The sequence below is a fragment of the Globicephala melas genome, chromosome 1 (genome assembly GCF_963455315.2).
Source record: "Globicephala melas chromosome 1, mGloMel1.2, whole genome shotgun sequence".
NCBI lineage: Eukaryota > Metazoa > Chordata > Mammalia > Artiodactyla > Delphinidae > Globicephala > Globicephala melas.
This window is the reverse complement of record NC_083314.1, coordinates 22,236,457-22,308,545: the sequence shown is the minus strand read 5'-3', so window position 1 is coordinate 22,308,545 and position 72,089 is coordinate 22,236,457. Positions and strand designations below refer to the sequence as shown.

At 42.2% G+C, this 72,089-nt stretch overlaps 1 protein-coding gene across 1 annotated transcript; it reads left to right on the top strand.

Annotated features, from left to right (window-relative positions):
• The first annotated feature begins 19,247 nt into the window (after positions 1 to 19,247).
• Positions 19,248 to 45,883, top strand: LBR (lamin B receptor). The gene is made up of 14 exons (XM_030868410.2): positions 19,248 to 19,377; positions 24,254 to 24,431; positions 26,021 to 26,236; positions 28,202 to 28,285; positions 28,543 to 28,735; positions 30,071 to 30,267; positions 32,158 to 32,212; positions 34,880 to 35,071; positions 35,810 to 35,913; positions 36,826 to 36,951; positions 39,958 to 40,126; positions 42,868 to 42,948; positions 43,046 to 43,168; positions 43,906 to 45,883. Exons 2-14 carry the CDS (start codon positions 24,267 to 24,269, stop codon positions 44,064 to 44,066), a joined length of 1,866 nt encoding a protein of 621 aa, XP_030724270.2. The 5' UTR covers positions 19,248 to 19,377; positions 24,254 to 24,266; the 3' UTR covers positions 44,067 to 45,883.
• The last annotated feature ends 26,206 nt before the right edge of the window (positions 45,884 to 72,089 follow it).

The window sequence follows — 72,089 nt, the reverse complement described above, 5'->3', positions numbered from 1 at the left end:
GGCCCCTGTTCTCCACCCTCATAACCACAGCCTTGACTCAGACCTTCCTTATTTCTGCCCTGAACTGCTGCAATAGACTCCCTCACCCTCCATGTTCCCTCTACTCCAGTCCAGCTGGAAAATCCTTTTTTTTAAAAAATATATATAACAGCTTTATTGAGATATAATTCACATACCACATAATTCATTCATTTAAAATGTATAGTCAGTGGGTTTTAGTATATTCACAGAGTTGTGCAAACATCTCCACCACCATTCTCCTCTCCCCAGAGCATGTCTGACAAGTTGGGACAAAGCAATGGGAGTTTGAAGATTTCTGACAGGCACGGTTCCTAGAAACTTTTAAAAAATTTTAAAATAAATGTTCCAGGAGGACTTCCCTGGGGGCGCAGTGGTTAGGAATCCACCTGCCAATGCAGGGGACTTGGGTTTGAGCCCTGGTCCGGGAAGATCCCACATGCCAAGGAGCAACTAAGCCTGTGTGCCACAACTACTGAGCCTGCGTTCTAGAGCCCACAAGCCACAACTACTGAAGCCCACGAGCCACAACTACTGAAGCCCACGCCCCTAGAGCCCGTGCTCCGCAACAAGAGAAGCCACCGTGATGAGAAGCCCGCGCACCATAACAAAGAGTAGCCCCCGCTTGCTGCAACTAGAGAAAACCCGTGCAGAGCAACAAAGACCCAACGCAGCCAAATAAATAAAATTAAAAAAAGAAAAAGAAAAGGTTCCAGGAGATACGGTTCTGCCCTAACAAAAGAGTCTCTCAGGTGCGGGTCTCCAAAAGGTCACCAGGTTACATTACTCAGCGCTGGGTGAGGAAGTAACTGAATGGCAGGGGACTGGCTGCAAAGGGCCACCACTCCAGGAAGGGAGACTTTTCTTTCTCCACACTTGCTATTCAGAGGGCATCTTATTATACCACCACCGCATCTGTCCTTGTGAAGAAAGGACAACAAGCTGCCTCACGCACCAGGGCAGTGTGTTCAGTCTTTCACTCCCTTAGCATTTGGGGAGCACCTGCTCTGCCTTGTTCTAGGGCTGGGAAAACAGACAAACTCCCTGCCCTGCAGGAACGATTCTACCTTGGAAAAACTGATGAATGGAGTGACACGGGCGGAAAGGGCTCTGGAGAAAAGGAAAGGAAGTATGGGGTGGTGGGGAGCTGTCATTTTCAACGGAGTGGTCAAGAAAGACCTCACTGGGAAAGTAACATTGGGGTAAGACCTGAAGAAGAGAGAGAGAGCACCCGGCAGTGCTGGAGGATGTTCAGGCAGAGAAGGCAGCATGTGCAAAGGCCCTGCGGTGGAAGCCAACAGCTAGGAAGCCAGGGTGGCTGGAGCTGAGTGGGCAGAGGGGGAATGTCAGGGGATGAGGCCAGTGAAGGGTGTGGGCGTGGGCTTCTGCACACTGTGAAAGAAGGGAAGCCACCGGAAGGTTTGAAGCAGACACATGACATGTCCTCAAGTTTTAAGAAGAGAACATCAATTGGTGGCTGTGTGGAAAGCAGCCTTCAGGGCAAGGGCAAATACAAGGGATCAGTTACAAGGCTGTTACAATAATTCAGGCAAGAGATGGTGGCAGTGAGGGTATGAGAAGTGGTCAGTTTCTGGATATGCAGCACTTCGGAGGTAAAGCTAACAGGATTTCCTGACAGGTCAGATATTTCTATTTTAACACAGAATAGAAACAAATAAAAGAGCCCTGGATTCGATTTCAACAAGCCTGGCTTATAGTTCTGGCTCTGCCTCCTGCTAGCCATGAGACGAGGATAAGCAAATCAGCCCCTTAGATCCCAGCTCCCTTATTTGTAAAAAGGAAGTGAGAAACACCTGCCCCTTTACCCGACAGGTTTTGTTGAGAGGCTCAAAAGAGAAGCTGAGGGTGGCCACTCACTGACAGCTACAGAGGGCCATGCTTCTGCCAAATAAAAAAACCTGATGATTTGTTTTAATGACAATTATATTTCTCTCCATCAGTGGAGTCTCTTACCTTGGGGAGGGGGTGCCAGAGGGATCAGCTCCCTCTCTCTGCCTCCCCTCTGGGTGCTGGTGTGCTGGGGTCGGGGACCTTCCCCTTCGTATAACCTTCCAAAAGTGCCATGGACAGCTCTTCAGTTTGTGCCCTGTCCAAGGGCTCCTGGGTGAGATGCAGTGGGTGCTGAAATCCAGACTGTGTGTGCCCCGCTTCAGACCTTGTACCCTGATGGGCGGCTGCATCTGCCCCAGGACTGTTCCTTGTTTTGTTTTATTTTTTTTTCTCTTATTTGCACAAGACAGAGGACCAGGCAGCCCCAGCTGCCCCTAATTCAGCAGCTGAGGCAGAGAAGGGAAGATGCAGGTAGGGGATGACGTGGTGAGCTCATATCTTCCCTGTTAGAGTAGTTTCTGTGGCCAGTCTTACAGGAGAAAACATTCTCTGGGGAAATCTTTTTTTTTTTTTAATAAATTTATTTATTTATTTTTGGCTGCGTTGGGTCTTTGTTGCTGCGCGCAGGCTTTCTCTAGTTGCGGCGAGCGGGGGCTACCCTTCGTTGCGGTGCGTGGGTTTCTCCTTGCAATGGCTTTTCTTGTTGTGGAGCACGGGTTCTAGGTGCGCGGGCTTCAGTAGTTGTGGCGCACGGGCTTAGCTGCTCCGCGGCATGTGGGATCTTCCCGGCCCAGGGCTCGAACCCGTGTCCCCTGCAGTGGCAGGTGGATTCTTAACCACTGCGCCACCAGGGAAGCCCGGGAAGTCCTTTTAACTTGGATGGACGTGGGTTGCCCAAGACAAAATTGGGGCTCTGGAATCATTTGAATGCTAGAGAAGGAAAGGAAAAAAAAGCAAATTAGGGATCCTGCCACCGGCCCCTTTCAAAGTGACGCCACTGTAGAGAAAAGATGGAAACTCGAGATTTAGGCGGATGTGTTACACTGCGTCCCACCCGATCGGGTGCTTAGGGCGCCGAGGGCCAGATCCCACCTTGTCCTGACCCCCTGCTTTGACCTCTCACCTTCTGACCCTGAAGTGCAAGTGTGGCTCCCCTTTGGCGTGATCTGTGCCCAGCCTCTGGCTCGGTTAGCAGCTGGCCGCTCTAGCGGGCAGGCCTGGTGCCCCAGCCTGGCCTCAGGCCATGGTGAGAGGGCTGCACATTTTCAAGGTCATTATCTCTCCTCCAGGTTCCCCAAACCAGGCGAGAAGCAACTTTGGTAGAATGGGTTTGGTAATGTATTGTGTGTAGGGTGAGCCTCTGTTTTTCTCCGTCTTTCCTCTGCACGCTTCTCCTGGAAGGAGTACCCTAATTACCCTCTGGAGTAGCACCCCTCCCCCACTCCTAGATCATGAACTTTGGGCCGGGGTTGGGGGCGTTAAATCCAGCTTAGCAACATGGCGGCCGTGGGACTTGCGAGCTTCTCACTGGGGAGGGGTAAATGTCCCAGGCAGAGCAATGACATGAAATGAGCCTTCCCAGAGGATCTTTGGGTCAGACGTTCCCTACTGGACCTAACGACAGGAAGGATGGCCTGAATCTTGAGCTGCTGGGGCCTGACAATGAAACCAACCTTCAGCAGAGGCGGAGCGAAGAGCTGCCTCTCTCCTGATGGCATCACGTAAGCCACTGGATCAAGCTCTACTGGAAGTACCAGATCTATCCCTGCCCTTCCCCAAAAGGCACCAATAAAGTAATTTCCTTTTTTTTTTTTTTTTTTGCTTAAGCCCCTTTTTTTTCTCCTTGCAAATTACTGCAAAGATCCTTACTGCATAGACCACAGTTCAGAGAGGGCTGCTGCCCATAGCGGTGTAGCAGAGTGAGGTTATATGGTTAAAGGTCACGTCTGTTGTTCCTCAGATACAGCCCTGCAATCTCAGCTCTCCACCCTGTTGCGGGTTCCTTCACTCATTCAGCTTTACAGAAAGCGTGTTTCTAGAATTCCTAGTCTGAGGGAGGCTCCTGGGGCACAGAGTGAGGAGGGGCAGGTCTGTCACCTTCCTCTGACATAAAGCCGAAGGCTTTGGCTGGGACAGTTGGTAAAGCTGGAGTTACACTGGCTAATGGTGAGCTATGCCTCAGGAGCTTGTCCTGCCTCAGAGGGGACTGGCGGGTCAGACACAGGGGCTGCCTCTTCAGATGACCTGGGCCCCTCCTGGACCATCAGCCTCCCCTGAGGCCTGGCCTGCACTTCCTGTCTCTCTGACTCTCTCTCTCTGCCCCCACCTTTTCTACATCTGCTGAAATCCTGCCCACCCCTCGAGGCCCATCTGGAACGCCGCCTGCTCCTGTCACCCCTGCTGCTCCTGTCACCCCTGCTGGCGCGTCCCCAGCACAGGAGCCCTCTCACTGTGGTGGGGACAGCACTGCGTAACAGGAGGGCCAGGCTGCCTTGAGGCCGGAGGGCTGAGCCCTGGCTCTGCAGCCTTCCAACTGTGTGAACCTGGGCACGCGGCTTGACCTCTTTGAATCTGATTGCCCTCATCTGTAAAATGGGAACGACACTCTACCTCGAGAGTACAGACGTCGAAGGACCTGGATGCAAGGTCCCAGAGAGGCAATGAGACTCCTGAGAGAGGTAGGGTGCAGGCAGAGGGGCCCAAATCACCGCTCACAGAGCCCCGTGCTGTAGCGTGGGATGCAGCTGCAGAATGATTCCCGCGGGCTCACGCTCCCCCAAAGTCCTCCACGGGGGCCTGGGGACAGCATGGAGGTGGGCCTAGGCGAGAAGGGTATCTGTGCCCTGAGCTACACACCCCCTGTGGCCGGGCACTTGCACCCCACATTTCCTCCTTTCTCCGGACCTCAGTCGAGAGGGCAGATTCTGCAGGGACAAGGGTGGATTCTTCCCCATCCTGTGAGCTCGACAGGTGAGCCCAGCCCAGTGGCATACAGATGCCTCTTTAACTGGATTGAGAAAGTGGAGTGTTTCCCCTCCCCATTAAAAAAAAAAAGGTTGAATTAAGCAGAGCTCCAGGCAAATGCAGAGGCTGAGAACAAGAAAGGTCACGTTTATTGTTCCTCAGATACAGCCCTGCAATCTCAGCTCTCCACCCTGTTGCGTGTTCCTTCACTCATTCAGCTTTACAGAAAGCGTGTTTCTAGAATTCCTAGTCTGAGGGAGGCTCCTGGGGCACAGAGTGAGGAGGGGCAGGTCTGTTCTCAGGCTGCACAAACAGCGGGCACCCCAGGCAGAAGGCCTCAGACACCATGAGGAACATCCAGACAGACGGAGGGGCTGGACCCCAGAGGCCGGCCGGATGCCAGACCCTGCGAGGGCTGACCCTGGCCTCCCCCGCTAAGCTGACTCTTCCTTTCCTCCTAGAGTGGACAGACAAGCTGAAAACCAAGTGGGTTGAGCTTCCTTGTCCTTAAATCTCTGGCAGGGACAGGATGGAAGCTGGGGGCTGGGAAGGAAGGGAAGCCAAGGTCTGGCCGCAAACCTCTGATCACAGCGGCAGAGGGGCCAGACCCTAGGGGGCAGGAGGGCAGTGCCCTTCACGTGCTTATCCAGCTGTCAAATAGCCGAATGCTTGGGTCCAAGTGCCAGAGGATGAGAGGCTTTTGAGAAGGGAGAGCTGTGAGAAATCTCCGAGTCAGATTTACACCAGGACAATAAACTTCTGGGAGAATTGCAAGACCCTTAACCAGCACAGCTTTGCAAAAATCCCCCAAGCCTCGCATCCTCTGCTGTGTGCTTGGTTCAAGGTATAAATATTCACTGTGATTCAGTCAGATGAAGCAAAGAATAAATATTATTCTGGGCTAAAGGAATAAAAAGTCCAGAGGCAAACGACAGGGATGTGTCTAAGACGACTGAATGTTTTCCTTGAACATTGTGGGTTTCCAAAGATCTCTTGATCCCAAAGAGATGCTTTTAGTCAATAAAATACTGAATAAAATGCATCATGTTTCCAGAACCAAGTCCAATTCCATTGGGAGGAAAAACGAAATCAGACCACATGGTGATGCTTGGAATACTGGGAAGAAGGCCCTTTAGAGTGGGTACTGTTCTGAATCTTTGGATGAGAAGGGACAGAAAGACAGACTGACCAGCTGTGACTGCCCACCATTTCACCGTGGTGTGTGCTCAATTCCAGACCAGCCCCTAATCTGGGGAGGGAGGTCAAGGCCAGATCAGAGGGCAGCAGACGAGGCAGGGGCAGTGGAGATGCCTCACAGCCCCAGGGAGACCCTGGGTCCTGGGAGGGCAGGGATTAGTGTCTCCCTGGAGGCAGACTCAGTGGGATAGTGTGGAAATGGGGTGACAAGGAAGGAAGGAAAAGGAGAGAAGGCAGAGAGAGGAAAGCGGCCTCTCCCTGTTCTAAATACCAAGTGCAGTAGGAATCCTTCCAAGTTCGGTCCCGGCCCCCTCCATTCAGGGGGCTGCTTGCAAGGATGCCCTCCCTCCCACCCACCGCTTGCTGGGTCTGACTTGGACGCCCCCCTCTGGGCCCCATTGTCTCTCCCACTGGGCTGTGGCCTGGCCCTAGCACAATGCTTGCAAACCGCAGGTGCTCCAGAGGTGATGTCTTGAATGAGTGAACATCTGTCCGCTATCCATCTGCAAGATGCCTGAAGCCCCTTCTCCAGCGTCCTGAGGGGGGTGTGCCCTTTACTGCGGGCTCGTGGTCCCAGGCACTGTGCAGAAGGCCCTCCGTGCAGTGCCTCAGGGGTGCCAACTATATCGTTTTCTTTCTGGCAACAATATTTTGGATCATTAGAAGTGTCTTTGAGATGCAGCTTTTTAATTACAGAATGAATACTGTCCCTGGGAAGGGGCCTTTTCCCAAACGCTCCAGGAACAACTTGGCAGGATGCCCTTCCAAGGGAAGCGCAGCTCAACCAGTGCCTGTGGCTGTGACAGACCCAATGTCCTGTCCAAACAGGAACCCAAAGAGGGGCTCCTAGGGGAAGAGCAGAGGCCCCCTGCTCACCAGCTCCCTAGCATCCCCCCACCCCAGGAGGTCCCTTCGGCCATACGCCAAAGGCTGGGAACTAGGGCTTCTGCAGACATAGTCCCCTCCACCTGTATTAAAATATTCCCTCCGCTCCATGCAAAATGGCACCGTCTTCCTGGAGCTTTAGGGCTGGTGTGTGTTGACGTCTGTCAGCCGAGCCAGCAATGGCTTTCCCATGTGTGTCAGGCCCGGTCACACACACAGCTCTTCTCTTTGTTCTCAGGAACCAAACAGAGCCAGGAGGGCCAAAGCTGGGAGGGGGCTTCCGGAAACATCCGGCGTGGCTGGACAGAGGTGAGCCGTGACCCTGGCTCGCTGCAGAGCGCCAGCCTGCCCCCATCCCCTGAGAACTCCACATCCTGGGGTTCTCCTGGGCTGACTCCCTGTCTTGGGAGCTGGGTATTTATATTCATATCCCAAATGCTAATTAAGATCAAAGTGACTCTGCTGTTCACTCTGGGGGACCGCAGTCTGGACAGGTGACACAGCCTCTGCCAGTCCTCCAGGGGCACCAGCCTGCAAAGGCTTCTCTCGGGGAACCGCCAACATCATAGTCTGCCTTGGGGGTGTGCTTGGAAACTAGTTAAAGGTGTCAACTATGTTGACACTCAGACATTTCCTCAAATAAGCATGGTAGAACCACTCCCAGTCTTGCTTTTCCAATCTTGTTTACCTGCTGAGCCAGGGGTAGCAGGTGGCAGAGAGCTGCAGGGAGGCTGTTTTCTCTCCCCCTTGATGGGTCCCCAAAACCTTGGGAGCCAGTGAGGTTCACACTGCCTGTGCCGTCAGGATGCCTTTGATGTGACTGTCAGAGAGTATGTCTTCTTGTGGCTCCATCAGGATGTCCCATTTCATGAAGCTTCAGTATTTCTATCCTTAAATGGCATATCCTCACTGAAACTCTGTGGTCTCTTCTCAAGCAATTTTCTGGTAAAACGTTTTCCTGGCTAGCCTGTAAGCAGTATTTTCTAGCATTTGCGTTAGCACCGATCCAGGTGGCAATTGTCGACCATCTGTGAGACTACCTGGCAGGTTTTCAAGATCAAGCAAATCCACAGGCTTAAACAGGCAGGTTGGCTCAAGCCACTGAAACGCCCTGAGACACGGGGTGGGGAGGGACGGAGCACCCATGTCTCCTCCATCTCCTGTCACCACTGACCCATGTGCTTCTCACTCAAGACAAACCATAAGGAGGGCTGTTAATTTTTAGAGAAAATCAAACTATTTTTTAAAAAATCAAATTGCATTCTTGTAAACACTCTTCTGACTCTCCCTCCCATTCTGATGGGACAGGGTTACGCTCTGGGGACTCTTTATCAGGTGCCAGGACCTGGGTGCTTCTCCGGAGGGCAAAGACTCGCTCCCCTCCTAAGCTTCCAACAGTAAAGGCTCCAGTTCGTTGCCGACTTTGACCCATCAGCCTCTTCTAAGATAAGCTTCCGGGTTTTCACGTTGCAACACACACCAAACCGCAGAGGTTATGACTTCTCTGTGTTTCTCCTCTCGTGAACCACCAGGCAGAGCAACAAGCCCTGCCCACTTCCTGCTCACGTGTTTGGTCTGCAACGACCTTTTATTCCATGAAATGAAGTCAAAAGCAAACCCTGAACAATAGCCAGGCGACTCTGTGAGGTGGACACTCCAGCCTGGTCACCGACTCAGAACTGCCTTATCTTCAGAACAAACTGTAACAAATCCCAGCCAATCTCATCAACTGCAGGCTTTAGGAATGGAATATGGATTAACTCTACTCTTATGCATAAAGATGTTGATCTTCTATCTCTCGTATTTCTTTTTTGTCCCTTGGTGGTGTAGCTGAGGCTCCCAGGGGAAGCGTAAAAGAAAGAGCTTCTGATAGAAGCAGATATGGAGAGTTTGGAGGCTGGGTTTTTGTGACATCAAATAGCCCTGCAGGAGGCTGTTTTTTTTGTTGTTGTAAAGAGCACAGCCTAAAAAGACAGCTGCGCAAACAGCAAGCAACTGATTGGGTGTGTTCACCACCCTGTGCACAGCCCTGGTTGCCAGCAAAGGGGATGGATAATGAGGTCACAGGACAAGTCCCAGCTTTCCTGGTGCCTACGGTTCACGAGACAACACCCACATCGAGCCACCACTCTCACTGGGTATATAATTACTGGTTCTGAGGGGGTGGGGCAGACTTACCACCAGGGACATCTTGTGCCCCATCCCAGCTCTCTGGGAACCAGCTGGGATTTCAGCTGCTCTTGGCTGGCCTCTCTTAGCCCCTTGTAGGTAACCATGGGCTCTGAGTCACTCTTGGTTTCTCTTCCCAGCTCTTCCCACTTACTCCTTGTGTCAACCTGGCAAGTCAGTCAGCCCTTTTTTTCAGTTTCTTCACCTGCAAAATGGGTATAATGTTCCCACCTCATCGGACTGTTGGAAGGATTAATTTTCTTACCCTTTTTTCGTTCCCCCAAGTGTTTTTGTTTGTTTGTTTGTTTTGTTTTGTTTTCTTATCCAGCCAACAAATCTTTATACCATGAGCCTATACCAAGGCTAGGACACAAAGACTACTAAAATGATGCAACGGTGCACATCTTCAGTCTGGAGTTAGAGGCCAGCACACACATCACGCTCACTGACGTGTGGTAATACCAGTTATGAGGAGGGATATGCAGCATTAAGTTGTTTTTTTTTTTTTTGCGGTACGCAGGCCTCTCACTGTTGTGGTCTCTCCCGTTGCGGAGCACAGGCCCCGGATGCACAGGCTCAGCGGCCATGGCTCACGGGCCCAGCCGCTCCGCGGCATGTGGGATCTTCCCAGACCGGGGCACGAACCCGTGTCCCCTGCATCGGCAGGCGGACTCTCAACCACTGCGCCACCAGGGAAGCCCAGCATTAAGTCTTTATTAGCCAAGACATGCCCTTCTGCTGGCAGTGCTGGGCCTCATCCACATGTGACAGCCCTCCATCGACACCTGACAGCCCTCCCATCTATACTTCACAGCCCTCTGAGGGCTCTAGCCAGTCGGCCCTTTCCTCCTCCTCGGGACAAAGATGGTACCTCCAGGCCCCGTCATGCTGGAGTGATTGTCATGTGAATCAAGCCTTTTTTGTTCTTCCTATTTAGAAACTTGAAACAAAACAAAGGGGGTCAGATATTGTTTTATTCTCTCTGAACTCCTTAGGTGCCTGACAAACAGAGAAGTTTCCAGCGCCTTTGCTTTCGGTTTCATCTGTTCACTGCAATAAGGTTCTAGAAGAGCTCCTGAGCTGTGCATCACTCACCCGTGCCAAGAACCACACAGACAGTCCAGACTTCTGCCTTGAAAGTGAACCTGGCAGTCCATCAACTTCAAGCTACTTTTTAAACATCCTCTGCTCCATCCTCTTGGTTTGTGGATTATAAATTGTTCTCTTCGTGGAAGAAGTAGAAGCAGAATTCTCCCCTGCCACTGAGGCAGAGACAGGAGAGGGAGTTCAGGGATGTCATTAATTATTAATTAAGTGCATTCAGAATTTCTAACACTTGCCACACGGGCAAAGGGAGAAAACATTGAAAGATGATCCAAATCTTACCGACAGGGAGAGAAACTCGTCATGAAACGCTGCTGAGCTTGTGGCCAGATAAAGCAAGTTCACGTCAACATGGGCTTCGATGGCCATGCGATCTTCAGGAGCCCCAAGTCGGATTGCCGAACCTGGTATGTACCACGTCCCATGTCCTCCTCTCTCTACCTGAGGCGAGTGCTTTCTTTCTGGACCCAGATCATCAATCCTCAGTGAACACCGACCTGTTGGTAAGCTCTTAAGAGCCCTGGTGTGAACTCAGTGAGTATTCCTTGCCAAATCAACGTAAAGACAGAGGACGAGGTAGAGGCCTTGGTTTGTATGTGGTGGGCAAAGAGCGTGCTCAAGTAATTCGAAAGACTTTCTTCATGGTCCCTGGCATTTTAGAATCACCTGGTGATTGCAAAATCACCAGCAATACAAGTATTTTGGGCAGGGGGAGGGTATTTTTGGATTTGAGGTATTTCCAAACTCTAGGAAAGACATTTTTCCAATTTAGTTACTCTAAGCTGTTTTAGGGACACCAAAGAACTTATCTGGTTATAAAGTAGTCAGTCCAGTGTCACTGGTATCAGGGATTGGGTGATGATTTTCCAGCCCAAAGTGTTAATTCAGGGAACTGGAACCTCAGTCTCCTTCTTGTGGGAGGCTGTGTTCTGAGCCATAGCTACCTGGCTCCACTAACTTTTCCAGGCAGTCTAATTCCAGGCTGCCATGTGGATCCTTGCTGGAAAGGCTTGTTCCTCAAAAGCAGTGTACTTCATCCCCCTTCCTGCTATGAACTTATATCTCATTTAGATAAACATAAAAATTCCAGGCACTACTGGAATTTGTTGTAAGATTTGTTTTAAGTTTTGTCTTCAAATTTCTTCCATTGTAACAGTTTCATACATATCTGCTGAATGAATGACTTAATAAATTAATGAATCAGAACTATTTAGTGATTGCTTACTGTTAAATTTAAACCTCACAACTGCGCTGTGAACGATGGGTATTATTTTCCCCATTTTATAGATAAACAGTCTGAAGATAAAATTTAAGGGCCTGAGGTCTGAAGTGTAGGAGGAGAGGTGAGGATTCAGGTGCAGGTCTCCCAGTCTCTGAAATCCACATTCTCTGTGGGACTCCGTCCTGCCAAATCAGTAATCCTCTGACTCAGAGCACAGGCTCCGGACGCGCAGGCTCAGTGGCCATGGCTCACGGGCCCAGCTGCTCCGCGGCATGTGGGATCCTCCCGGACCGGGGCACGAACCCGTGTCCCCTGCATCGGCAGGCGGACTCTCAACCACTGCGCCACCAGGGAAGCCCTCCTCTGATGCTTTTAATCATGGGTTCTTGGAACTGAAAGGGAACCATCCTGCCTCTTAGTTATCATTTCCCTGTGTATATTCCAAAGGTTGATGTAGCACTGGACTTTAAATGCTTATGTGTCCAAAAAGTTTACCCTGCAAAACAGGTACAGCCAACATGCTTTTACACTTCTCTTCCCTCCTTGGAAACCGGGCTGGTTAACTGTCGCTTCACTGGCCTCCACTCACACATTCACCAATGAAAAAATGTTTCCGTGCTTTGCAAAGGACAGTCCCATGAAAGAGCAAACACGTTGAAGCTCAATTCTCCTCCTCCTTGAATTAATTATCCTGAGATGAAAGTAACTCGAGGCAATAGGTTGCTTTTGTGTTAATTTACTATTGTTAATATTTTATATTTTCGCTCTTCTCAAGTCATATTTTCCTGAGGAAATGGTAAGAGTTTGTCACTTACTTGCAAGCATTTTTCTTGCCTTGGCCTAAAGAAGTTAGAAAAATTTTGATCTATACTATATACAACACTAGCTGGTATTGTACTTAAAAAAATGCATGACACAAATACCTCTTAGTCTCTTAGCGCAATAATTTTTAATCTAATGGACATATCCTGAATCAAAATTTCCAGGGTGCCTTGTGTGGTTTGACAAACCATATATGATATTATAAAAATATTTAAAAATCATAAATATTTTAAAAATTATTTATTTATCCCACGAGGTATGTGGGATCTTTGTTCCCAACCAGGGATCCTACCTGTGCACCCTGCATTGGAAGCATGGAGTCTTAACCATTGGACTGCCAGAGATGCCCCCATAAATGTTTATTTTATTAAAACATTGGTAGTACTACCTTCCACCCCTTAGGATGGCTACCATCAAAAACAAACCAAAAAACCCCAGAGAATAACAAGCATTGGTGAGGATGTGGAGAAATTGGAACGCTTGCGCCCTATGGGTGGTACACTGCGATGGAAAACAGTACGGAGGGGCTTCCCTGGTGGCGCAGTGGTTGGGAGTCCGCCTGCCGATGCAGGGGACGCGGGTTCGCGCCCCGGTCCGGGAGGATCCCACGTGCCGCGGAGCGGCTGGGCCCGTGAGCCATGGCCGCTGAGCCTGAGTGTCCGGAGCCTGTGCTCCGCAACGGGAGAGGCCACAACAGTGAGAGGCCCGCGTACCGCAAAAAAAAAAAAGAAAGAAAGAAAACAGTATGGAGGTTTCTGAAAAAATTTAACATAGAATTACCATATGATCCAGCAATTTGACTTCTGGATATATACCCCCCCAAAATTGAAAACAGGAAGTCATATACCTCTACACCCGTATTCAGAGCAGCAATAATTCACAATAGCCAAAAGATGGAAGCAACTCAGGTGTCCATCGATGGGTGAATGGATAAACAAAGTGTGGTATATACATACAATGGAATATCACTCAGTCTTTAAAAAGTAGCAGATTCTGACATATGCTACAATGTGGATGAACCTTGAGGACATTATTCAAAGGGAACTAAGCCAGTCACAAAAGGACAAGTACTTTGTGAATCCACTTATATGAGGTATATAGAATAGTAAAATTAATAGAGACAGAAAGTAGAATGATGATTGCCAGGGACTGGAGAAAGGGGAAATAATTATTTAATGGGTACAGAGTTTCAGTTTGGGAAGATGAAAAATTCTGGAGATGAATGGTGATGACAGTTGTATAACAATGTGAATGTACTTAATGCCACTGAACTGCACACTTAAAATGGGTTAAGATGGGGCTTCCCTGGTGGCGCAGTGGTTGAGAGTCTGCCTGCCAATGCAGGGGACATGGGTTCGAGCCCTGGTCTGGGAAGATCCCACATGCCGCGGAGCAACTAGGCTCGTGAGCCACAACTACTGAGCCTGCGCGTCTGGAGCCTGCGCTCCGCAACAAGAGAGGCCACGATAGTGAGAGGCCCGTGCACCGCGATGAAGAGTGGCCCCCGCTTGCCACAACTAGAGAAAGCCCTCGCACAGAAACGAAGACCCAACACAGCCATAAATAAATAAATAAATAAATAAATTTAAAATGTACAGTATTCCAAATCATTGTATAAAAATAAAATTATAAAAACAAAATAAAAGGAGGGCTGTATATTCGTAGAAGTGACATTTTTGATGGGTCGTGCTGTTATGCTATCTTGAAGGTTAATGCTATGGGAAGGCTTATAATCTTGTACTTTTGGTACTTTACAAATGGAATCATTCTGAATGGTCCAAGATAAACTTTCCTTTGTTACATTACATAGACAAAAGATTATTTTACTGAGATTTCAGAAACCTAAGTATGTAAAAACTGTACTCATACAGGCAAAAACGGCGTTTTGTTCCACAGTGTGACTTACCCTGGAGTAGACTCCAGTTCAGAGTACCATGACTTGCTTTGCTATAGCAGTGGTTATCTCTGGGATCCTAGCCTTCTGTATAAAACATAAACAAGCAAAGAAATATCTTAAGTAACTTAGTATGAAAATGCAATTTTTTTCTGCCAAGCTATTCATGTCAAATAATATTTAGAGTTGTTTAATGGCTATTCAAGCTGGTTCTGTACAGCTTTCAAATACATCTATATTGCAATTACATTTCATCTAACAGATGTAATATTCACATATATTGTTCGTCATTTATGTAGGTGTGTGTTCTGAATAAAATAATACACTACTGTGCTCCAAATAGGTTTTAGGTTGTACAATCAGTTAGAATGCACTTGCTCAAGTAAAATGAAGAAATTTAAAAGAATTCTGCAAATCTGATTTTAAACATTCATCTCAAATATTTTGTATCATCGCCCTCAAACGTGTTTTAAGCAGATTTAATTGCACTGGATGCTGCAGTAAATATACTACAAAGATTACCGTGATCCTGCTCTTGCTATCTCAAAGTGAATTTTCTAAGACAGCCCCTTAGAAGAAGGAAGGAAGAGGAAGACATACAGGCAATTTTACAGAGTCCAGAATTAGGGCATCAGAATTAAGAGTCATGGCGGAAAGGATCAAAAGTGGAGACAAGGGTAAGTTTGCACACCAGGTGTGCTCAGAGGAGCATAGTCACAGGGGTCCTGTGACCCCAAAATGTAGACAAAAAGCCCACGAGCCGTATTCTGATCAGCCTGTGAAGCATCCAGCTGATATGACAGTGGGGTCATGTAATAACTGGGAGTTAATGGCCGGCAGAACCAAGAGGCTGCCCCGGGGACCAGGGGGGCTCAGGTGGTGGGAAGACCAGATGCTCTGGACCTTAGACCTGGGTTAGAATTTCCGCTCCAGCGCTTATTTGCTGGGTGTCACTTGGTGCAAGTTTGTTGACCTGAGTCTCAGTTTTGTCATCCTAAAAATGGTGATAATGATAACTATTTCACTGAGTTGATTTGAGCCATAAATAAGATAAGGAATGGAAGTGCTCTCCGCACAGCAAGGTCTCATTACACATTAGTCCCCTCCCCACATTGTCCCTTTCTCCACCACCTGGATGCCAACTGCAGGCGCTCCCCAACTTTTCCTAGAGGGCACAGAGCAGTTTTAGTGAGAGGGTTGGAGCAATCACTGAAGAGAAGTGTAAGTGTCAAACTGTATCACTGATGGCTAAGGCTTAGCTTTGGCTAGAAGTGAATCAACATGGCAATTACATATTACATAAACGAGTACGCTCTGTTCTACGCTCGAGCCCCCAGTCTGCCCCAGACAGACTCTGGGTAGGAGGCAGGGGTGGAAGGCCACCCTCAGGGACTCACAGGTTAGCAACTGTGCCAACACAAACCATGCACCTGTGTTGTGCAGCCCCACATGAAACATACAGTAGGTTCTTAATTGAAACATAATCTGGATTAAAAGAGATGAGGGCGCAGAGATCAAGACCAAGGCAGAGGGGAATTCCCTGGTGGTCCAGTGGCTAAGACTCTGCGCTTCCAATGCAGGGAGCACGGGTTCGATCCCTGGTCAGGGAACTAAGGTCCCACATGCCATACAGTGCGGCCAAGAAAACCCCAAACAAACAAACAAACAACCAAAAAGACCAAGGCAGAGGAGAGAGCAGCCAGCATAGTGGATGGCGATGGCGAGGAAGCAGGACCAGTGGCAGGGGGCAAGGGAGGCACAGAGGGGAGGGCAGTCAAGCTGTGCTCCCAAGGCAGAAAGCTTCTTCATCTACCCTAGTTAGTGGGAACAGTTAGTGCCAGCGAAAGTTCCATTGCTTCTTGCCTTAATGCAGCCTCGTAGAAGCTTAGTAACTAGACCAAGAGGGAGAGAATTTACTTAGTCCGGCTTTTAGAGGAGCATAGATGACACAGTTTCATAATTAATTAATCATTCATTTCTTTAATGGGGAGAGATGCAAAGAGGAATAAAATACGGTTCCTGCCTACCAGGATGCCCATAACGTCAGGTGTATGTGGAAAGTTCCATGCAGACAGAGAGACAGGGGAAGCTTTGCTGAGATTCTCAGAAGAAGGGAGAAGGCATTCAAGCAACATGTCTGTGGCCCCATTAGAAATTTTGTAGAAATGGAGGGTGAAGTGAGTGGGAAAGGTAAGATAGGCATAAAAAGGAGCAGAAGGGGCTCAGCCCGGCAAAGATCTATGAGGGCAAGAGTTTCTGAAGCGCTTTCCTGTATGTCATGCTATGAAGTATGAATTTTTTCCTGCAGAAAAATAATTCGGGACTCCCAACACATCGAAACAAATTTTACACTAATTAAAAAATAGTTATTAAAAAAGTTATTCATCAGCAAATGTTAAAAACAAAATGTTTGAATAATAATTACTTTCTGAACAAAGGATCTTTAAGTTTTAAGATTAAATCCGGTGAGCGGGTTAGATTTTTCACTTAGAATAGTATAGACGAAAAGACTGAAGGTACAGCAGTCTTATATTTAAGAAAGCACTACAGGAGGATTCAAAGGATTTAGATACTTAGATAAAAAACAAATGCATTAAAATTTTATTGACACATATGATAGTCCAGATCCTCTGGGAAACAGAGCCAAATAATGGGCACAACAGAAGACAACACACTGCAGTTCTTGTATTTCATATGTAAGCTTGGTTTCCTGGCCCCATGTGTGTTTTTCGGCTGTTTTTTTTTTTCTTTTGCGATACGCGGGCCTCTCACTGTTGTGGCCTCTCCCGTTGCGGAGCACAGGCTCCGGTCGCGCAGGCTCAGCAGCCATGGCTCATGGGCCCAGCCGCTCCGCGGCATGTGGGATCTTCCCGGACCGGGGCACGAACCCGCGTCCCCTGCATCGGCAGGCGGACCCTCAACCACTGCGCCACCAGGGAAGCCCTTTTCGCTGTTTTAGTGGCAGCGCTGATGGGCTTTGCTTCTCCATTACTCCCTTTCCTTGTAAGTGCCAAAGGGGACCGTGCCACTGATGGCCACTTTAACACCAATGCCAAGACACAGCTCTTCAAGTGACTTTTTATATATTTTGAAAATTCACAGTTGGCTAATTGTGGTTGACAAGCATCTCTCTGAGAACTAAACTGGGAAATTCTCCACTCCCAAATCTACATAATTTTTGGTAGTCTCTAAAAAAAGAAAAAGAAGAGGAAAATACCAACAGTTCCTTTACTGAGAAAGTAGCCTAGATATTCATCTGATTTTTTGAAATATGCTCCAATCCACTAACTAGAAATAAACAATAATTATTCTTTAGTTTCTCTGATGTCAAAAGCAGTTCTGTTTTAAGAATATCTTTAAAAATTTATAAGGTAGAATGTTAACTAAGCTAACTCTAGTGATTTACGATCTTTTAATTTCATTTTGTTACGATGAGACTTTATAAACCTGACCTTTAAAACGAAGTGCGTGTTTTTTAATGAATCTTCTTTTATTTCATAAGTGGAAAAATCCAGGAAATGTGTACCTCAAGGGAAATCCAGTGAAATCTAGGTTCTGTGTAGAAGATAGGAAAAAGGAATAATGAAGCACTTCATGGCTATTAGGAATAGTTACTATCTTAGGTCCCCCCATACCCGCTACAGTGTTTTCATTTCTGTGTCATTTGCTGCAAAAAATGAGGTAGCGCTAATACTATCTCACCTTAAGGGCTAAGACAACTGAGGCTGAGGGCTTTGCCAAAAATCACAAAGGTTTTCTGACTTTGAAGTGCAGTGTGCATTCCTATAGCTCAGATTTCCACCCAGAGCAAATTTGATGACAATGAAAATTTGATGTCAGAATTTGTTCTAGGGAAAGGCTCGGATGAACTCATTCACACTGGATGTGAATGACAGAGAAAGCTCTCTCTCTATATATATATATATATTTATTTTTTTCTTATTTTTGTAGTAGTAAACCTGGGTGTTTTGTAGTTATTAAGTGTGAGAAAATGAGAGCTCTTGCACCTGAAGCTGGGCTATAAATGGTAAAGCCTACTTATTATAATTTAATGGATAGTGCTTCCAAAATAGAAATTCACTTAAATTTACCTAGTAAGTTAGGTTAACCTAGTAGTTGGGTTAAGAAATACTTTGATTAAAACCACACTGCAAAATGGGGAACCTCAATGGATTGCTTTAAACTCTTGACCTCAAAGGAAGGAAACAAACTAACCAATAATGATAACTTGGAGAGAAAAAAAAGGTTTAGGATCCATAACAGATTCGGAGTTAACAATGTAATGATTCAGCATTTTGGAGGCCAAGTAAAACCAGACTTGTGGGACGCATGTCAAGTGGCATCTCACTGTGTACGGCACAGAATTTTCTCTTCCACGCCGCACGTTGTTGAATATCTTCTACCATATCTCTGCAGGACCTCCACTTAATGTTAATCCCCCTCCTCACAGCGGTCGGCCTAGGAACGCTGCGAGCTGTAGGGAATCCTTGGACATTCTCTACCAACCTCCTCCCACCCACTGGCCCCACTGCCCCCAAGCTGCGGTCCAGGTCAGTTTCTACCGACGTGCAGCCATCGCCAAGACAAAGGAGCCCCAGATTGCCTTCGTAGCCACTGCTTGGCCTGGAGTCTTCTGGTTTTTTTGGGTTTTTTTAAACACGGTAAGGAGAGCAGTAATAGTGTTTTAGCAAGAAGTACTTTCGGTCTCGGTCAATTGATCTTTAGTTATCACTACGCAAATTTACTTTATAGCCCTTTTATATCTCTCGCCAAGCCACTTCACACACCAATTTCCCTACTGTGCATCGCAAGACAACTGTGGCGAGTGCCGGGAGGGAAAGGGCGGGGAATGCGCGCGGTCAGCGGGCTAGAAAAGTGCCTGGGCGGCTGAGATAAGGCCCGCTCAAATATGCCTTCTGGGCCGCACCACGGCTAGACCCGCGAGGATCCTCTTCCCCCATCGCGGGCCTTGACGCGGAGTGGGGCGGGGCGGGCGGACGCGCCATGTCTCAAAACCAATCGACAGCGCCGGGCACTATTCAAAAGGCCGAGGGGCCAATGGGAGCCCTGGGAAGCCAACTGGGGGGCGGGACGAGGAGAGGGCGGGGCCGGGGGGGCGCGCGCCCGGGCTGCGGGACCGCGGGGCGCGAGAGCGCGAGAGCCGGCAGTGTCGCGCGCGCGGAACCGCCGCCGGGTAGCTGCTCAGCAACTCTCCCGGAGCTGTTCGTGTTCCCGCCGGAGTCCGGAGCAGGTGAGCGCCCGTACCCACGCCCCGCTCCCCACGGCGCAGTCTCCGAGGGGCCGCGGGGAGGCCCGCAGGGCGGGCGGGGCGGGCGCGGCGGGTGGACCGGGGTTCCTGGGCGCCGGGCCTGGTGCCGCGGCCTCGCCCTCCCCTTCTCCGAGTCGGTCCGGGCCGCTGCTGGCGAGGCTGAAGGTGCGTCCGGCCCGGCCAGCTGCGGAAATGGAGCTGCGGTTTTAAATTGCAGACGTTTCCCTCCATTTTGGACGCGCCGCGTCGGTGTAAAATGATGTTGGCTGGGGAGGATGAGTGGGTGGGTGACCCACCCCGGTCCCTTTGTCCCCGCCCTGCAGCACCAGCCCTCCCAAACCGGCTCCGAGCGCCTTTTTGACAGATTAGCGGGTGGCTTGGTGGGCCCTGCTCTCGGGGAGGCAGAAAAGGCGCGGCAGCCTGGCGGACGGGGAAGTGGGGTTGCAAAGTTGCCTTTAATTCTCGCTGGTTGTCACTGGCCTTGAGGGTCGTGGCGGTCTCTGTTCGGCTATTCTCCAGTGCTGGCTGCGCGCGTTGCATTCCCTCGCCCGGTGTTTCCTCACACTCAGGAAACGGGTACTTAGGCAGGTTCGCGTACTCCAGCTAAAGCTCGATCCTACTTTTTCATCTTTTTAAAGGCTTTAAAAAAATTCTTCGTAATGACACCTTCCGACACTCGCAAGGGACACTTAGCGCTTGATGGCAGAGGGCCTGGTTCCAGGCGGTTCCATCAAAATGATTGCACGGTCTGGTCGGGAGTCAGGCTGTGGATATTCAGAACGACCCAGTAGATACATTGGACAGCGCGTGGACAGTGCAAGGGTTCAGCCTGGAGCGAGCGAGCTTGCTCACGGGCTGTGGCGGGCATGCACCCGGCCGGAGCCCAGGTAGATCCACGCTCCTGGTCCCAGCCCTCAGGGACCTTGCAAATAAATACGTGCAAATCTGTAATTACACTTTGTAGCAACTGCCGTGGAGGAAAGGGTGTGTGTGTGTGTGTGTGTGTGTGTGCGCGCGCGCGCTAATTTAGACTGGGCACCAAGTCCAGTTTAAGTTTAGTTTCTGAGAGCTGTCTAGGGAGGAGGGAAGAGAGTGAGTAGGAGGGGAATTATTGTTACCTTCAGTTCTTTATATTGCTTAGGGGAGAAGTCAGGCCGTGCCGCCCCTACAGCCAAGAAGGTGGCGTTTCTTCTGCTTTGTGCGACAGAGGCAGGAGATAGGCCAGGGGTTCCTGTTTGGGTTTTGCCTGCCAGGCCAGCCTTGGGCCCAGGTGTTGAAGAGGGAAGCTGTCAAACTTCATTTGAGCTTCCCTTTCTCTGCCACGTTTAGACTAACTTGGGAAAGTGAGGAAAGATGACCAAAGGCCTCTGTAACACTGCGATCAGCAGAGAATAGCACATTCAGTTGTGCTGATAAACAGTAACATATTGGAGCTGATATGTGTGGAGATTCCAGTGCCAATTGCCACTGAAGTTAGCAAGCATGTTGTGGCTTAATAGAGAAAAGCCTGAGGGTCCCCATGTTTCCACTGCTAATGGGGAATGGAGACATTGTGCTCAGTAAACAAAATCTTTCTTTGCCAACCTACTTGGCTAAAACCTCCCTTCTGAGGGAGGCTGATCCCTGTGTGTTTTGATTCCATCAGGTGAGCATAGCGATGTGCGCAAATGTCCTGGGGCTTTTCTGTCCTACCTGGCTAATTCACTCCTGCAGAATTAGGATGTGATGCACTGTGTGACACTTGTGTGTGGATCTTGTGCAAAGTGGAGGTGCACATAATGTTGGTAGTTTCGCCTTTTGGAACATTTGTGTGTGAGATAGTGGTCTCCGAAGGAGCGTGCTGGTTTGTTCCTATTTTTTCCTTTTTTCAGCCATTATATGAAAGATCGTTATCGAGTCCTAATTCCTAACTCTTTTTTTAAAAATGTTTAGAGACCTAACAGATATCCACCAGCTATCTTAATTTGTTTAACCCCAAATATTTAATTGATAGCAGAAAAACCTCTTTGGCATTGACCTGTGTCCAGTATCGCACAGATACTGTGTGTGTGGCGTAAAATAGGTACAACGGAAAGATGCCAATAAATGTATTTTCCAAAAAGGACAGAATCTGCTCAAGGGCCTTTTAAAAAATCCAGGTGGCTCCCGAGTCCTGAGGGCCTGTGTTTCAAAAGTTTACAAAGAGTTGTTTGAAACTCGGATGGCATCTTCGCGTAGAAAGATGTAATTGCCTTCTGCTCACCCTGGTTGACCAATGTCAGAGAACTAGTACTAATAGCAGTGGTTTGATTTTAGGGGGTCCGAGGAGAAGGAGGGGGCACGAGAGAAGGGCACATTTCCTTCCTCTTTCTTAGTGTTTGGAGGCTCAGAGCTAAATGTTGAAATAGGCAAAACTTGCTGTTGTCACCTTCCTTTTTTGTGCCCCTCCTCCGGGTCCCAAGGTGTCTACCGCCCTCTGCTTCCCAAGTGCCCCTCACGTGACTCCTCAGCCAGGTGTGACTTCATTCCCAGAGTGTCTGGGGTCCTCCCGGTGCCCCGACCCCTCCCCCCAACCTCCGCCCAGCCCAAACCTTCTCATTACCACAGTGATGCTCTCTCAGGTAGGTTTGGGAAGAAAGCCATCTCTTGTACCTAATGTGTAAATGGACTGACATCCTCTAATCACCACCTAAGTCTCTGTGTTTTCTTTCATCTACTGACCTAGCTCCTATCTATCTAAGCAAGTGAAGCTTGTGAAGTTTTTTCCTCAGGTGATTAACAGTGAAGAAATGTGGTGCTTGGGAAAGACTTTTTCTCAGGAGGGGTGTGGTAATCTTTCTCCTTTCTTAACTCTGGAGAGTCTTCAGAAGTTCTCAAGTGTTGTTTTTGTTGACAGGAGCCGGGTGAGGATTGTATCTTTATATGCCCAGAGGATGTTTCGGGAATTGCTTCGTTGGTGGGATGAGGGTGACTGTAAGGAGAGATTTTTGGGTCCTCCTGTCTCCTTCTTAGACGAGGCCCAGCTAGTTCAGTTGGTGTTGGAGCTGTCGGCAGGCGCTGGTTTTGTCCTGTGGAAAGGTGAATCTGTTGGTCCGAGGAGGGAGAAACATTACTACCTAAGAGCTTGAAGCACCCAGCAGTCAGTTGATGTTTGAAAAACAGGCCTCATGTAAGTGACAATTGCTGCAGATTGCTTGTGGCTTCTTAGAGTGTTGTTTTCATACCAGGCTTCGTGGGCCACGTTTTGGTTCAGTGGAGAAGAGGGTTATAACTGGGGGTTGATGTCTGCTGTAGGCTTTTGAAAAAAGAGCTAGGATGCTGGCCCAGGTATGTGGTTGGCAGTTACTTGGTAGGCATTTGAGACTTCAGCTGTAAGACTTGAAAGCTTGGTGAAAACCCCAAATTTGCTATTCATTTTAGATTTGGAGTTATATTGTTCTCCCTGTTGGTAGGTTATAGTAATGCTAATTACACAGCCTTGATTTTCCCCATCTGTTGCCTAGTTTACTGTTTTTAGTAAAGGTAATTTGTTAAAAGTTAGACAATACATCTTTAAAGCTTTTGTAAGACTACAGTCATCCCCCCTTATCTGCAGTTTCACTTTCTGAGGTGGTCACCTGCGGTCCAATAATATTAAATGGAGAATTCCAGAAATAAATAGTTCATAAGTTTTAAATTGTGTGCCACTCTGAGTAGCGGGATGAAATCTTGGGCCGTCCCTCTCCATCCAGCCTGGGATGTGAATCGTCCCTTTGTCCAGCGCGTCTTGCCCATTAGTCACTTAGTAGCCATCTCGGTAATCTGTCGAGGTATCACACTGCTTGTGTTCAAGTGACCCTTATTTTACTTAATAATGGCCTCAAAGCGCAAGAGTAGTGACTCTGGCAATTCAGATATGCCAAAGAGAAGCTGTAAAGTGCTTCCTTTAAGGGAAAAGGTGAGAATTCTTGGCTTGATAGGGAAAGAAAAAAAATCCTATGCTGAGGTTGCTGAGACCTATGGTAAGAACGAATCTTCTGTCTGTGAAATTGTGAAGAAGGAAACAGAAATTCCTGCTAGTTTTGCTGTTGTACCTCAAACTGCAAGTTACGGCCACAGTGTGTGGTTAAGTGCTTAGTTAAGATGGAAAAGGCATTAAATTTGTGCCTTTAAGGTATTTTGAGAGAGGGACCGACCACCTTCATATAACTTTTATTAAAGTATATTGTTATAATTGTTTTATTATTAGTTATTGTTGTTAACCTCTTACGGTGCCTAATTTATAAATTAAACTTTATCATAGGTATGTATGTATAGGAAAAAACACAGTATGTACGGGGCTCTGTACTATCTGTGGTTTCAGGCATCCACTAGGGATGCCTGGGGGTCTTAGAATATATCCCTCTTGGATAAGGAGGGGACTACTGTATCTGCAGAGTTATCAATCAGAAAAGGTGTGTCCTTTGTGAGATTGTGCCTTATTAATTAAAGAAGTATAGTTACTGTAGGTGGGTAGCGTTTTGCATGGTGCAGATCATTTGGAGCCTTTATGTTTTGTCATATTTAATCCTTAGTGCCACTTCCGTGTTCAGTGGCTGTATAAAGTGATTCCCAATGAGATATGGTGTAGCAGAAGGAACAACCTCTATGTCCTGACTCTGCCTCTTCATGCCATCTGTTTCTATAACCTTGAACAAAACAGTTAACATCTTTAAGCTTCAGTTTTCTCACCTTTAAAATAGGAGTTGTTCACCCTCTCCTCTAGAGGCTTTTGTAGCCTGAAAGTCTTGACCAGTTAAACATTTTGGAAAGTTGTACTTTAGCGTTTAATCTATGAAAAAAGACAAATGTAAGTGTGTATGCGCTGACTCTAATTTTTTTTTTTTTTTAAACTATTCAGACTGATTTTCAAAATGCCAAGTAGGAAATTTGCCGATGGTGAGGTGGTAAGAGGTCGATGGCCCGGGAGTTCACTTTATTATGAAGTAGAAATTCTGAGCCATGACAGCAACTCCCAGCTTTACAACGTAAGATACAAAGATGGAACTGAACTTGAATTGAAAGAGAGTGATATCAAGGTAAGCACTCTGGTTTACAGAGCATGTTTATAATAGTTGGGAAATCACTGTAGGTGTGGTTTTTAAGCTTTAGAGCAGTCAGGTCTGGCTCTCTGCAGGCGTAGGGTCACTCTCCTGCTTTAGGTCAGATCCTGTTTTTTGGCTTTGGGAATGTATGAATGAGGCACAGTGCCCTGTTGCTAAGAAGCTGTCAGTCTGCTGAAGTCAGACACTTACATCGTCCTCTCCCTGGTTTAATGCACTCTGTCATTCTGTGACAGTTTGTCATGCGTGGCGTTGGAGCACATCAAGGGTAGGGAAGGGCACTGGGTTTTGGGGAAGGCTTTCAGAGCTGAGTGCTGAGGACAGATAGGGAAAACTCAGGTGATGGGGTGGGGGGACTTCCACAGCGGACAGCATGCCAAAGGCTTGGGTCGGGAGTCACAGACGACCAATGCTGAAAGGGTGTGGTGGGCGAGGGCCGGAGGAGGGGAAAGAAGGAGCCAGAACTGGAGGGGTTTGGGCTTCATCCCAGACACCGAGGATTTAATCAGGAGAGTGACATTAATTAGATTTGAGTCCAAGGCTTCTCAACCTATCTGGTGAGGACCTGAGCTTGCAAATATCTGGTCCATGGTATAGAAGTATTTACGTAACATACCGTAATTACTAGGCAAATGGGAAAAAAAAAAAGGTACAAAATAAAACCCTAACTTTTCACTGTCAGATTCAATAGACATAAAATTGCTTTGTCAAAATGCTATAAAAATTGCTGCCCATCTCTTCTCAGTTTCATTCCTTGCTGCAGATCAGTAACGAACAGTTCTTGAGCCCGCAGCCTGTGGATCACAGTCTGAGTGCTCTAGACCAGGGGTTGGCAACATTTTTGAGTAAAAGGACTTGTACATATAGTTCGTGCACTGCAGGAGCAACTGTGGACATGGCTGTGTCCCCATGCAATTTTATTCATGGACATTGAAATTTGAAGTTCAGATGATTCTCACATGCCACCAAGTTTCATTCTTCTTTTGATTTTGTTTGCAGTCATTTGAGAACTGTAAAGCCATTCTTCACTCCTGTGCCACCCATACTGGGTGGGAGGGATTTGGGCTGGGGGTTAGTTTGCCTTCCTCAGGTCTAGGTTCCTGGAAATATTCGGAGTAGGTGAGGGCAGGGTAAAACATTGCTGTGTAACCCAGTCTTGGACTCGTTTTCAAGATCTGATCGTGTTTTATTCAGAGTGAAACTGAGATGAATTTTCTTGTTATTGTTTGTGTGCTAATTTTTTTTTTTTGTCCTATCATCTCAGTTTTAATCAATGTTATTTGTATCTCTTACATATGTTATTAGGAAAATGTACAGCTGCTTGGTTTAGAACATTCATTTCCTGGCAATACCTTCAAAGAAGAGTTAGGGGTGGAAAGGCTGCTTTGGTCTCAGGAGAGACGGGTCATTATAGCTGAAGCTGTTATTGGCCTCACCTGATGGATGCTCAGATCCCATGAGTTCCCAGGGTGCTTTTAGAGTCACTGGTGCAGTCATTGCCGTTGCTGCCCTCTGGCAGTGTGTTATGACTTATGGTGAAGCTCTGCCTTTTCTCCTCCCTCTAGCCTTTAACCTCCTTCAGGCAAAGGAAAAGTGGCTCAACTTCCAGTTCTCCCTCCAGACGCAGAGGGAGCCGCTCCAGGTCGCGCTCCCGATCCCCTGGCCGGCCCCCAAAAGGTTCCCGCCCATCCGTCTCAGCTTCACACCAGGCTCACATTAAGGAAGCAAAGAAGGAAGCAAGGAAGGAAATATTGGAAGTTAAACTGACTCCACTGGTATTGGTATGTGTGTTTGGGAGATCTCCAACCTTACAACAGTGTTTAATCTGCCCAAATCATGTCTTCCCCTTTATGTGTACTCAAGTGATTTGCAGTTAATAATATTAAAGATTACATGAAAAAATGAATGTTTGGAAGAATAGAAGGTATAATGCTTTTAAATACCATGAAAAAGAACATTTTTAAGCTATGAGTGCAATTTAATATTGTGGGGTTTTTTCTAAAAAAAGCAGTGTTTAAATTTGAAATAGATGTAGATTGTAGACTGAACTGAATAGTTTTTATAGTGAATAAAAGTTCATGTAGAAAATAATGAGACATAACTGTATCTTATAAAAACATATTCTTGCTGTCTTAGTATCATTGTACTTGATTGCCTTCCCTATTCAGAGATGATACTTTTAATGGAATTTACTTTCAGAGTTCAAGGTTGGAAATATTAGGTAGGGTGTGCAGAGCCTGGAGGACCTTGCACAATGAACATTTTAGATAGTAGACCAAATTGAAATAATAAATAAACAGAATTGAAGAAAGGTCATTGTTTATTCTCTTCACTTACTGTTACCTCTTTTCTGGATAAAATGTACAGATTTTTGATAACCTTAAAACACTGGATTATTACATAGTGTTTTGTAGTCAGATTTTTAAATTTTAAGATGTTGGGCGTAACCTTCTGTGTTGTATTTTCCTGCATCACTTTTTTTTTTTTTTGCGGTACGCGGGCCTCTCACTGTTGTGGCCTCTCCCGTTGCGGAGCACAGGCTCCGGACGCGCAGGCTCAGCGGCCATGGCCCACGGGCCCAGCCGCTCCGCGGCATGTGGGATCTTCCCGGACCGGGGCACAAACCCGCGTCCCCTGCATCAGCAGGCGGACTCCCAACCACTGCGCCACCAGCGAAGCCCTGCATGTAGCTTTGACATCACATCATCCTTATTCTTTTGGACTCCTAATTGTGATCTTTGCAGTACCTTGCCTCACTGTGTGAATACCCCGTCAATTTGCAGTCAGTACAGTTCAGGGTCAGCTGACTAGCTATGTTACAGGATTACATTTGTGGTTGCTGTGGATTACACGTTGGACCTTTGAAAAACCGAGAGTGTAGTTTTTAGGTGGGTCCGTTTGCTGCTAAGTGGCTCGTTGGCACTTTGGTAAACTTAAGTATATGTTGAATGCTGTCACTGCTCAGTTAGACCTTGATTTGAACTAGAACTTGATACTATATTAATGCCGTCTTTCGACAGCTGGCCTCCCAAAAGATATATTTCTCTTCTTAATTAATCTGTCAGTGACTTTAAAGGAGCAAAGTCACCTATTTCAGCCATACATTGCCTGGAAAATGTTTTGTAAGCGAAAGTCCTTCCTCTGTACAGTCAGCAAGAAATTCCCTCCACTGCTTGAAGAGAATGACATTCAAGGAAAGAGACTGAATTGAGAAAGGAGACATTAGGGAGAGAAAATGTAAGGTTAAATAGAAATAAGGCAGATGAAATTCAGAAAGTAGGCAGTTTGTAGGTTACTAGTAATACTCCATAAGTAGCCACTATTTCTTAATTTCCTGTTATTAAGCTGTTTGGGGGCCGTGAATGTCTTTTCCTCTTTTTTTTTAACCAGTTAATGAGCTGATTTACCAATTTTTACTGTATCTACCTCTCATAGTGAATATTATTAGAGCATCTGTTATCGAACAGTGAAATTATAAGATTTAGTCTAATTTTGTTTAAAAGATGGAAGATCTTATGTGGAAACCTCTACTGTAAGAGCCAATCTTTTGAAGATTAGGAAATTCTAATCAATTTTATTCCATTTCATTTTTTTAAAAAGTGGGCTGAAATTCTTCAGCATTACGGCTGTGAAAATCTTTGGTTGGTTTTATTGCTTGGTTTCACAGTACTGAACTTTTACCATCATGTACCTTTTTACTAAGTTATCATTCTTATGGTTAAAATGTTTTATATTCTTCAATTTAGAAGCCATTTGGAAATAGCATCAACAGATATAACGGGGAGCCTGAGCACATAGAGAGGAATGACATACCTCACAAAAACACGCAGGTACAGAGGGGTTCATTTTCCTCTCAGGTAATTTTTTTCCTTGTTAAAGTGACTTTCTCTAAAGAAGCACATTGAAAACCATAATTTTTCTTAGAATCTTTTCTAAGATTCTGTTCTTAAATTAAGACTGAGTATAATTTAACAAATTTATTCTTATTAGTGTATATGGCTATACTAAGATGCTGAATTACTTAATGTGGTAGCATTAATGATACTTACTGACTACAGATATTTAATACTTTTTATTTTTTAAATAGGAAAAATTCCCTTTGTCACAAGAGAGTAGTTATATACTTACACAGTATAGCCTTCATCCACGAAGAGAAGAGGTCAAATTAAAAGAAATAGATTCAAAGGAAGAAAAAATTGTTACAAAAGGACCTACGTCGTTGAGAACCTTTGAAGTGACAGCCACACAGCAGAAGGACTTAGAATTTGGAGGAGTACCTGGTAGGCATCAGAACCGGCCTAGGGAGGGCAGGCAGGGTGGGCAAACGCTGGTTGCGATAAAGTGAGCAGGAAAGGGCTTTCTCTGAAGAAATCTGAAGGCGGCCAGGTAGTGAGCCAGGTGGGAGCCTGGGGAAGAGTTTCCAGTCAGAAGGGACAGCAGGTGCAAAGGCCTGAGTAGGAGCATTTTTGAGGGTTATCATGGAGTAGAAAGGGTGCCACTGTGGCTATATTTAAAACTTTTAGCAATCTTTTTTTTTTTTTTTTCTTCGGTACGCGGGCCTCTCACTGCTGTGGCCTCTCCCGTTGCGGAGCACAGGCTCCGGACACGCAGGCTCAGCGGCCATGGCTCACGGGCCCAGCTGCTCCGCGGCATGTGGGATCTTCCCAGACTGGGGCACGAACCCGTGTCCCCTGCATCGGCAGGCGGACTCTCAACCACTGCGCCACCAGGGAAGCCCTTTAGCAATCTTTTAATAGGTTTTGAGCAAAGAAGTGCAAAGAAGTGATGAAAGGAAGGTTGGTATGACTGTTGTATATAGGAAGGACGGTGAGCTATTCGTGACTGGGAAATCTGCTAATAATCAGATCTCAGTGACAGGGCCTGGCTTGGCAGTAGCACTGGGAATAAGCTGCATGCATCCAGTGGGTTCATGGTGTCTACACTACCTGTTAGACAGGTTGCTCTTGAGGGTCAAAGATCTGAAGCATTCAGAGGTTTGGAGTTATTAAGTGGGTGGAGCTGGTGAGGTCTTATGACTTAGTAAAAGGAAGTACTTATTGGTTAAATGGTTCAAAATCCTGCATGGCTTAACTGCTTTGTATTTTGTAATTTATAACTCTTGGCTAACTGAATCTGTTAAAGATGGTGTCCAGCATCGCTTAAAAGTCTGCGCACATGTAACGTGAATGTGATACTATTTTAATTGTGAGAAACTTAGGGGTATAAAGTTTTTTGTTCTTTAAAGATGAGACCGATAGTTTTTAGATGTTCCAATCTTCAAGTTTTTAGATGTTCCAATCTTCAGTTTGCTGGAGTTTCAACATGTTTGCTCCCATAGTGGTTGGATTTTCAGTGTTTTAGAGCTTGGTTTCCGAGGTGGAATTTAGCTCTTCAGTGCTGGGCATTTGCTGTTTTACTACCTTCATGCCTGTGGTTGCTTCCCACAGGATGTGACAGGTAGAGTTAAGACTTTCTAATGATGCATTAGAAATTGGTTTCAAACAGCTAGCCAGACTTGAGTTTCGACCTTAGAAATTCAAGTGAGTTTTGAAAAAAATAAAATAAAATAACCTGGATTGAAATTAGAGCCTTGAATGTTCACTGATTATTTGCAGGTGTTTTTCTCATCACGCTTGGCCTGCCTGCTTTCCTCTTCCTGTTGCTGTTGACGTGTAAACAGGAAGAGCCCAGTCTTCTGAATTTTCCGCCGCCTCTGCCAGCTTTGTACGATTTATGGGAAACCAGGGTATTTGGGGCCTACCTCCTCTGGTTTTTCCTTCAGGCTCTGTTCTACTTATTGCCGATTGGGAAGGTAAGCGTTTGTTGGCGGGGCGTATGGTATTATGAGATTTTCTTCCCCTCGCTCCCATGTTTATATAGAGACATTTATAGTAGTTTTAAGGTTAAAAGCTGTCCTTGGTCATAACTACCCTTACTTAGTTTTAGTTTGTTAAGCGTTTACTCTTGTATTCTGTAACACATACTTATTAAGCGAAACTTAAAGAATCTGACTGAGGATTCTTGTGTATCTTTCCAAACCAAATAGAGAAGAATAAGCCATTTTTCAAAATAGCCTGACTAATGGTAGAGGTGGCTGGGAAAAAAAAATTCCCTCTCGCTATATGTCCTTTCAGATGCAGAATTTTAAATTACCAGTTGATAAGGTACTGAGCTCAATGGACTTTAGTCCGTATCTTTTACTTTTTTTTTTTTTTAAAATATGATGAGTTTCTGATTTTCATCTCTTTCAGAAATTTGTTGTCTGGACCATGGAATGTTCTTTTCAGACTCATGCAGTGTCTTTAAAACTGGTCCTCATTGCTAAGTGTAGTTTTTTCTTCGTTCATTAGAATACTCTACTTGGATATATTTAAAAGAACATGAGATTCCCTAATCAATAAATAATTCATTTAAAGATCTTGTTCTTAGAGCTTTGCAAGTTTGCCAACTGTCTGTAAACCAAAGGATCAGTTTTATTAGGAGTGGCAAATGCCAGTGATAGGAGGATAGAGCTGCAGACTTGAAATACTTTGGAACCTCACCATAACATTGGCTCTAGCGAGGATTCTTGTGATGTGAACCTTCAGGTATTTTTGTGATAAGGCTCTAAAGTAAAAAATCACAAATTCAGATAAACTCAGGTAAAGCTAGTTCAAACTAGGTAATATTTATTGAGAAAAGCAGTTTTGATGGTTAAAATATATATATATGTTTGTATCTATATCTATATATATAGATAGCTATATATCGATTTTTTTTTCCCACAGACTAAAACCCAACACAGTAGTTGTTAGATACCTTTAATAGATAAGGATCATTTGAAATTAGCCTGTGGGGTTTTGCTAATCCTATAATCTCAGACAGATACTACATTTCTCCTGGGTTCCCTTTCATAGCTAATGAAAGGGTAAAGTAGTTTGGCCCAAGACAAGTGATACCATATTAGTATTTTACAATTTATAATGAATTGCACTATTTCTGAATAGTTATTTTGGGGAGTAAAATGTAGCTGCCATTGGGCAGGTAGACTTTTTCTCTTAACTCATCCTGTTCAAGTAGTGTGTTTCTTGAGTACCTTTTTTATGGGGATGCTGTGGGTGATGCAAATGAAGAGATGAAATGGTCCAGTGGACATGCTCTCAGTCTCTTATTGGAGATAAAAGAATCACATGAAATGATTGAATAACTAAGTGAGCGTATATGTATAAATAGCAGAGCAAGTAAGTATATGAGTCTGTATCATCAAATAGCACATGGGCCTTGGGATTGGGTAAGTGGGGTTGAACCCGATTGAAAGGATGACACCAACGTGAGATAGTGGAGTTGTATTCTGCTTTGTAAGCAGTGGGGAGTCATTGAAGAGTTTTGAGCTAGAGATCGACTAGATGTACAGGTTTTTGAAAACACGTCTAGTCTTGTGGTGGGACATGGGATCGTTGGGGGAGAGTGGCTATGGCAATAGTCTCAGTACACGGAGAAGTCATTACTAGATTTGTATTTGAGATAAATTCCTGAAGGTGGAATTACTTTACCTAAGGGAGTGCCATGAAGATTTTTGAGACTTGTTACTAAAGTTTCCTACTAAAAGATGATCCTCCTTCTTGGGCATGTTGAAATTTAGGTGATTTTACCAGACGTGTATCATGGTAAAGTGTTGTGCTTTTAAAATTTTAAATTAAAAAAAAAAACCTTTTCTTTTAAGGTTGTAGAAGGAACACCTCTTACTGATGGAAGAAGACTCAAGTACAGATTAAATGGTGATTTTTTTTTTTTTTTCCAAAACTCAAATTGATGACTCGATAGCTCAGACTTTTGGGTGCTGTACTCTTTAAACTGTCAAAGCTGATTATGCCAGAGGAGGAAATGGTAAATTTCTCTCAGTAGTCAGAAGAGCATGCAAGTAAACTGCTCGCACCTGCAGCCGATACGTCAGAATTATGCCATGTTAAGTAACAAGCCACTCAGTCACTGTTTTCCACTCTCCAGTGTTATTTTCTTAATAGCATTTATCGCTCATTGAAGCAATTTTGACTGTGTATCTTATCATCCTGAGTCATCCCCATGGCCTAAGTTCTGCACTGGTGTGGGCTTCCTGGCCACTCCTGCCCTCAGGAGCTCTTGCTCTTTTGCTCCAGCCACCGGCCTCCAGGCCGTCTCTAGGCTACATTCTCAGTACTTTTGCCTGGAAAACTTTCCCCCAAAGTGTCGGCTGCTTCATCCCTGACGTGTCTCTGCTCAGAGGAGCCCTCAGATCCCTTTCTTTCCTTTACCCTGCTTTATTTTCCTCTATGACAGGTCTTCCTGACATCAGTGTACTTGTCTCTTCACTGGGGTCTCCCCACTAGAAGGTGGCTCGTGGGCAGGGACTTGGCTGTGTTCATTGTGGTACCCTTTGTGGTACCAGCATAGGGACTGGCCTGTAGGAGGCGCTTGTTGGTAGGAGCCCTGAGTGGATGGAGTGGAAGTCTCGATGAGCGTCTCAAGAAGTGGGCATTGTCCCTCCTGACGTGGGCACCTCCTGGGGTAGGAGTGTGTGCTGAGTAAGAGGAACAGTCCACCTTTGGAACGTGAAGACTTTGATAAAGTACAGTTAACCTGCTTTTAAGAAATACGTGTATAGTGTAGTTATCCTTAAATGATTTTCCATTTTAACTAGATTGGGTGGACTGTTTTCCTTTTCTTGGGAATTATACTGTAAATTTTAGTTCTTGGCCTGTTTTAATCCTATCACTTCTCACCTTTTGAACTGTGGATACTTTTTTCAGTGACTCATCTAGCATCCACTGTATCTGAAATCACTCGACTGGGCTCTAAAAGGGAAGCCAGAGGTGTTTTAGATGACTGCCTCTTGTGCCAAGTGGGTAAGGCGTTGAACCTAGCTCCACGCCTGACCCCTGGTAGATGCTTAGCACTGACTTGCTGCTACTGTCAGATACTTTGTTTACTTTTACCAGATTCCTTGCTGCTGGAACCAGGTTTAGAATCTCCCACACACCCTCTCTCCTGCGCCTTGCGGCCTCAGTGAGGCCAAGTCTGGGGAGGGGTGGGGTGTTCCCTTTGGGCCATCAGGTCTGTCGCTGTTTGTGTTTTTTGGGCTTCTCTCTAGGTACCCACTTACTTCTCGTCCAAGTGCTCTTCTTTTCTGTTTTTGCTTCCCTTTGAGGGCGTGGCTCACTCAGAGGCTGAGAACAGTAGTACTGGGCTCGGAGCTGTCGAGCAAGCAGGCAGTGGCTGAACTAGTTGCTTGATCCTTCCTTTGAAAATTTCCTCGTTACTCTGGTTCTAGTATTACGAGATTTTACCATCATCAACTAAGGAGAGTCCTGAGACATTTTGAATAATTTAATCCACGTAGGCTAGAGAGCAAGAAACGGCTTCATCTACCATTCTTTTTCTTTAATATTCGTAAATTTTATGAGCATTAAATGAATGCTTTACAAAGTTAAAGAAAAAGTTTAAAAAGTTAAAAGTTACTCTTTGGAGTAAACCTGACACTGTGGAAAATGTGGACTTAAATAATAAATTAGAGATGACCATTTGACTTTACAAAAGCTTTGGTTTTAGAATTCTTACAGAAATAACACCTACGTCTTTTCTGTGTTAGACTGTTTTTATCCAAATGTGATTTGACTGCTTACTCAGAGAACAGTTTTTGCAGGCACTCAGCTCCTGAAAGGAAAACTGTTTCTTGGGTCCAAAGAAGCAGCAGCCAGTACACTCAGCTTCTGTCTGTTGAGCCATAGCAGGGCTAGCCCGGAACAGGAGCTCCTCCTGCGGGGCCTCGTGGGTGCTTCTGACTTTGGAATGAACATCTGTGGGCCTGGCAGTCCCTCCCTGACGTCGCCACTCGGCTGGTCCCCTCAGTCTCCTGCCTGGCCCTAGGGAACATTTGGGTTGTGGCCTCTTCTTTGAGGGCAGGGTCTTGAGGTCTTTGTTTGGGAGGTAGAGTACGACCAGGATCCTTTGAAACCCTTATTGATAAGTTATTTCGGGTAAAAATGTTTATAATTTATAACCACCAACATTGCCCTAAAGGCTTTAAACTGTGTCTGTCAATAATTAGCCATTTGACTTTGGCCTCAGGGGTTTGGATTATGTGAATTTTGAGGTTCTTTTCAGCTTTTTAATAGTGAATTTCTGTGCACTTCTTTTCAGCTCTCTCTTCATTAAAAGCAGATGACTGTTCACAATGAAAAATAATAACTTAAGTATGAGAATATTTCACAAATCGTGTGCGAGATACAGCATCTGTATTGAAGACTGCTAACCTCAGGGGCACTGCTCGTTCATGTATTTGTGTGTGTGTAGCTTGAATAATGAAACTAAGATTTTACAAAATAATGTTGTATTATTTTATAATGGTGTAAATCCAATGTGAACCCTGGGTTAACATTCATTTTTCCCCCTCCCCTCCCTTTTTTAAGGATTCTACGCTTTTATCCTGACATCTGTACTCGTCGGAGCATCTCTCTTCTGGGATGTAGAGCTTTATTACGTGTACAGTCATTTCCTTCAGTGTGCACTTGCGGCCACCGTTTTTTCTGTGGTCTTGAGTGTTTATCTCTACGCCAGGGCTTTGAAAGCGCCCCGGGATGAACTGTCGCCGGCCAGCTCTGGTGAGCAGTGTTAGAACGTGGGTCCCACAAACGCCTCCCACAAATGCCTCTCCACACCCTCACCCCACTGGCCCCTCAGCATCTGTTTCTAGGCTTTCATAGAATTCTCGCTTCAGTTTATGAGAGATGAAGAGAAATAGGAAAAAAAAGGAAAAGGTGAAAAAATTTAGAGAAAAATAAAAGGAAGAAAATCTGATTTTTTCCCCTTGTGTTTTCCTATTTGTTTCTTCTTCCTTTTTTAGTCACTTGATGACAGTAAGACATTTGAACAACTTACAGCATTTTAGTAACATTAGTATTATAACAATTTAGGACAAATATTTTTTGTCCAAAATAGTAAACATCCTTTTAAAAAAAAACAACCAACAAATAATAGAGATTACAAATTGGTTGATTCTAACCTAAAGTTCTTAAACATTAAAAAAAATTAAGTGGCTTATTTTTAAAATGGTGAGTCTACATTTAAAAAAGCTCTGGTTCCCTCAGAATCTAGGAATCTGGCCCCATAGGCCCCATGCCTGTAGCAGCATGGATGTTTCCAGATGGGGCCAGCATCCCCTGCCCCCTGTGTCCTCACGGCCCCTCTTGGCTCTCACCACCATGCCTTTCCTCTCTGGCTGTTTGCCAGGCTCCTGGAGGTGATTGAATTGTGACCCTGGAGCGTGGACAGCAGTGCAATTTTAAAGCCTCATAATTGGGTTTGGAATACTGTTTGGATAAGGACTTTTCCCTTCATAGGAAATGCTGTCTATGATTTCTTCATTGGCCGAGAGTTAAATCCTCGGATCGGTACTTTTGATCTCAAATACTTCTGTGAATTGCGCCCCGGATTGATTGGATGGGTATGTCTTTTTTTTTTAAATTTCAGTTCAGTAGTACAGATTAGTCTTGCATTTGGAAAGGATTGTAGACAATGTTAAAGTAAGCTGTGGATGGTATGTTTTTAGGAATAATCACAGCATTGCATAAATCTGTCTACTTAAAATATTTTCTTACTGTAAATATAGTCCAGAGGGATAAGATGCCCTGTTATAGGTTATTAAACATTAAAAGAGTTTGTTTTATTTTGATTATATCAGTTTATGTTTATGTAGGAAAATAATAGTGTATGAATTAAGAAAAAATGTATTTTCCTCCCCTTTAAAAAAATTATTTTGACTTAATTTTAGACTTGTTCGAGTTGCAAAAATAAAGAGTTCCTTCATACCACTCTCCCCAATGTTAATTAACATCTGGCAGAACCATAGTATAGTTATAAAAAACAGCAATTAAAAAGAAAAACCCCCCACAAATTAACATTGTTACAGTAGTATTAATTAAATCCCTAGACCTTATTTGAGTTTCACTAATGTTTCATGCTGTTGGCCTTTTCCTGTTCCAGAATCCTCTTCAGGGTCCGACAGTGCATTTATTTGTTATTTGGCCTTAGTCTCCTCTAGTCTGTAACAGTTGCTAGTCTTTCCTTGTCTCTCATGACCTTGACACTTTTGAAGATACTGGTCAGTTATTTTGTAAGAGTGTCCTTCAGTTTGGGTTAGTCCAGTGTTTTCTCATGATTGGAGTGAGTTATACGTCTTTGGCAAGAACACCACAGAATAAGTGTCCATCTCAGTAAATCTTATCAAGGGACTCCTGAGGTTGATATGTCTTATCACTGATGGTGGCTTCTCGGTAAGGTGGTGTCTGCAGCTTTCTCAGCTGGGAAGTTACCACCTTTCTCTCTGTAGAAACTATACCTGCCCCTTTTATTTCAGGTGGTCATTAACCTGGTGATGCTTTTGGCTGAGATGAAGCTACAGCATCGCACTGTTCCATCCTTAGCAATGATTTTGGTCAACAGTTTCCAGCTCTTGTATGTGGTGGATGCTCTCTGGAATGAGGTAATTAATTTTAAGAGCTTTGGAGTCAGATGGCGTTGAGTGTGGGTGATTGACCTGACCCCTCTGAGCCTCAGCTTCTTCCACACAAAGTGAGGAGAATATAACCTGCCTGCAAGGCTTGTGAGGATTAAATGAGTTGTGGATCCACGTGACGCATTGAGCCGACACACAGTGAGCACTGACGGCGGGTAGGTGTCGAGAACTTTGGTGATACTTCCGTGTATGTCAGCTGCTCTGTCAGGTGCTAAATATTTAAGATCTGTGGATCTTGGCTTTGTGGGTGTGACCGATTCATATAAATAAAACTTTATTTATATGAATTAATGAACATTAATTTCTTAATGATTCTGTCAGATGAAAATGGATGGACAGATTATCATCGAGTTAAGATAGTGTTCTTTGGACTGTCAGATTGCCCTTTATAGTTCTTAAATAAAGGGGGAGATGTTTTATTGTTGGTGTTTCAGAATAAAAGAGTAGCTCTGATTAGATGGATATAAAACCAGAAATCATGATACATTGAGGAAAACAGTTTGAATAAAGCTAATTTCCTAACACTTGGCTTTTCTCATACGTTGATACATCATCAGTTTTTTCCGCTACTTGAAGACTGGTAAATGTTTGCTAATCTCGGTCTCACCTAACTATATTCCTCTTGAAAATAATTTCTTCCTTGGGTCTATTTTGCAACTGTTTTATCATTTACTGTTATCTTTGTCATCATCTCCTCCAAATTCCAAGTTGGGTTTTCTTTCAGTTTGAAAAACGAAATTGGCAGCCCTATGTCATAATGTTACAAAATAAATTCTCTTGGCAGTCTGTTGACATTTTGAGAGAAGGTCCATCTCCTTTAAGGTGTTTTTTTAAAGCTGTCTTATTTGGTCATATTCAGTCAAAATGACTTTAAAAGCTTGATATTGATTTATCCATAACCTTCCTTTTCTTTGGGAGGAGATTAGGAGCTCTTTGAGGTGAACAGACCTCTAGTGCAAGTAGCCACATTTGGATTCTTGTTGAGCTCCTGCCACTGAACACAGACCTGGGCCCAGCCTTAGAAGCTGCAGAGATTGTGGGAGCATCTGATACAGAGTCCTTTGAAAATTCCAAGTCTACTCAAAATTAAACATGCTTTTGAAATTAAAGAAAAAAACAACCAATTCTTGTAAATGCACTTAGTCTTGCCAGTTGTAGGTCTTTCTTTGATTATGTAATAAAGGGCTCCTAAGAAGATGGTAGGTTACATTTTACAAGTCAGATGATATTTCCTCTGTCGCTTTAAAACCTCAGAGATTTTTTTTTTTTTAACTTCCTGTCTGGAAGCTTTTCAGTGGTGAGTAATTCTTCCTTCTCGTTTTCTGTCGTGTCATGGTAGTCACTTTTGAAGTGACTTAGAAATTCACATTTTCTAGAGATTTAAACAAACACTTATTTCCGTTAATTAACAGAAAATGTTTGTATTTTAAGGCAAAACTGTTAAGGCAGTTTTTCACCAGGGGTAGTGGATTGAAGTTGGGAAGTTATTTTTTTAAATATGTTAGCAGTATCTCAGCCAGATTATAGTAGGCTTCTTGAAGAAAGGACTTGATTTTACGATTTTCTTTAGTATCTGGCACACTTTCGGGCAATTAGTAGATGCTTAATACTTTTCTTATTAGATTGGGTGCTAGGAATTCTTCTGCGTGTTGATGTGCCGCACCTTAGAAAGTGGAGAATACGAACTTAAATGACCCTTCCTGTGAGCCTCCGCTGGCTGTCCGGCAAATCCCCTGAGGCCCCAGGAACTGGGTAGGGCTGAGGGTTCTGCCCCTGCTGGCGCCAGCTGCTTATACCTTGTCCCTCGCTCACTGCCCACTCCCGTGTGCCCTGTCGTCATCACTGGTCTGCTCTTGTACCTGCTCCCGTGTGCGTAAGAATAGGCGCTCTTCACTAGAGGGTGACCCAAAGGGCCTGGAGTTGTTGCATCCATTTTTCTGTTCCATGGTCCTTTTGCTTGCTTTCTGGGGAAAAAAATGCGTTTTGGAGATTATCATGCTTTTTCTTTAACCTAGAATATTGATTATTTTTTAAATTTTAATTTTATTGGAGTATAGTTGATTTACAGCGTTGGGTTAGTTTCAGGTGTGCCGCAAAGTGATTCAGCTATACATATATTCATTCTTTTTTAGGATCTTTTCACATATAGGTGATGTTCCCTGTGCTACACAGTAGGTCCGTGTTGGTTTGATTCTTCAGCAGAGCTTACTTATACTTGCTAATTTTTCTAGTCAGCGGGGAGTACTGGTGTCAGAGGCAGATTGGAGATGCCCTTGGGCAGGGCCGACTCCACTTCCAGAGCCGGGCCTGCAGGTTCTGGTCCAGGGGATCTGGCTGCTGGCTTGCGCTGACCAAATCCACACGAGAGTGCGTTCAGGTCCTGATTTACCCTGAGCAGCGAGGCAGGCATTTTCCCATGTTGCCAGGTAGTGTGGAAAAGCTACATGAAAAGCCAGATTGCTATCAGAAGTTAGGTTGGTGCATGTGTGCTGGGTGCAGGGGTGGCAGGTGGAAACCCATGCTCCCAGCCTTCCATCTTCTAGTCTAATGGCGAGAGTCGCTTATTTACAGGACAGTCACACGGTCGCTCCAGGCTTCAGCAGGTGGTGGGTGGTGGCATCTGAGAAGTGCCTTGTCTAGGGGGAGGGTTGAGGAAAGCAGCATGGGCGAGGCTTCAGCTGAAGCTGGAGCGGGGTGTTCCAGGCAGAGGCATGGAGGCACAGGGGCGTTGGCAGCTCTGTTGTTTCAGGATCGCGGAGGGAGAGGGTAGAGCGACAGGAGAAGAACAGAATGATACACGTGCCGAGGGAACCAGATGCCCACTCCCACTTTAAAACGGTTTTGGTTGGTGTACTTTCCCTTAGCCCTTTATAAATTTGACTGTAAACTAGAACTTTACTTGAATACTTTAAACATTGAAGCTTTTGTCCCCCAAAGTTTAAATGAAAATTTCCCCCCTCCATACCCTTACAGGAAGCGCTGCTGACGACCATGGACATTATCCATGATGGATTTGGATTCATGCTGGCTTTTGGAGATCTAGTGTGGGTTCCGTTTATCTACAGCTTCCAAGCCTTTTATTTAGTCAGTCATCCAAATGAACTGTCTTGGCCAATGGCGTCTCTAATCATTGCTCTGAAACGTGAGTATTAACTTCGGTCTCTGTGTAGTAAATATTGTGTGTGCTGTGGATCTGCATATTTATAGTGTGCCCTTTTATTTACTTTTTTCAAGTCTGAGTGGCTCTTTTTATTATTATAAATGGATAAATAACCACTTAGTCCCAACAACCCAATTAAGTACTAAGTAACCAAGTTCATGTTTATAAAAGGGACACATATGGCAGAGTTATGTACAAGAAAATGCTGGTATACACTGGGAACAGCTATCTAGCAGTAGGACACAACTACAGATCTTATCAGAATGAGGTGACTGAGAAAAACAAGGCTGATGGGAGGGAAGAACAGAAGACACAGACATAATAAGATATCATCTTAGGTAGCAGAAGGCATCTGGAGCATGGGGCTCGATGCTAGCTTTGACACTAGCTGTGTATTCTTGTACAGGTTGCTTGTTTTCTCTGATCCTTGAGCTCTTTTGGAAAATCAGGATTGAATTTTAGTCTTTCCTGGACCTTTTTTTTTTTTAATCTTTATTGGAGTATAATTGCTTTACAATGTTGTGCTAGTTTCTGCTGTATAACAAAGTGAATCAGCTATACGTATACATATATCCCCATATCCCCTCCCTCTTGCATCTCTCTCCCACCCTCCCTATCCCACCCCTCTAGGTGGTCACAAAGCACCGAGCTGATCTCCCTGTGCTATGCGGCTGCTTCCCACTAGCTGTCTGTTTTACATTTGGTAGTGTATATATGTCCATGCCACTCTCTCACTTTGTCCCAGCTTACCCTTCCCCCTCCCCATGTCCTCAAGTCCATTCTCTATGTCTGCGTCTTTATTCCTGCCCTGCCCCTAGGTTCATCAGAACCATCTTTTTTTGTAGATTATACGTATGTGTTAGCATACGGTATTTGTTTTTCTCTTTCTGACTTACTTCACTCTGTATGACAGACTCTAGGTCCATCCACCTCACTACAAATAGTTCACTTTTGTTTCTTTTTATGGCTGAGTAATATTCCATTTTGTATATGTGCCCCATCTTCTTTACCCATTCATCTGTCGATGGACACTTAGGTTGCTTCCATGTCCTGGCTATTGTAAATAGAACTGCAATGAACATTGTGGTACATGACTCTTTTTGAATTATGGTTTTCTCAGGGTATATGCCCAGTGGTGGGATTGCTGGGCCATACAGTAGTTCTATTTTTAGTTTTTTAAGTTACCTCCATACTGTTCTCCAGAGTGGCTGTGTCAACTTACATTCCCACCAACAGTGCAAGAGGGTTGCCTTTTCTCCACACCCTCTCCAGCATTTATTGTTTGTAGATTTTTTGATGATGGCCATTCTGACTGGTGTGAGGTGACACCTCCTTGTAGTTTTGATTTGCATTTCTCTAGTGATTAGTGATTAGCATGCCCTTTTAAATGGCCATGATTGGCTCAGGTTTGAAGTAATCTGTGATGGATGAGTTGAGTAATAAAAAGATTCTTGCATCTTACAAAGAGAATGGATGTTTCTTTCTTGGGTTCTCAGTGGTTCTTTAAACATAATTTTAAACAAACCATTTGGTTTTAAAATTTATTAAATTTAGTTTAAAATAATAAGTTCATTTAAAATTTTATTGTCTTAGTAATGATTCATTTTTTCTGTTGAGTGCCTGCCTTTTCTGGTAGCACCTTAAAAAGTAGGGAGATTGGTCTTGCCTTCCTAGAGCTTGCATTCTAGCGGGAGAAATAAGACGCTCAGACACTGCATTGAGTAGTAGGAAGAGTCTAGAGGAGGGACTTACAGACCGAATATGATGGGAGTTTAAGGTAGAGAGTGCGTCTCTCTGGGGGAACATCAGTGTAAACCTATTGGAGGATATGGTGCAGTGGGGAAAAGTGGGATGGGGAGGTAGATACATCGGACAGAGGGAACCACTTGGCCAGGGTGGATGCTGGAGACGAGCGAGGAGAACACTTTGGCCGGGTGCTCGTTGGTTAGCTTCAGGATGGCTTTTCTTTCGTTTCACTGTTGGTTAAACACCTCCGCCAGAGGGAGGGCAGGGAAAATTAGCACTGGACTTCAAATATTGCTAGTTTTGCTGCACTATTCAGTATTTATGGTAGAAGACGACATTCAAGCTATTGGTTGAAATTAAGATTTAGTTTCTTCATTGGTTTGGTTAAACGTGCCTGTGTGTTATTCAAGGCAGGATATGTATATTTTACAGTTAAGCTAAAAATAGGGAGTAGAGTTATTTCTTACTACTTCATTGAGGACTGATAATAAATAGTGATATGTCAGGGCCTCTTAATTTTGACATTTCGGAATTTGAAATAAAGCCACCAACTTGGAGGCTTACAGTGGGATTCGGCATATATTTATGTGCAAGTTGTTCTGGTGCAGATTCTGAGCTATAGTTTTATTAATAAAGTATTCATGTTGTGGCCAGTAGGTATCATAACTAACAGATGAACTCCAGTATTGATTTTATTGTAATGTGGGCTGCATTAGATTTTATTCATGGATGTAACTATATTTGTTAGTTTTGCCTTCATGGTAGATGATGAAAGCTGTACGATAGTGAGATATCGGGATCATATCTTCTTTTGACCTTCTAAGATTGAGAGGTTTTGAATTGTTAAGAAATAAAGCTATTCTGTACTTTGCAAATTTCCTTGGAGCACAGGAATAATTTCTAAATGAAATTACAGATGCTTTTAAATAAAGATTAAAGCTAAATTGTTAACAAATGAAATTTTTAAAAAATTACAGTGTGTGGATTTGTAATCTTCCGATGTGCAAATTCTCAGAAAAATGCATTCCGGAAAAATCCCTCTGATCCAAAGCTTGCACGTAAGTATTGGTTTATATTTATAGTATTTATACCACATAAAGATTTTATGTCTGTTTGTCTAGAGATCATTAAAAATGTATTTTTATTTTTGTATAGATTTAAAGACCATTCATACTTCAACAGGAAAAAATCTTCTCGTTTCTGGATGGTGGGGTTTTGTTCGCCATCCCAATTACTTGGGTGATCTCATCATGGCCCTGGCATGGTCCCTCCCATGTGGTAAGCATTTAAGAAGAGAACTGATTTGACTCTTTCTCCGGCCACCATAGGATGTGTGTGTGCTCGTTGGGTCTGGGTGTCGCCTGTTGGAGGTTTGGGTTGCCCGTCCCCCATCTGGGTGCTGTGCTTTTGGTGTATCCAGCACCGCATTCGTCCAGCGTCTGAGGGGAATTAGGAATTCACCGAGCCTGAAGTTTGAGTCTAAACTTCTGCAAGCAAAATTTTAAGTTTTAAGCTGTGCCTGGTAGCTTTTTTTCTAAGAAGAATATGTAGAAATTAACTTTCTATTTGTGACTCAGTGTACGTAGATTCTGAAAAACTCCGGTTCTTAAGAAGAAGAAAAGGCACACTCTGTTTTGTTTGTGTTAGTGTCAGCCCATACCCTGCAGTGCTGTCTGCCCTGCCCACCCTGCCCCTCACGGGTGGCCTGCCGTCCTCTTCCTGAGCACCGGCGGGGAGGAAACGGGGAGATTTGCTTTAAATACAGAGGTTCTGATTTTGAAGGATTGTTAGGGTGGATTAATCACTGTTCTCTGAATAGCTTTTAATTCAAATACTACCTCCTGCCACACACTAGTGGGAATTTATGAACCGGTGTAGTTGTTTCCCCCATTGGAGAAAATGAAGTAACGGGATGGTCCATTTTTAGACGATTTGGGGACCAGCAGGAAACAATACTGTGTAGTTGTGTAGTGATAATAAAAATATCTAGTACTATTTACTGTTGCTGTCCCCAGGTTTCAATCACATTCTTCCTTATTTCTACGTGATTTATTTCACCATTTTGCTGGTGCACCGGGAGGCTCGCGATGAACGCCACTGTAGGAAGAAGTACGGCCTGGCATGGGAGAAGTACTGCCAGCGCGTCCCGTACCGCATATTCCCATACATCTACTGATTCTGGTCTAGGCGCTGTCTAAATGCTCCTGCAGTTTTGGTTCCATTGACAAAAAAAGGAAAAAAACCCAAAATGAACCTTTCGTTGCACTGACAGGATCTTTATGTTTCTCTTTCTTTTTGAGGCAGGACTATAGAGCCAAGTAGTAAGTCTTTTAATGTAGCTGTGTTCATTTTTATTAAATCATAACAATTAACATAAGGAAAATATAAATAAAGATGTTAGAATTTGCATTCTAATAGGAAATTTTCAATCCTTAAAAATCTGAAAACAGTCTTACAAATGCACTGAATACTGTTGATGTTTAGGGTTTTTGATTACCTTTCAAAGTTTGATTCCTTTGTCCAGTTGGTTTTTCTTAAATGAAAACAGTTACATTTTAAAGTACATTTATGTTTTATTGCATTAAGAGAATAGAATTTGTTTCCCTTTAAATTAAATCATTTACTAGCTATGCGATTTGAAAGTAAAAACTGGTCCTCTCTGTTCAGTGCTGTACGGGAAGGGGGATGATTGATAGTGGACACTGTTTAATGAAGACCATTAGTAGTGGTTTGCTTAACCTCAACGTGTAAAACTGCATTTGAAACTGTAAATACATAGCTTTTATGTAATATATGGGGACTTCAGATTTTTCTGTATAGTATTTTGAATGTGAAATAATTTTCGGGACTAAGTATCTTTTTAACAAACATTTGCAGTATTTTAAATTAAGTTTTGTAAAGTACTACATGCGAATTAAACATTTTGAAAGAAGTGGAACTCATTTAATATTGTATGAAAGATGCTATTAAGAGTAGGAAGGGTATTTTTCCTAATCCAAAGTTTGTGAATTTGGCTTTGCTACCTCAACCGCAGGTGTTTGTTTGCCTTTATAAACTGTTGCAAATAGAAAAATAGAATAAATATATATTTTTGGAATAACATCACTATTTAAACATTTTTACACAGAGTGGTGTTTGAAAATTTGCCATTTCTGAAAGGCTAATATTTTTATATGTTTTTGACTTTTTAAATTAAACTGTGTTTTTGCTACTGTTAGTTCAGGCAGTTTATACTGTATTTTGCATAGCCTTTATATTTACAAAACTACTCCCTGTAAAGGAGTGTTGTATTCATCTTTAGAAATCTATTTATCTAAATACAATTTAAGGGAATAGTTTAAAATCGTTTCTTTTAGTTTAATAGCTGTGCATAAGGTAGCTTTAGCCATTAGATTCTACTTCAGTTGAGATAGTCTCATTATTAATTGTCCTATAATGGAACAGTAGCAAATTCACTAAGGTTTTGTATTCAGAGTTAAATTGTTCTCCAGAATCTTAAACATAGGGGAATCTAATAAATATAGTGTATATGTTTGGGTTTTTAATTATACATTTTACATCATATGAGCCATTTAGATATGCAGTGTTTGTTCTACGCTGCAGTTCGAAGTGTATATAACAGAACTTACGTTAATGTGATCATGAAGAACATTCCGCATCCTTTAGTCTTTAAACATCGTTTTGGTGAAATTTTCAGTGTTTTATTAGTACTGATGTATGCAAGCAGTTTTTTAATGCTTCTCTCCTGGCATCAAAAAATGGCGTCCCAGCCTATTCTATACTAGAGGAGTCACCAATGAAGCTTTAGGGGAGGAAGAAGGACCTTTAATTCTTTCCTTGGTAATGAGAAAAGAGCTGTTTCCAACACAGTGCTGCAGTTTCTGGATATCAGCTACAATTTGTTTTTAATTTTGTTTTTGACATGTTTATTTGACAAGTTTTATAATGAAGTTTTAAGTTGGCAATAAAGTTGAAAATAAGATGTTGCTTTGATCACTTTGGAGTCTCTCTTTTTTTTTTTTTTTTTTTTTGGCCTGTAACTCTGGGATCATTGGGACCAAAACAGGAGCCCTTAGATTACCACTCCCCACCCAACCCCTGTTTTTTTCTAGGATCCTTTGGGACCCTTCTGGACCACAAGGCAAACTGGGACCCCTGGCAAACTGCTGTTTGCATTGAGGCTCTCAGAAGTTGGAGCTTGAAAGGGGTTAGTGGAGGGCTCCCAACTCCCAGACAGTGGTCATGGATTTAGTATTTGCTCTTTGAGCAAATAGAGCAACGATCAAAAGTATCACAGACTCAGTAATACTTTCAAATGAATTTGTATTACTCACAAAAGCACCTAAGTGCATGTGAACGATGATAGTACATTTGTGTGAGAGAGGCATGTGTCAGTGAAATGAGATGAGACACTTTCATGTCTTCGTCTCTCTTCCCAGTGTGACATGGCTTTGCAGAACGTGGGTGTTTCGAATATGCACCAACACCAAGTAGGCTAAAAATATCATCGTATCATGTGATTCTTGGTCTTATTTTTGTACTCTTTGAGGAAAAGGCTTTGCTTATTGGTGGTTTCCATAACTCATGGAATGTTTTGTTTTAGCAGATTGTGGATAATTCCTAAAACTATTTTAACAAATGAATTGGACCAAATAAGATCCCACCTTGTATCCTTTGTTAAATCCTGTGTTTTATCATTTTCTTATTGATTCCTAAATGACAGGGGCTAGGTCTTTATAATTCTTTTCAATAGTGCTGTGTGTAATTAGATTCTCAGTGTATGTGTTTTTGATAATGGGACTTTCAGATAGTACAATTTCCTAGACACCAAAGTAAGTAGACGTTAATATTTTGTTCATGGCTGTTTGTTACAGAGTCTAGTTCTGGGTGTGAGCCCCACCCTCCCTACCCCCCCCCTTATTACAGACAGAACGGATTGTTTGATCTTCATTTGTGGAGACGTGGGATTTGTTTTCTGCCAGTGGACCCATTGCTGAGGTAATGTGACGATGAACATGGCTTTGAATCCTAGCCCTGTTTCCTCCTGGCCATGTGAGCTTGGGCCAGTCACTTAATCTCTCTGAGCAGCAGTTTCTTCATGTATTAAATTTTGTTGATATACTACATAGTACATAGGTGGCCTTAAGATAATATAGGAATTTTTATGATTACTCAACATAATTGGTGCTCGATAATAAAAATCTACCTACAGAAACACATTTTGACATTTATCCAATTTTCTGAATTCTCAGCATTGAATTCTCAGGGTTGGTTTTTCAGTGGAAAGAGAAGGTCTGGTGAAGTCAGAACAAGACCATTTCTGTAAGGGAAGAAGAGCCTCTTTTGTCTCAAAAGTTGCCGTCAGGCCCTTCACCCTCTTTGAACCTTAGTTTCCTGAGCTATAAAATGAGGATACTTTTTGAGGATTAAATAATACAGATAAAGAGCTTAGCACAGTATCTGGCACACAGGAGATACTCAGTAAACGTTGGCTAATAAGCAACAGTGCCATCATTATCAGATAGATTGTGATCTGGAGGGAAGGAGCCTTGTTTTGTTCATCTCTATATTTGCACCACCTAGCACAGCACTGGACACGCACACGCACACACAGGTATATGACATGATACATGTATATATTGCAAAATGATCACCACAATAAGTCTAGGTGACATTCATCACCATATATATTTATAATTTTTTTCTTGTGATGAGAACTTTTAATATTTACTCTCAGCAATTTTCAAATATGCAATACAGTATCATTAACTATCGTCTCCATGCTGTACATTACATTGCAGGTCTTAATTTATTTTATGACTGGAAGTTTGTACTTTTTTGACCACTTTTACCCATTTCACTCACCTCCGTACCCCAGCCTCTGGCAACCACCAATCTGTTCTCTGTATCTATGAATTTGTTTTATTTTTTTTTTCTGGATTCCACATATAAGTGAGATCATATGGTATTTGTCTTTCTCTGTATGACTTATTTCACTTAGCATAATGCCCTCAAGGTCCATCGATGTTGTTGCAAATGGCAAGATTTCCTTATTTTTTATGGGTGAATAATATTTATTCCATTGTATATTAGAGAGTAGATCCCAAGAGTTCTCATCACAAGGAAAAAAACATTTTTCTTTTTCTTTTTGTATCTATGGGTGTTAACTAAACTTTTTGTGGTAATCATTTCACAATATATCTAAGTCAAAAAGTCTGAGAAAACCATAATTCAAAAAGAGTCATGTACCAAAATGTTCATTGCAGCTCTATTTACAATAGCCAGGAGATGGAAGCAACCTAAGGGTCCATCGACAGATGAAAGGATAAAGAAGATGTGGCACATATATACAATGGAATATTAGCCATAGAAAGAAACGAAATTGAGTTATTTGTAGTGAGGTGGGTGGATCTGGAGTCTGTCATACAGAGTGAAGTAAGTCAGAAAGAGAAAAACAAATACTGTATGCTAACACATATATATGGAATCTAAAAAAAAAAAAAATGGTCATGAAGAACCTAGGGGCAAGACGGGAATAAAGATGCAGACCTACTAGAGAATGGACTTGAGGATATGGGCAGGGGGAAGGGTAAGCTGGGACAAAGTGAGAGAGTGGCATGGACATATATACACTGCCAAACATAAAATAGCTAGTTAGTGGGAAGCAGCTGCATAGCACAGGGAGATCAGCTCGGTGGTTTGTGACCACCTAGGGGGTGGGATAGGGAGGGTGGGAGGGAGGGAGATGCAAGAGGGAAGAGAGATGGGGACATATGTGTAACTGATTCACTCTGTTATAAAGCAGAAACTAACACACCATTGGAAAGCAATTATACTCCAATAAAGATGTTAAAAAAAAAAGTCAAATCATTGTGCTGTATACTTTAAACTTATACAGTGCTGTATGTCAATTATATCTCAGTAAAACTAGAAAAAATATTCCATTCTATGCATATATACCACATTTTCTTTATCCATTTATCCATCAGTGGACACTCAGGTTGTTTCTATATCTTAGCTATTGTAAATAATGCTGCTATAAACATGGGAATGCAGATATCTCTTAAACATAGGGTTTTTGTTTCTTTAGGTATATTCCCAGAAGTGGAATTGCTGGATCACATGGTAGTTTTATTTTTAATTTTTTGAGGAACCTCCACATTGTCTTCCATAGTGGCTGCACCAAACTATATGCATTTAAATAAATGTTTAAGATCAACATAAGCTACAGAAGTTTTAAAAGATCTAAATAAATATTCATGAGTGAAAGTCTCAGTATTGCTAAGATATCAGTTCTCCAAAAAGCAAGACAACTTTAAGGAAAAAGAAAAGTTGGAAGACTTTATACTACCAGATATTAAGAATCACTATAAGCTACAGTAATTAAAGGAGTGTGGTGCTGGCACAAAGACAGGCAAATAAATCAATGGAACAAAATTGAGACTCAAGAAATGGGCCCAGGCATATAAAATTACTTGATCTGTGACAAAGATGAAGTAGGGTAAGGATGACCATTTCAATAAAAAGGAAAGGATGCCAAGTCAATACTTGGATACTCATATGGAAAAAATGACTTTTGACCCCACCTCATTACACACAAACTCAATTCTATGTGGATCATAAGCCTAAATGTGAAAGGCAAAGCAATATAGCTTCTAGAAGATAACATAGGAGAATACTTTCATGACCCTGAGATAGGCAAATATTGCTTAAAAAGGACACTCAAAAATACTAACCCCCAAAGAAAAGATAGATATACTGGATTTTATTAAAACAGAGAAAAAGAAGACATCATAAAGTAAAAAGGAAAGCCACACACTGGCAGAAGAAACTTCTGATACATATATCCATATATATATCTGACAAAAGACTTATGTCCAGAATATATAAAGAACTTCTGTAAATCAATAACAAAAAGACAGCCCAATTAAAACGTGGGCAAAAGACTCAAACAGGAATTTCACAAGAGAGGATATTCACGTGTCAATAAGCATATTAAATGGTGTTCAACTTCATTAGTCACCAAGGAAATGCAAATTAATACCATGAAGAGATATCAATACATACCCACCAGAATGACAAAAATTAAAAGATAATACCAAATGTTGGCAAGGATGTGGACTAATCTTACACATTACTGATAGGTCTGTAGATTGGTACAATCACTTTCAAAAATGATTTGGTAGTATCTACACTTAAGCTAAATATATGACCCTCAATTTAATTCCCAGGTATGTATTCAAGAGAAATGAGTATTTATGTCCATCAAAAGACATATACAATAATGTTAAAGCACATTTAATCATAATAGTTCTAAACAGAAAACAACCCTAATGTCCATCAGTCAGAGTACAGATAAGTTGTGGAACATTAACACAGTAGAATACTACAGAGTGATGAAAAAGAGTAATTACTATATGCAAAATAAGGATGAACCTCACAGATGTAATGTTGAGCAAAAGAAACTAGAAACAAAAGAGTACATGCTGCATGATCCCTTTTATAAAAGTTCAAGATAGGAAAAGTAATTGATGATAAAAGACAGAATAGTGATTACCTTTGAGGAGGGCATTAACTAGGACGGGATGTGAGGGAGCCTTCTGAGGTGGTGACTGACAGTAGTAGTATAGCTTGATCTGAGTAGCTGAGTGGAATACTTAAGATTTGTGACCGTTACTCTGTATGTGTTATACCTCAGTGAAAACAAGCAGAAAGAAACTAGTAAAAGAGCAATAAACCCAAAGAAAGCAGAAGGAACTAAAAAGATGAACAGAGGTTAAAGAAGGGAAGGCAAAGGAACAAAACACCATTAGAGTTAATTAATAAAGGCAAAATTTGGTTTATTGGAAAAAGTAAATGAAATAGACAAACTTGGCCAGTTTAAATTAGGAAAAAAAAAAGAGATGAGGAAAAGGATGTATAATAAAGCATTTGGCTAGTCTATGTCCCTGGTTCCTGGAAGGTGACCTCTAAACCCTTGGAATTTGTTATTCATGGTGGGCTCCTGGGACTACCCCCGAAGGTTTATGCTAATGAGGTGGTTGTTGGTGGTCCCTGGATAGTTGATGCTAATGAGATGACTCAGGGTGGGGGTTGGCTATGCCAGAAAGAGCCACTGTAATATTAGAGGTCTGTGACATTGAGCCAAATGACAGCAGCCCAACCTCTGGGGTTGAGAGAAGACTGAAGATTGGATTCAGCCATGTGAGCAGTGATTCAATCAAACATGGCTACATAATGAAACCCCAAACGAAAACGGAACACTGAACAACCCAGGTGAGCTTCCTGGGTTGGCAATACTCCATACACACCTAGCTACACCTCGATACCAGGAGGGTAACACGTCCCTGAAAATGTGGAAGCTTTGTATTTGGAACCCTCCCAGTCCTAGATTCTGCCCTATGTGTCTCTTCCTTTGGCTGGTTCTGATTTGTATCCTTTCGCTATAATAAAACTGTAACTGTGACACTTTCCTGAAGCTCTATGAGTCTTTCTAACAAATTATTAAGCTTAAGGGTGGTTTTTCATTTGGTGTGAGGAGTCTTGGGCAGAATTAGTCTTAGACAACTGTGCCCTTAACCTCAAGTTTGGCTAACCCCAGGTAGAGAACAAAGAGTAATTTGGAGGGCATTAAAAATCCTATTCACAAGGGAACCCCCCCTACACTGTTGATGGGAATGTAATTTGGTGCAGTCATTATGGAGAACAGTACGGAGGTTACTTAAAAAGCTAAAAATAGAGCTACTATATGATCCAGCAATCCCACTCCTGGACATATATCCAGAGAAAACCATACTTCGAAAAGATACATGCACCCCAATGTTCATAGCAGCACTATTTACAATAGCCAAGACATGGAAGCAACCTAAATGTCTATCAACAGAGGAATGGATAGAGAAGATGTGGTACATATATACAATGGAATATTACTCAGCCATAAAAAAGAATGAAATAATGCCATTTGCAGCAACATGGAAAGACCTAGAGATTATCACACTAAGTGAAGTCAGAGAAAGACAAATACTGCATGATATCACGTATATGTGGAATCTAAAAAAATGATACAAATGAATGTATTTACAAAACAGAAACAGACTCACAGACTTAGAAAGCAAATTTATGGTTACCAAAGGGGAAAGGTGGGGGGGTGGGATAAATTAGGAGGTTGGGATTAACATATATACACTACTGTATATAAAATAAATAATCAACAAGGACCTACTGTATACCACAGGGAACTCTACTCAATACTCTGTAATCACCTATATGAGAAAAGAATCTGAAAAAGAATAGATATATGTATATGTATAACTAAATCACTTTGCTGTACATCTGACACTAACACATTATAAATCAACGATATTCCAATATAAAATAAAAATTTAAAAAATCTTATTCACAATAGCAACAATTATAAACCACTTAGGAAAACAATCTAACAAGAATTTTCTAAGACCAATGTGACAAAAACAAAACTTAACTAAAGAATACAAACGACCTAAGTAAATGGAAAGAGAAACCATGTTTCTATTTGGGTTGGCCAAAAAGTTCCTTTGGTTTTTTAAGTAAAAATAAAAGACATATTTTTCACTTTTATCAAGAACTTTATTGAACAGCGTATTCACCGTTTTGTTCCACTACCTTCTGCCATCTTTCAGGCAACTTCATAATTCCATCTTCCCAAAACTTTTTTTTTTTTTTTTTTTTTTTTTTTTGGCAGTACGTGGGCCTCTCACTGTTGTGGCCTCTCCCATTGCAGAGCACAGGCTCCGGACGTGCAGGCTCAGCGGCCATGGCTCGGGCCCAGCCGCTCCGCGGCACATGGGATCCTCCCAGACCGAGACACGAACCCGTGTCCCCTGCATCGGCAGGTGGACTCTCAACTACTGCGCCACCAGGGAAGCCCTTCCCAAAACTTTTTATCTTTTTGAGCAAAGAACTGTTCCAGGTGCCTTTTATAGTCTTCCAGGGAATTGAAATTATTTCCATTAAGAGAATTTGTAAAGACCGAAATAAATGGAAATCCCAAGGTGCAATGTCTGGTGAATAGGGAGGATGAATCAGAACTTCCCAACCAAGCTCTAACAGTTTTTGCCTGGTCATCAAACAAACATGAGGTCTTGCGTTATCCTGATGGAAGACTATGCGTTTTCTGTTGACTAATTCTGGACGCTTTTTGCCAAGTGTTGCTTTCAGTTGGTCTCATTGGGAGCAGTACTTGTTGGAATTAATCGTTTGGTTTTCCGGAAGGAGCTCATAATAGAAGACTCCTTTCCAATCCCAGCATATACACAACATCACCTTCTTTGGACGAAGACCGGCCTTTGGTGTGGTTGGTGGTGTTCATTTCGCTTGCCCTACGATCTCTTCTGTTCCGCATTATTGTACAGTATCCACTTTTTATAGCCCATCACAATCTGTTTTGAAAATGGAACGTTTTCATTATGTTTAAGTAGAGAATCGCATGTGGAAATACGGTCAAGAAGGTTTTTTTCGCTTAACTTATGTGGAACCCAAACAATCAAAGCAATTAACATAGCCAAGCTGGTGCAAATGATCTTCAGCGCTTGATTTGGGTATTTTGAGTATGTTGGCTCTCTCCCACGTGGTATAACATTGATTGTTCTCAATTAATGTCTCGATTTTATGGCTATCAACTGGTCTACCCGACTGTGGAGCATTGTCCAGCGAGAAATATCCAGCACGAAACTTTGCAAACTACTTTGCCACGTCTTATCAGTCACAGCACCTTCTTCATACACTGCACAAATCTTTTTTTGCATTTCAGCTGTGTTTTAACCTTTCTTGAAATAATAAAGCATAATAGGCCAAAAATGTTGTTTTCTTCCATCTTCGATATTAAAATAGCTACACAAAAATTCACCAATTTTGATGTTTTTTTAAAAATGCACCCTGATATGACAGCTGTCACAATACAATCTAACAAAACTAAGTGCTACTAGAGCCATCTTATGGAAAAAACCAAACTTTTTGGCCAACTCAATATTGGAAAAACTCAATTTTAAAAAGATAGTAATTCTTTCCCAGATTTATAGGTAAATGTAATGTAAGCTGATCAAAATCCCAACAGGTTGTTTAAAAAGTGAAATGTGGTCGGCCTATTCTCAAATTCACCTAGAAGAGAAAAGGTACAAAAGTCAAGATAGTTTTAAAAAGGAACAATGAGTTCATGGACTGGATGACAACACCAATGCCAATACTACCCAAAGTGATCTACAGATTCAACATAGTCTCTATCAAAATCCCAGTGATGTTTTTTGTAGAAACAGAGAAATCCATCTTAAAAATTCATATGGAATCTCAAGGATAACTGAATAAACAAAGTAATATTGAAGAACAAAGTTTGAGGTCTTACACTTCCTGATTTCAAAGCTTATTACAAAGCTACACTAATCAAAATAGTGTGCAACTGGCACAAAGACAGACAATAGAACAATGGAACAGAATAGAGAATGAACCCAGAAATAAACATGTACATGCTCAAACGATTTGCAACAAAGGTGCCAAGATATTCCATGGGGAAAGGACAGCCTCTTCAACAAATGGTGTTGGTTAAATTGGATATCAATGTACAATATGGACTGTTACCTTACACTATACACAAAAGTTTACTCACAATGGATCAAAGACCTAAACGGAAGAGCTAAACTATAAAACTCTTAGAAGACAACATAGGGGAAAAGCTTTATGACATTGGATTTGTTAATTATTTCTTGGTTATGGCACCAAAAGCATAGACAACAACAACAAAAAATAGATAAATTGGGCTACCTCAAAATTAAAAACTTTTATACATCAAAGGACACTATCAACAGAGTGAATTGGCAACGCACAGAATGGGAGAAAATATTTGCAACTCATACATCCGATAAGGAATTAACATCCAGAATATATAAGGAACTCCTACAATACAACAACAATAACCAAGAAATCCTGATTAAAAATGGGCCGAGGACTTGAACAGATATTTCTCCAAAGAATATATACAAATGGCCAATAAACACATGAAAAGATTTCAGTACCACTAGTCATTAGGGAAATGTAAATCAAAAGCACAATGAGATACCACTTCACATCCTTTGGGATGGCTACTATCAAGAGCCAGAAAATAACAAGTATTGGTGAGGATGTGGAGAAATTAGAACGCTGTGCACTGTTGGTGGGAATGGAAAATGGTGCAGCCACTATGGAAAAGAGTATGCCATTTCCTCAAAAAATTTAACAGAATTACCATATGATCCAACAGTTCCACTCCTAGATATCTACCCAAAAGAACTGAAACAGGGACTCGAACAGATATTTGCATACCCATGTTCATAGCAGCACTGTTCACAATGGCCAAAACATGGAAATGACTCGTGTCTATGGACAGATGAGTGGATGAACAAAATGTGGTGTTATGGACTGAATATTTATACCCCCCCCGACCCCCACCAATTCATATGTTGAAGCCCTAACACCCAGTGTAGCTGTATTTAGAGATGGGGCCTCTGAAGAAGTAATTAAAGTCATGTGGATGGGAGTCTTGATCCAGTAGGATTAATGTCCTTATAAGAAGAGACATCAGAGAGCTTGCTCTCTCTCTCCACACATGCACACCAAGGAAAGGTCATGTGAGGACATAGCTAGAAGGCAGCTGTCTGCAAGCCAGGAAGTGTTCCGCAACAAGAGAAGCCACTGCAATGAGAAGCCCGCACACTGCAACAAAGAGTAGCCTCTGCTCGCCACAACTAGAGAAAGCCTGTGTGCAGCAATGAAGGCCCAGCACAGCCAAAACAAAACCAAAATAAGTAGTAGTTAAAATGGTAAATTTTATGTTATGTATATTTTACCACAATAAAAAATAGTAAAAATATAATAAAAATTTGATTAAAGAAAAGGAAAAACGAGGACTGACTTGCTCTACCAAGTCTCCACATATAACTTTACAGCTTCTAGACATGTGTGGTGTTGGTCCTGGTATAGAGAAATAGATGCCTAGAACAGATTGGAATTTAGTAAACAACAACAATGGCCTTCACATCAGTGGGGCAATGGTGGGAGAGCGACTGGGCTGGGGGTGGCCTTGGGCATCTGGCTGTCTGCACACTCACACTCCCCGCCTAAACTGCCTCTATTCATAATCAACACGTTGCCCAGTGCCCTGAGTTTCATTGCAGGCTGGCTGGGGGTATCTCCTTGAACCTAACTGAACTCTGGAATGAGTAGGCTGCTGGGTGGCAGGCAGTTCAGCTGAGCCACCCTCAGGAGAGGTTTGCCCCACTGGTTTGAAATGCCACCTTCAAATCCCAACCTAGCAGCATTCAGTCTTCATTTATGTCAGGGGAGAGTTTTTCATAATTTTTTCCAACCCCCTAGAAGAAGAGTGGGAGAGACGGCATTTGATGGCATTCGGATTTGATGGGGACAGCACCATGCACCGTGCTGCAGCCATCAGACCATGGGCCCCTTGCCTAGAGCATGGCAGCGGTTCCCATTGCCGCTGGAGGGAGCAGGCTCCCTGGGAGCTGGCCTGCGCTCACCTCTCCAGCTTCATCCTAACCATTCTCCCTTTGTCGGTCTGTGGCTGTGGTCATGATGAACATTTGGTTTCTCTAACGTGCTTTTTTCCTCTCTCACCTCTGTGCATTTGAATGGTATTCTCTCTAATAAAAATACAATTCCCAGTTTAGTGCAGTGGTTAAACATGCGAATTTCCAAGTCAGACAGGCTAAGTTCAAATCTTGGTTCAGTCCCTTAGTAGCTGTGTGACTTTGGACAAATTACTTAACTTCTCTCTGCCAAGGTTTTCTTGTCTGAAAATAGGGATAATAATAGTAACAACACCATAAGATTGTCAAGAGAATTGAATGACTTCATATATCCAAAGTCCTTAGAAGAGTGCCTGGCACCCGGTAAGTACTCTACAGTAAGTACTAAGGGTGTTAATTACTCTCCTCTTATTCGGTCCTGACCTGGATAATGCTTAACCGGTAACAAGCTTCAAGTCTCTTCTTAGAAGTTATTTCCTTAGTGGCCTTCCCTGACCCTTAGTTCTGGTCTCCCTGTTTCAGGCTCCAAGAGTATTCATCTATTCTTATATTCATTCAGAAAGTCATTTGCTCTTTCTTCAAATGTTGAATATTTATTGAGAAGTTTTTCGGTGGTGAGGGCTGCATTAGGTGCTTGGAATACAATAGGGAGTAAAAACACACCTGGTTCCTGCCTTCATGGAGCTTACAGTCTAGTGCTGCCCCTTTGCAACACCCACTATACCCCGACCACACATTATTGTAACAGGCTCTAGCTGGATATCTGCTGGACGTTTGTGCCAAGCTGGTGGGGCCTAGGACCCGGCAAACATTTATTTATTCTTATGAAATGAATAAATGAATGAAGTGGCTGAAGCAGGGAATCAGTCCCTTGGGTAGCTGCCCATCTCCAGGAGTCCACTCTTAAAATGTAGGTGCCTTTGGGAGGCATCTAGTGTTGTTGGTCTCTGACCTCATAGAATTAACGGCATAGAGATGAGAAAGTGAGACACCTGCTGGGGTGCAGGTGAGGTCTGACAAGGATGTGGGTTTATTTTGGTTCATGAGGAGATGGGGCGAGGGAGGGATGTGGGTGGAGAGGGAGAAGAGAGACTGCTCTAGTGCATGCAAGAGGTCCTGGTACCTGTTGGGGGGCAGGTAGGGATGTCATAGGGGCCTCTAATCCTAGAAGGGAGGAAGACATGGGGGAGTGCTGGTGGAGGGACTGGAGACAGACCTGTCTGGACCAGGTGTCTCTGGTCCCGGTTCTCATGCTCACCTTGTGGAAAGAAGCAAGCTGGGAGCCAATATCTTGCAGGAAATCCTTCAGAGAACTCATTCTTTTGATCAGTGGGGTGTTGGGGGTTTTGGCTAGGTGATGAGCTGGAGTGCTTCCAAGCTGTGACAAGTCTCATATACCTATTGGAAGGCAGACCACAGGTTGGTGTAGTTAAGGGCACAATAATTGCACATTTTCAGATGATCTGAGCAATTTCTTCCAGCCTCTCCTAGATTCCTCCTTTTCTTTTCATCTCAAGCTCTCCCCGTTCTCTGGACCCTAGTCCTGTACTTTAATGAAAACCAGCTATGGCTTTAAAGCTTTTGAGACCACAAAGCACTGGAACACATTGGATTTGGGTAATAAGGGATGTTGTTATTACAGTAGGAATCCTGGCTGGGCCTTGTGGAATCTTGTGGATTGGTTTTGAGTTACTGCCTTCAAACAGTAACACTTACTTATTGTTCAGTGGTGTAAGAGACAGTTTGGTACAGACTTTGGAACTAGATTTTCTGTGTTCAAATCTCAATACTTCCACTTTCTAGCTGTGAAACCTTGGGCAAGTTACTCCATGCTTTTGTATCTCAGTTTCCTCATCTCTAAAACGAGGATGATAAATAATAATACCTACTTCATATCATAGGGTTACTATGAGAATTGAGTTAGTATGAGTAAAGCACTTCGAAAAATGTTTGACACCCTGTGAGGTACTCCTTAAATGTGAACTATTCTCATGCCTTTCAAATTATTTGTATTATGTATTAATTACACTTAAAAATTGCATGTGACTATTTTTTTATTTCTTTTCACATTTCTTCCTGCTAGTGTCACAAGCATAATAGAAAGAGGAATGTACCAGGTTTTGTTTCTACCTCTGTCTCTTAGGGCAAAGTGACCTTGGAAGAAACTCTGAATTTCTTAGGTCTCCATTTCCTCCTTCTAAACTGAAGATAAGAATCCCTCCTTTGCTTAAATTCACATGTTGCTACGAGAACCCAAAGAGGCCAAGCATGTGAAATTATGCTGTAAAACCATTAAGCTCAAAACAAAAATGGAGAAGAAATGTAAAGCAGCTTTCATACATATGGACGATGTCTTGCAGTGTAAGCCATTTGCGCCCAGGTATTAAAGAAATTCAGCCTCTGGATGAGATCATTAACCCAGGAACTGAGGGGTTTACTTGACTTGTAGGCATGTTTCTGTTGGGATCTAGAAACAGGCACATAATTTTTGAAAGATTTGTCGTTGGGATCATTAAGAACATGTCTGCAAACTTTGGTGACAGACTCAATTGCCAGGGATAAATAACTTGGCAAGAGGATGCTGTTTTCCAACTGAAAGTAATGAGAAATCTGAAGGCTAATACCAAGGCAAATCAGCATAATCTTAAAAGTGCTTTGGATAAAACACTTGCAAGTTTCCATCCTGGCTAGTCTTTTATCATTTTTCTCAAGTTCTTTAATCCATCTTCTTTCCTGCCACCGCTCTTCCTACCCACCTCTTTCCCCTTATCTGGGAAGATCATCTTCACAGGCCATTAAGTATTAAGTAATCTCAACCTTCTGGCCTTCCCCTATACAAAATTCTATACATCTCCATCCATCGTTTCTTTCTCCCCCTCTTTTCCTTCCAGTTCTGAGTCAAGTTGATTCCTGCCCCTGTGCTCTGCATAGCTGTTTTGGAGTATTTTTTCTGTTCTGTAGCTCCAGCTTCCTATTTTCCATCCCTTTGTTTATTAACACACTCTTCTGTCTTAAATACACAAACCACCTAACACTTAATCTTACTTGTTTGAATCTCAAAAAAATAGCAAACTAAATTCAAGACTACATTAAAAGGATCATAAACAGTGATCAAGTGGGATTCACCCCTGGGATGTAAGGATGGCTAAACATATGAAAATCAAAGAATGTGATATACCACAATATAAGAATGAAGGATAAAAATCCTATGATCACTTCAATAGATGCACAAAAAGCATTTGACAAAATTCAACATCTTTTCATGATAAAAACTCTCAATATTTGTTTGTCTGTTGATGAGCATTTAGGTTGCTTCCATGACCTGGCTATTGTAAATAGTGCTGCAATGAACATTGGGGTGAATGTGTCTTTTTGAATTATGGTTTTCTCAGGGTATATGCCCAGTAGTGGGATTGCTGGGTCATATGGTAATTCTATTTTTAATTTTTGAAGGAACCTCCATACTGTTCTCCATAGTGGCTGTATCAAGTTACATTCCCACCAACAGTGTAACAGGGTTCCCTTTTCTCCACACCCTCTCCAGCACTTGTTGTTGGTAGATTTCCTGATGATGCCCATTCTAACTGGTGTGAGGTGACGCCTCATTGTAGTTTTGATTTGCATTTCTCTAATGATTAGTGATGTGGAGCATCCTTTCATGTGTTTGTTGGCCATCTGTATGTCTTCTTTGGAGAAATGTCTATTTAGGTCTTCTGTCCATTTTTGCATTGGGTTCTTTGCTTTTTTGATATTGAGTTGCATAAAAGGAAAAAAACACATTTCAAAGGCTAGCGTGATTCTGACTACCCATTGCCTCAATGAACTACACCCACAGATAACGGATGCAATCAAGTATAACAAATCATTTTACTTTGGTAAAACCTGTAGAAGAAACGTGAGAATGATCTTAAGAATAACTGACCACTGAGGGGATGCGGGGTGGGTGGGCAAAACTGGTAAAGGTGGTCAAAAGGCACAAACTTCCAGTTATAAAATAAGTAAGCAGAAAAATAATAAAATAAAAAGTTATTTAATAGGGAAACAAAAAGCTCTTTCTTCCTGTTTACCAGCTATATCTCGCACTTGGTAAGTTATAACTAAGTACTGACTGGATAAAAGCTCTGTAAGAGCAGTTATTCCTTTGACTGATCCCCAGGGTCACAATTAATTAGGAAAAAATATGGCTTCAAAAACCTATTAAGTGATAATGATAAATGTGGTTGTGCTGGTTAAAAATATGTCAAGTTCTTTAACATTCACCCCTTCAAAAGATGGAGTCTAATTCTCTTCTTGACTGGAGCCTGGACTGGGTGACCTCTTCTATCAAACAGAAATAAAATGAAAGGGATGGAGTGGGACTTTTTTTTCTTAAACTTTAAAATCAAATTTTGTTAAAAAAAACTCAGCTCGTAAAGTATATATTATTCTACCCTCTGTCTTTTTTTCCCAGCTTTACTGAGGTATAATTGACAAATAAAACTATATATATATATTTAAGGTGTATAACATGATGATTTGATATAAATATACGTTGTGAAATAATTACCACAATCAAATTAATTACTACATCCATCACCTCATATTCTCTAGCATATTTCAAGTATACAATACAGTATTACTGTTAGGGGAACCACTGACTGAAGACACCCGCCCCGGCCAGGCCCAATAGCAGCCACTAGCGTGAGGCATCTTACAACAGGAGGTCCTGGTAAGGAACACGAAGCTATCACTAATCGGAAGAATTCGGGAAAGGTCAAAAGGAGAGAGGAGATTCCAGTCCACATATCCTACCAACCTCCCAGAGTCCTCCTCGCTGGAAACCATCTTGACTGAATGATGCGCGGTACCCGCAGGAAAGACCCTGAGTCAGAGTGATTGGCCAGAGGCAACCTGGAAACTAACCCCATCACCATAAAACCTGAGACTGAGAGCCACGTGGCAGAGCAGTTCTCCTGGGGTCCCTCGCCCTGCTGCTCTCTGCCCAGGTGCTTCTTCCCAATAAAGTTTTTTGCTTTGTCAGCACGTGTGTCTCCTCGGATAATTCATTTCTGAGTGTCAGACAAGAGCCCCCTCTCAGGCCCTGGAAGGGGTCCCCCTTCCTGCAACATTATTAACTGTAGTCACCACGCTATACATTAGATCCCCAGAGCCTCTTTATCTTACAACTGAAAGTTTGTACCCTGTGGCCAATATCTCCCCATTTCTCCCTAAAGTGGGACTTTGGAGACCAGGTCTTAAAAGGCACTGCAGCTTCTTTTCTCTTAGTTAACTCATGCTGGGGAGTGACAGTTGCCATGTTTTGAGGACCATCAGGCAGCCCCGTGGTCCCTAATGTTGAGGCACTAAGACTTCTGGCTAACGTATGAGCTTGTGGGTTTGGGAGTAGATCCTCCTGCCTCAGTTCAGCCTTCACGACAGCAGCCCCAGCTGATTTCTTGACTGTAACATTACGAGAAACCTTGAGGAAGAACAATGCAGCCACGCTGCCCCAAGGATATATGTTGGTGCAGTTTTTATTAGATTATAAATCGATTCATAAGGAACCCACAATGTTTAAAAATGAATTGTATCAGCCTAGACCAAAAGGGACAGAGACAGTAAAACATGAAGAGAGGACACTTCAGACAGGAAGTACAACTACTGACAGGAAGCAGCTGAGAAAACTATTTAGCTGCAAACATGGGCTATTTCCTACGGAATTGGAAGGCTAACTCACAGGGTGGAACCAAGATCCCAGTGGAGGGAGGCAAGAGCCCCTGAGTCCTCCCAGGAAGTAAGACTGAGTCCTAATCAAGGAACTGCATCATTTACCCATTTGGATTTCAGAATTTCTGTGGACTAGTGAGGGCTGCGTGCCTTCCACTTTCCCCTCTTTGAAGGGAAATGTCCATGGAAGCACAGTCCTATGCTTTTCCCATCACTCCCTGTGATATATATGGTGGTGGTTGGGCCAGATCAAGTGTTTTTAATTCAAAGAGCTTCATATGAAGAGGAACCACTTAAGGAGTTATACACAAGGGCCTGCACCCGAAGAGTCTCATCTGCTCCGGGACCTCACAAGATCCTTGATCTTAACACTGCAATGAAATGAGAACTTGCAGGTGTCTGAGAGGAGGTGAGTGCATTTTGCTTATGGAAAGAATGTAAAACATTTGTGGCCAGAGGGTGGATTCTGAAAGTTTAAAAACCTTGCCCCAAATTCTTTAACTCTCCTCTCAAGCTGATTCTGTGGCTGCTTGACTAATAGAACACTGTACAGAATACTCATTCTGTGTCATGTCTGGTCCTAGGCCTTAAGTGTTAGAGAGAAAAAATAAGAATCACTGACAAAGAAGACAAATGTTCATAGGGCCAGGAAAGTGGGTAGTGGTGGCTTTCTTGATATCTTCAAGGAAAACACTGACCAATTAACGAGGGCCACAGGGAAACATCAACTAACAAGCAGAATCACTGATAAAAAATTCATCTGCAGAGGGGCTTCCCGGGTGGCGCAGTGGTTGGGAGTCCACCTGCTGATGCAGGGGACGCGGGTTCGTGCCCCGGTCCGGGAAGATCCCACATGCCGCGGAGCAGCTGGGCCCGTGAGCCATGGCCGCTGAGCCTGCGCTTCCAGAGCCTGTGCTCCGCAACGGGAGAGGCCACGACAGTGAGAGGCCCGCGTACCACAAAAAAAAAAAAAAAAAATTCATCTGCAGAAACTAAGATTTTGACAAGGAACAGGTAGAGGTGGCAAGTAGGAACTGTCATAAAACTGCCAGTGTTTAAAGCAACAAAGTAACTGAAATATACGGTTTCAGAATCCCATTCTGTAGTCTGATAGAATTCTGCCAATGGAATTGTATGCTGCATGTTACTGTATTTCTTATTCTCTTGTGCATACTCAAAGTAACAGCCTGTATACAAAAACCATGCCCACTGCACTTTTTTTTTTTTTGCAATTTAAAAGATTTTCAAGGATAATTTTACCTTAAGGGTTGACTTTAGCCTCTAAACAACTAAAACATTAAACAGTTTTTTAGAACGGAAATCTTAAAAACAACAACTTCTAGCTTTTCCTGCCTTAACAGGAATGCTCACCCAGATGGCGTTGTCTTCCTTCTCATCTTCCATCACCTCCCCTATGCAAATTCCCACCCATCACACTGATGTCTAGTCCTCCCTCCATGTTTTCAGGCCGGAGGTCTGCAGGATTTGTGCCTCTGCTAGCAACCATCTGCCAGGGGCACAACTGCTGTATGTAAACTGGAGTTTCTTGCTTCACAAAGATGGAGGTCTAGATGGAAGTTAAACACTAAGTAGAGAGAGGACAAGGGAAGATGCAGAATCGCATCTTCTTGGGTGCTTGGGGTTGGGGTAAAATCCTTGAATCCCAGCTCTCCTTACTGTATGTGGCTGCACCCTGAGAACCTCAGTTTCCTCATCTGAAACTGGGGATAACATCTATTTCATATAGTTGTTTTGAGCATTAAATGAGAAACAGACATCAATTGACAAGCGGGGATCAGATCAATACAGGTGAGCTTTCTTCTGCTTCCTTGTGCTCTGTATTTTATACTCTAGGTTCCTGGAGGGCATGAACCATTTATCATTCTTTTTATTTACTGGCCAGCATAATGCTGTATTTAACAGTGTAGACTCCAGGTTGTGCCCCTGTGGAGGGTCTTGAGAGTATGGATGGGTAGACGAAATGGTAATTAGTAGAGTAATGGCAATTTACTTTTGTAATACTGAAAGTTAATAAAAGCCATTAAAAGTGAACATTAAATACAGATTTTAAATAATGCAGCAATATTTAGTTAAAAAATAATCAAGTAATGTTAAGAAATGAAATCCTTTCCTTACCTCATCAGTAGAGAAACTGAAGTCATCTTTCAGCACCTCAGGATTGCAAAATTTGTAGAGAAGGGTGTTTAAACATCTCCTGTCCCAGCTGTCAGGCACCCGGCCACCGTAAACCACCTCCCCAATCAGGTAGTGCAGTGTCTGCCACGGAATATTGGACTGTGCACTCAGGAAATTTTCCAACACTTTTACGGCAACTTTTAGAAAATCCACTAGTTTTCATTATTTTAGTATGTGTTTTCAGGTTGCTTTCATGATTTAACATAAAATCAACAACTCAAACAGCTACATATATTTTCACTTTAACAATATGTGGAAATAAAAAGAGGAACAAAAATATTAGGCTATACATTTTTATCCATTAATTCTTTTTTTGTTGTTGAACAAACATTGAAATAGTTAATTGATTAATATTATTATTTTTTGAATAGACAAAACAAACATGTAGTACTGAATTCAGAAGATACAAAAGGATAAACAAGGGAATGTAAGTTTTCTCCTGCCCCCTACGCTAGCCATCAGATCCCCTCCCTTGAGGCCATCACTGTTAACAATGTCTTTGGTACCCTTACATAGATAGTTTATGTAACTTTATGCACATAAATTTATTTAATTCTTCCTTTTCTCCCTCCTTACCTCACCTCCTCTCTCCCTATCCCTTTCTACCCTCCCTCTGTCCTTCAACTGTCTCTCATCTCTCCTTCTGTCTCATCCATCTTTTTTCTGTTTTCTTGTCTTTATATGCACTGTCCTGAAATTGAACAATATATCTTGGCTATCGTTGTTCAATGGCTGCAACAATTCATATTTCCACTAACAGTGTGTGAAAGGATTCTTTGCTACTGTTCTCTCTTCCCTTCTACTACTAGGAGGTGTTGCCTTATGTAATTTTTTGTACTTTGCTGTTAGTTTAATTTGTATTTCATTTGCTACTGGTTATTTTTAGCATCTTATGTCTATTGGTCAAGAGTTGATCTTCTGTACATTTACCGATTTTTCCTTTGGATTGTTTGTCTTTTTCTTGTTAATATGTAAGAGCTCTTTGTATATTATAGACATTTACTCTTTGATAGTTATTTGCATTGCAAATATTATCCTAAATCTGTGATTTGTTTATTGATTTTATTTTGTCACCATTTGCCATATAGAAGTTTTTATAATCAAATATGCCTATCTTTTCTTTTATGGTTCTGGGTTTCCAATTTTAATTAAGTTGTCCCTAACTCCATGATTGTACATGTAATCTCCCAAATTTATTTTTAAAGATTTTTATTGTTTTATAAGACGTCTAAAATTTACTCCATTCTGGAATTTATGTTTGTATATGGTATAAGATAAAGGGCCAAACTAATTTTCTCCCAGCTGGATGGCCAATGTAACCAGTAACCTTTACTTTTTTAAAAAATCCCTCATTACTGAGTTAAAATACTTTCTATGTTGAATATTAAAATTTCATATAAACTCAGATATTTGGAGAATACAGAATATTTCTGTATTTTACATTATGTCCCACCGATTTATTGTCTACTTCTGCCAAACACTATTGGATTTAGTATAGTGGATTTTTTTTTTTTTTTGGTATGTTTTGATATCTGGTGAAGGAAGACTCTTGCAGTATTTTAATTTTTTGTGCATTTCTAGTTTATTCTTCAGTGTGTCTTCGTCCATGTGGATTTCATCAATTCCAAAATCTCCCTAATAGGGTTCTAATGACATTAAATTTATTAGTAATTTTGGAAGGATTGGTAGTTTATGATATGGGAAATCTTCCCATCCAAGAGAGAAGGCAGGATTAAAAAAAAGAGCTGTGGAATCAGACTGCCACAACTGTGTAACTTTGGTGAGTCTTGTAAGTGTCCTGTGGCTTCATTTCCTTATCTTTAAAATGAGGATAATTAGTGTACTCATTTCATAAGGTTGTTGTGAGAATTAAATAATTCATATAAAGTAATAAGAATATTTTAAGCTCTCAGCAAATGTTATTCTTCTTTTTTCCTCCTAATTTACAGTATTCATTATTTAGGACACATACAGCTCTTGTTAAATTTTTTCCTGAATATTTAAAATTTTTTTATCATTATTGTGAATGTACTATGTGTTCTCTACTTCCATTTCTAGGTGTTTATTGCTAAGGAAAAGTTACTGGCTTTTATATGTTTATGTTTTTACCCAGCCACTTTACCAAATTCTCTCATTACTTCTAATAGGGTGGGGTTTTTTTCTTTTAAACTAGTCTCTCAGGTTTTCTATATATAAAATTATATCATCAACAAAAGGTATTTTTTTCTTTTTTCTCTCTTTTTACAGCATTAATATGAATTATGTATTTTCTTATCTTAGTGCATTTATTAGAACTTTTAAGGCTATGTTGAATGACAATGGTGATAAAAGGCATCCATGTGTGATTCTTGATTTTATTTGAAACAATTTCAGTGTTTGGCTATTTAGAATAATATTTGCTTTAGTTTTTTGGTAGTCGTTTTCATATTTAAGCCGTTCTTTTGAATCCTGTAAGAGTTCTTATTAGGAACGGTGCCTGAATTCGTAATAAAGCCCTTTCTACAACTATTGATCTGATCATTCAAATTCAGATTATAGATTTCCAGATACTGAGCCACTCTTACATTCTTGGAATAAACCCTACTTGGTCATGGTGTATTATTTGATTCATTGTTGAAACCTATTAATAGTTTAATAAAGAATTTTTATATCAAGTCCTAAGTGAAATTAGCCTATAGTTGTTTTCTATATTATCCTTACCAATTATTCATATTAAAATTTTGCTGGTTTCATAGAATCAACTGGGGAGATTGCCATCTTTTTCTAAGGTCTGGAATAGTTTTAAAATTTTTTTAAATTAATTAATTTAGTTTTGGCTGCGTTGGGTCTTCGTTGCTGTGCGTGGGCTTTCTCTAGTTGCGGTGAGCAGGGGCTACTCTTCGTTGCAGTGCGTGTGTTCTCATTGCGGTGGCTTCTCTTGTTGTGGAGCACAGGCTCTAGGAGCTTCAGTAGTTGTGGCATGCGGGCTCAGTAGTTGTGGCACACAGGCTTAGTTACTCCGCGGCCTGTGGGATCCTCCAGGACCAGGGCTCAAACCTGCATCCCCTGCATTGGAAGGTGGATTCTCAACCACTGCGCCACCAGGGAAGTCCTGGAATCGTTTAAATAATGTTAATATATCTGTTTTTTAAAGTTCAGAGTGAACTAAGTTGTGAAACCATTTCACTCTGGTGTTATTTGCAATTTCTCATGGCAATCGGTCTACTCAAAATTTCCATTTCTTTTTGAGTCAGTTTTGATAATACATATTTTTCTGGGAAATCATTGGCTTCATCTAGATTTTCAAACTTCATTAGTCTCATCAAAAACCAATTTTTAAATTTATTTTTCTTTTCTACTTTTTTGTATATTATATATTTCATTAACTTTAAAATTATATTTACTTTTACTTCTTTTTGTTGTTTTTTCTAATCTCTTAAGATGAATGTTGATTTCTTGTATTTCTTCTTTAATAATGAATATTCGAGGTAGATTTTGTTTTTGCTTTTCCTGAGCATAGCTTTGTCTCTCACATTATTTTTGGTATGAAGTAGTCTCATTTCTATTGTGTTTGAGATATTTTGTGACTTCCCTTTTTAATATTCTCTTTATCTTCTCTTTTAATATTCTTATCTAGAGGCATGTTTCTTACTTTCCATCTTGTTAAGATATCTTGGGTCATATTTTTACTATTTATTAGTTTATGATTAGAGAATGTGACATAAAATCATTAAATATTTTTCTTTGTGGCCATTTTATGATTGAGTTTTCTAACAGCTCCTTAGCTATATGAAAAAATGTGAACTGTCTATTAGAAAGATGTTAGGTTCTATATACATCTGTTCTATATACATCTGTTAATCAAGTTTGTTGATTATACTCTTCTTTTCTTTTTCTTATTTTTGCTTATTAGAGCTGTCTAATTCTGAAAGAGCTTTTTGAAATTTCCCACAATTACATTTATATAATGTATGTGTACACATATACATGTGTCTATATAGACATAATGTATGTATATATGTGCTATAGTGTACCACTCTCTGATTAATCTAGAGACCACATAGTGAAACAGCTGAGAGCACAAACTCTGAAGCTAGACGACCTGTGATCGAGTTGTGTCTGTTCTGCTCCCTCATTAGGCAAATTGCCTAACCTCTCTGTACTTCATTTGTAAACTAAGGATCATACTGCCTTCTTTATAGGGATGTTGTGAGGTCTCAGTTAATTAATTCATAAAGTACTTAAAACCATGCCTGAGAGAAAGCACTATAAAAGTTAACTATTTTCACGACTCTTATATCTTCATAAATTATTTCTCTTGCTACTGTTTTGTGCTTTTTTAGCTTAAATTCCATTTTGTCTGATATTAATAATACCATTCCTGCTTTTTGCTGTTTTTATTTTCTTGGTAGTTTCAAGCTTTTTCATTAATGTAAGGGTTTTTCATATAAATTGCTTATAGTTTTGTTTTGTAACCCAATGTAATAATTTTGCTAAGAGAATGCAATCCATTTACATTTGATGTAATAACTGTTAATGTGCCTTTCATATTGCTTTACATTATTGTTTATTTTAGTATGTTGTTTCTCTCCCTCCCTCTTGTTTTTAGTAGGTTGATCAAATTGTTATTTATTTGCCTTTTTCTTCTTCATTAATTTAGACATTATACCATTTCCATTACAGGTTACCTTTCCTTTCCTTGAATTCATATTAAAATAACATTTTTTTTCAAGTGAAGAGAAGATATCAATTATTTCCCTACCAAAATTTTCCATTTCCCCATTTTTTTCCCTCTGCCCTCCCTAACGTTAAAACCAGTAATAAGGTGAAACATTTAGAAAACTTTTACTTGCCTCCTCTCCTCTTTCCTTTCCTCACATAAACACTTCAGAAGGTTTTCACTCTCCTCTTCACTCTTCACGTACATGCTTCCCTCTACTCCAACTCCTAGGCTTTGCTGAGATAATTTAGTACTCTTAGCTTAAGACTATTAAGGGAATTTTTCTTGTAGTATGACTCTTCCTCTTAAATAATATATATTTAGTACTTAGACTACTCACCCTCAACCGTTTATTATTATCCATTTAGATTTAATAATGTACTGAAAAGCTTACCAATATACTGCTCACCACAGTTTCTACTTCTTTTCATTTTCCTTTATTTTGGGTCTCTATTCTGATATATTTGTACATAGTATAGATCTTACTAAAGCATTTTCCACAGATAGAGAGCATGAATTATATATTATCTAAGTCCTAGCTGATATGCAAATATTCTTCTTTTACCTTGACAGGGTGAATGACACCTTGGCTGGGAATAAGATTCTTGGCATGCAGTCTTAGTCTTCCAGATTCTCTAGATGTTATTCCATTATCTTCTAGCTAGTGATGTAGATGACAAGTCTAAATGTCATCACTGTTCTTATAAAACTTGTCTTCAAAGCTTGGAGTTCAGGAATTTTCCAGCTGATGTCCAAATGTATGTCTTTATCACAACTCTACCTGAATTAGTAAGGATTTTCAATCCGTAAACTCAAATATTTAATCAGTTAAGAGACAATAAAATAGATTTTTTCTTAGTTTGTTTTTTCCATCTATTCAATTTCCTCCTCAGGAATTCATATCATTTGAATGTTAGGGGTTCCCTTTAAATACCTTCTTAATTTTTGCCTTATGATTTCCATCTTACTGTAGCTTTCTTCCTATGCTCTGAGTTATTCCTTCTATTTGATTTTTCTAGCCATTAACTCAAGTCTCAACCATGACCATTTTTTCCTTCAATTCTTCTACCTCTTTTTTTTTTTTTCGGCTGTGTCGGGTCTTAGTTGCAGCACGCAGGGTCTTCGTTTTCATTGAGGTGCGCGGGATCGTTTGTTGTGGCGCGGGCTCTTTGTTGTGGTGCATGGGCTTCTCTTTAGTTATGGCGCACGGGCTTCTCTCTAGTTGTGGCATGTGGACTCCAGGGCGCATGGACTCCAGGGTGTGTGGGCTCTGTAGCTGTGGCGTGCGGGTTTTAGTTGCCCTGTGGCATGTGGGACCTTAGTTCCCTGACCAGGGATTGAACCCACGTCCCTTGCATTGGAAGATGGATTCTTTACCACTGGACCACCAGGGAAGTCCCTACCTCATTTTTTTTTAAGTTCAAAAATCACGGTGTGTGTATACAACTCCAATTTGTTGATGAGAATACATGGAGTCTATGCACTAATTAACACCTCTTGCTACATGTGTGTAAATGAGTCATGCCAAAACAGTGATGCTGGCCCTTTTTTTTTGATAATACATAATCTTTGGAGATAGTTTATAATCATAAATTGAGCTAATAAGACAAAAATTAAAATTCCATGATTTGGAAGAAGGCAAAAGGATGACCACGTTATCTTTTCAATGTCATACTGAAACGTTGTCTAACATGCTCATTTAAGGATTATTAAATACTTCAGGAGTATCTACTTTTGTTTGGACTTACTATTTACTATTGATTAGAGTACTTTACAACTCTGTGAGAGTATATGCTAACTTATGGAAAACTGTTAGCCCTGTGTCTGTTTCTTTCTGATAACAATGCAAATGAAATTTTGTCCTGTAGAAATACAAATGGTTTCTGGCTCATAAAGAAAATTACAACTCAAAGGTTACAATTTTATTGCTTGTAGGACATTTACCAGTTTTATATGTAATTTGGTAATCATATTTCATTACAATATCTTTCAGTAACTACAAATATTTCTGTTCTCTTATCCTTTTAAAAAAATAAATTAATTTATTTTATTTATTTTTGGCTGTGTTGGGTCTTTATTGCTGCATGTGGGCTTCCTCTAATTGGGTGAGTGGGGGCTACTCTTTGTTGCAGTGTGTGGGCTTCTCATTGCAGTGGCTTCTCTTGTTGCGGAGCACGGGCTCTAGGCACGTGGGCTTCAGTAGTTGTGGCACGCGGGCTCAGCAGTTGTGGCTCACAGGCTCTAGAGCGCAGGCTCAGTAGTTGTGGCACAAGGGCTTAGTTGCTCCGCGGCATGTGGGATCTTCCCAGACCAGGGCTCCAACCTGTGTCCCCTGCATTGGCAGGCAGATTCTTAACCATTGCACCACTAGGAAGTCCCTCTCCTATACTTAAAAAGATCAGTTTAACCATCCTGCTGGTTCTTCTATCAATGAGTTAAAAAAATATTTGACAAGCGCTCATTTAAAAAAATTGTGTGTGTAAAATGTATGTGCATGAGCTTTTGTATCCTTATGGGCTCTTATAATTTTCTATTTCTTGTGTTCTTTCTCTTTGTCTATGGGATCTTGTTAGATATGTTACTTTTCCCGGTCTTGTCTTTGGAACTTAGGTCCAGGTTTTGGGGAGCTTTCAGTGGTGATAGCCTTACATATGGTGGAAAATATATTGATGTTTAGTCCTATGGGTTGGTAGATAGCACCAGTCAGATTGTCAGTCCCCTGAGGAAACTCTCCAAGTTGCCTGACAATAAGCTGGCTGGGTCTGGAACTCCCCCTAGTGGGAGGAGCTGTGTCCAAACTCAACTTCCCACTGAACCAGAAGTTCCTACTTCCTTAATGAGAGGGCTGTGCATGAATCCAATTTCCCACGGTTTCAAGGTGCTAGCATTTGGAATTTCTAGACAACTCCCTGAACATCAGGTACCAAAACTCAGACATCTTGGCAGCAAGGCAGTCTCTTTCCCACTGGTAACGATGCTCTCACATTTGCCACATTAAAGGGGAGAACAAAGGAGGGGAAGGGTATTTCTTTTGGAGAGCAGTGCC

What these genes read in the sequence shown, in the direction of transcription:
- LBR (XM_030868410.2), top strand. Translation starts at nt 24,267, where the DNA reads ATGCCAAGTAGGAAATTTGCCGATGGTGAGGTGGTAAGAGGTCGATGG. An exon ending in TGAAAGAGAGTGATATCAAG is followed by an intron (nt 24,432 to 26,020) that starts GTAAGCACTCTG and finishes TCCTCCCTCTAG; the next exon opens with CCTTTAACCTCCTTCAGGCA. An exon ending in AACTGACTCCACTGGTATTG is followed by an intron (nt 26,237 to 28,201) that starts GTATGTGTGTTT and finishes TCTTCAATTTAG; the next exon opens with AAGCCATTTGGAAATAGCAT.